Source organism: Patagioenas fasciata, chromosome 1 (assembly GCF_037038585.1).
Source record: "Patagioenas fasciata isolate bPatFas1 chromosome 1, bPatFas1.hap1, whole genome shotgun sequence".
NCBI lineage: Eukaryota > Metazoa > Chordata > Aves > Columbiformes > Columbidae > Patagioenas > Patagioenas fasciata.
In genome coordinates, this window is record NC_092520.1 from 40,081,922 (window position 1) to 40,154,010 (window position 72,089).

The 72,089-nt window shown below is 35.6% G+C and overlaps 2 long non-coding RNA genes across 2 annotated transcripts; one reads left to right on the forward strand and one right to left on the reverse strand.

Moving 5' to 3' along the window:
• The first annotated feature begins 12,200 nt into the window (after positions 1–12,200).
• LOC139826980 (uncharacterized) lies at positions 12,201–27,645 on the forward strand. Its single transcript, XR_011737148.1, has 4 exons — positions 12,201–12,315; positions 17,467–17,548; positions 18,466–18,530; positions 25,403–27,645. It is a non-coding gene; the product is annotated as an uncharacterized lncRNA (long non-coding RNA).
• LOC139826981 (uncharacterized) lies at positions 24,451–31,120 on the reverse strand. The gene is made up of 3 exons (XR_011737149.1): positions 31,058–31,120; positions 25,385–25,470; positions 24,451–24,492 (listed from the first exon to the last, which is right to left on the reverse strand). It is a non-coding gene; the product is annotated as an uncharacterized lncRNA (long non-coding RNA).
• Positions 31,121–72,089: the final 40,969 nt, after the last annotated feature.

A 72,089-nucleotide genomic window follows, 5' to 3' on the forward strand; every position in this document is an offset into this window, starting at 1 on the left:
TATGTAATGGAATTGCCAAGCAGCCTTGAGGCGCTTATTGGCCGTGACGTCTTGGGGCAACTTGGTGCTGTGTTAACTACTTCACCTTTTCCTTAGTGGTCACTGGAAAGCAGTTGCCCAACCCTCCATTGACCTGGTTAACAGATAGCCCAGTTTGGGTTGACCAGTGGCCATTAACAGAAGAGCGACTGCAAAAGGCACGTGAATTAGTAGAAGAGCAATTAATTGCAGGCCATATCAAGCCTTCTACTAGTCCATGGAATACCCCAATTTTTGTAATACCAAAAAAGAGTGGAAAGTGGCGATTATTACATGACTTGCGAAAGGTAAATGATCAAATGCAAGCCATGGGTGCTTTACAGCCTGGATTACCATCACCTGTAATGTTACCAGAAAATTGGCATATTCTAATTATAGATTTAAAGGATTGTTTCTTTACCATTCCTTTACATGAACAAGATACGCAGCATTTTGCATTTACACTGCCTTCAGTAAACAAAGCGGAACCAGCTAAAAGGTATGAGTGGGTAGTGCTACCGCAAGGTATGAAAAATTCTCCTACACTGTGCCAAATGTATGTTGCATGGGCACTTCAACCTATTCGTGCATCATGGAAACAAACAATTATTTATCATTATATGGATGATATTCTGTTCTGTCAACACGCTGAGTTCACAGAAAGTTCCATAGTCCAAATTACAATCAAACTCAAAGAAAAGGGGTTGGTTATAGCTCCAGAGAAAGTTCAAAAGTCTGCACCTTGGAAATACCTTGGTTGGTCCATTTGTGATGCACAGATTCGTCCACAAAAAATTGAATTACATACTGATTTACAGACATTAAATGATGTCCAAAAATTGTTAGGGGACATACAATGGATTAGAAATTGCGTAGGCATTACTAACAATGATATAGCACCTCTTACTTCACTTCTAAAAGGAGGTGATCCAGCTAAGAAAATAAGCTTAGAGTCCGTGCATCTCAAATGTCTTTCTGATATTATACAAAAAGTACAGACAAATCGGTCTAGCCGAAGACTTTCTGATCGACCAATTTCCCTCCTTATTAGCAATCTAGAACATCCGTGTGCAATCATCTGCCAGTGGCAAAACAAAAACGGGGAATTCCCCATAGATGTTGCTACAGATTCTTCCTTTTGTGCCACTGTCAGATTGAAAACAGAAAATGATTTACGATTATTAGAGTGGATTTTTCTCAGTGTCCAACCAAAATTCAGTATTCAAACGAGACCAGAAGCAATTGGAGAATTGATTCGAAAAGGAAGATCTCGAATATTAGAAATTAGCGGTCAGGAACCAGATGATATCAGTATTCCGATAAATGGAGCCGATTTAGAATGGTGGCTGAGACATTCGATGCCTATACAGAATGCATTATTAGGATTTATAGGCAAGGTACATACACGACAACCAAAAGGTAAACTATGGCAATTCCTTAGAACAAATCAGTGGTTAGAGAGAAGCAAAGTAAAAGCAAAACCTGTTGAAGGCCTTACAGTATATACAGATGCAGGAAAACGAAGACACCAGGCAGCATGTGTCTGGCAAGAGAATAGTCAATGGAAACAGCATTTAATTGAAGGTTCAAAAGAGGATTCATTGCAGACTTTAGAGCTCACGGCAGTAATATGGGCCTTAAATAATTGGCTGAAATCTGCTTTAAATGTTGTCACAGATTCTTTGTATGTAGCAGGTGTAATACCCAGAATGGAAAATGCCCTGTTAAGACAATCGAATAATCCTCGATTAGGAAAATTGTTTGTACAATTGAGAGCTATTTTAAATCAAAGAAAAGAACCCTGTTGTGTGATTCACATCCGCAGTCATCAATGGAATCTTGGTCTAGGTGAAGGAAATCAAATTGCAGATAGTTTAGTAAGTTCAGTACAGCACATGCCTCCAACAGATAAATTCCAACAAGCGAGACAAAGTCATGAGAGCTTTCATCAAAATGCCAGAGGTCTCCAAAGACAATTTGATTTAACTTTAAATGAAGCAAGAAGTATTGTACAGGCATGTCCTCAGTGTGGAAGCCAGATGTTAGGTATAGGAATCGGTGTCAATCCTCGAGGTTTAAAAGCCTTAGAAGTATGGCAAATGGATGTGACACGTGTGCCAGAATTCGGAAGACTTAAATATGTGCATGTCACAATTGATACTTTTTCAAAAATGATATGGGCTACTGCTTTACCAGGGGAAAAAGCACTACATGTATGTAAACATCTTACAGCTTGTTTTGCTGTAATGGGTGTCCCAGAAAAGATTAAGACAGACAATGGCCCTGCCTATGTTAGCCAGAAAGTTAGAACTTTTCTAATGAAATGGGGAGTGAAACACGTTACAGGTATACCTCATTCCCCAACAGGCCAAGGAATCATCGAGAGAGCACATCAAATGATTAAAGGGTATTTGAGCAAACAGAAGCAGGAAGAGTCAGATTGTCAACAGCGTTTAGCAAAGGTGTTGTTTACCTTGAATTATTTATGTCTAACTGGAGATCATGAGGAGCCTCCTGTGATCATTCATCATTATCAGATCAGACTAGGAAGGAAAAACACTTTACCGGAATTCATGGTGAGATATCGTGATCCCACCACTGGACTGTGGAAGGGACCAGTACCTGTTATTTTTAATGGTAGAGGGTATATGTGTCTCTCCACAGATCAAGGTCCATTGTGGGTTCCAAGCCGAGCAGTAAAGCCGGAGTTGAAACAAACTCAACCAAATCAACTCCCTGCAGCAGAACCTTCGGAGGTCACAGAGTGAGGTGTAACCTTTGCATTGATTTAGCTGTGACATGTATGCGTACTATAGTTATATAAGTAGATCTTTAAACACCACTACCTCTTGAGTAAGTTTATCAACACCCAGCACATCGTTTGTTATAAGTTGAGTATCTTTAAACCAAAGTTCTTGGAATTTGTTTAATCAATCCATTGCGATATTTAAACGGCAATGGAATACCTCAGGTTTATTGCAAAGTGCACTGTTTATGTTGATTGTTGTTGTTATTTATATGTTATGTATAAGTTGTTTTTTATCACATATCAAAGAAGGATTAGTACACACAGCTAATCAATCCTGGCTTGTCCAAAAAAAAAAAAAAAAAAAAGGAGGAATTGTGGAGAGTTACTGGCTGTGTGCTGTGAACAAGCCAGGGCTTGATGCGGCTGTGCTACACGGAAGGATTTCCCTGAGACACCAGAGACAAAAGGAAAGTAAACAGAAGCCGTTCTGCTCTCGACCCGGGCTGCAGGAGGGGCGTTGCCGCTGCGCATGAACAGTCTGTGAACAGTGCCCTGCAGCCAATCACCATAGTGGGGGGGATGAGTGACTGTGAGTGTAACCAATTGTAGCCTGCACTTGCCGCATGGCCTTTTGGTATAGAGTATATAAGGCTTGGAAAAACGTGGTCTCGGGGACATTGATATTCAGTGTTGTTTAAGAGTTCATTAAAGAGTACGGATGGTAAATTCACATTGAATTAGACTCCTTACTCTCGCCCGGCCCGCCCGTTCGATCAAAGAGCTTATGCCGGCGTCTGGATTCGTCGAATTTGCTACCGCCACATGGATCTTGAGCACTTTGTCAGTTGTCTGTTTGTTTAGCTGCAGTGGAAGAAATAGGAGATATCCCATCACTAAGGTCAGACCCCATTAGTGGTGATATGTCTCAAATATTCACAGCAATCACTAACAACTTTGTAAAAAAAAGTTTAAAAATAACTGTTTGGTTATCAGCTTTGGTTGAGTTAAATTTGTACCGTGAAATGTAAGCAAGTGAAATAATGAAATACAGTAAGAATAAAATGCTCTAGGGCAGACAGTTAAAGGAAAGATCCCAACAGGAAAGAAACAACTTGACAGAAAAGCTCTGTTTTCCTCAGCTTTCACTCCCTCTTTTTTCTCTTTACCCAGTGACAAAGGTAACAGTCCTGCCAAATCTAACCACTGCCTCTTTGGATTATGATTTCTGTCAGCAGGCAACTCATTTCGAAATCATCTACATACCTAATAATTTCTGTATCAGGGAAAGGTAGTACCTGAAAATATTACAGGACTTTAGGACACTGTTTTGAGATCCTAAATCTCTGAATATATAAGTAGAAATATTAATGTAACAGACAATATGAAGCTTTATTCTCTACACACTTTAATTAAAAGCTTTATTCTGAATTCAATTTATATTGAGGTCTTTTGAGATCTCCAGGGTAATAATGGACTTGACAGAAATACATAATGAAAGCATAATAAATCCAGTGAGTCCTTAGTGTTTTACCCCAGAATAAACTGTGTTGCTGGTCTGGTTATGTGTCACTGAAGCTGGAGAATTAGCCACCACCTTCATTTAAGATGGCTTAAAGGAGCTCCTAAATGCATATGTGATACAAGACTGCAGAAGATCAAGAGCCTTCAACCTAAGTATATAAATAAACAGCTACTCAAAATGAAAATATTTATTATCACCCTTTGTGTTTCTGAGCTAGAGAATACAGACACCATGGAAAGAGAGACATAGCTTCCAAGCCACACATACAGGTGGACACAGGCTGTTAAAATGACCATGAAAAAAAGCATTTGCTGAGTCTGGTTTATTTCCTTTGGGTTCAGGGGAACAGTGGTTGATGTTTTTATACTGTTAGCAAAGAGGCAACTTCTCTTATTTTTAATTTTACTGTTAACTGTGATCTGAACAGGTAAAAGAAAAGGTGTGTGTGGAGAAATAAAGCCTAAAGGAGCATGAACTATTTGAGGATTTTGAAGCCAGATTCTGTTTTATTTAAAATCATTATTACCTTATTTGCTAAGTTATCTCTTGGATTTTTATGACTAAATCATAAACCATGGTGTTACTCAGCTGAAATGAAGACGATAAAACCTAGCTCATAATAATTTTTATAAAAGCTTACTGTATAAGTAAATCCTGCCCATTTTGCCCAGGTTAAGTTTGAATGTAATATATTTCCTTCTCTGCTAAACACAAATTTTCTTCCTCATCTACAGAAGAATGCTTTCATGAATTTTGTGGGTTAACACAGGTTCACTGGACAGCATCTGGGCCACGAGAAGCTCACTAGCATGTTACTAGGTGCTGCGATACAGTGTTAAAAGATTTATGACCGAAGCAATATTCAAAGAGGACACAAAATGTGTTTTCTGTCTCAGGACTATTTCTGCACCAAATTAATTTTGTTTATAAGATAGCAAAATATTATTTTAAAATCTTATCTTACACTGAAATAAGGTAGGAAATGCATCTTGTTTATTTGCCAGTGCATTTTCTGAAGGGGAGCTAAAATATCTCTTTCTCTTTTGCCTCTCTAATTATCATGTTCAAGATCCAGTGAAATTCTTTGTATTGTTGACTACCTGTTTGTTTCTATTCCCAAGGGAAAATATATATTTCAGAAATGATTAAGAGACACTATTGTTTTCAGAAGCCCACATTATTTCTGATTTTGAAGCATATGTGTCACATTTTGATGCATCTTGTCAGGTTCAATCAATCAATTTGATCCATTCAAGACATGATCCAATTTCACATGATCAGAATTACTTCATTTGACGTACCATCATGTGACATTTAAGGTCAAATTAAAACCAAACAAGCAGAAACTTTGCACTATATTAAAAGATTTTTAGAAGAAAAGAACTACCTTTTTAGAGCCGAGTGAGGTATTTCAGATGTGAAATACTTGCATTTTAACTATTTGTGGTATTTCAATGGCTAGTATTGTGAATTTAATCAAGAGTGTAACTCAACACAGAGCTGGAACCTCAAGAGTCTAAGAAAATTTGTTTTGGGTTGATAATTTATCTATAAAGACTAGTAGAGAAATATGATATGGAGAATAAGAAAATGTTTACTCTTCTGTTTGTGAAGGCTGGGGAGATCAAGTACTAAAGTGTAGAGTACGTGCTGTTATTATTCCAAAAGTATTCTCTATTTTTTAGTATACGTTTTCATGGAAAATGGGTAACAGATAAGACAGAAAACTGATTCTTATTTTCTTATAAAATAAAAGTCCCAACTACCTATGAAATAGAGATAAAGGTGGGGTTTTATGTATTAATCTACCCAGTTGGTATCTGATGTATGGCAAATAAGCAAACAAAAAATTAAAAAAACCACCTTGTGTACACAAGCACAGTCACATTGCGAGAAGAGCCAGAGGCCACAAATGCAATTGCAAAGAGCAAGTTTTATTTTAGTTACCTCTCTACTGGGGGATCTCCGTAGCCGCACCTAAGCTCCCAGGCAGAGGCAGCATAAGTGGGGACACAGGCGCTGGTAAGTTCAGCCCTGCTGGAAGATCATTAGGCCGGCTACGCTCGCCTATATTTAAAGGCTTAGAGCAGATGCAGCTTCTTGCTGCGTTCTGCTCTTTCTCAAAACAAAGCGGGAATCTCAGACATGATAAGGTGCTATAGGGTTTCTCTCAGGCCTATGTTATCTCACACAGAGGTTCTACTTGTCAAGCACACGAGGTCAGTCAAACAATTAGTGTGATGTAAGTGCTTCCTTTATACCCCAGCTGCAGGTCACTTGAGCATGTTTACCTTTCTCCTCCTCGCCCAATCTTCCACAATTCCCATACACACCTTATACATTTAAATATTTAATATTAAAGGTAATCTTTCTTGCTAGGGTTATAGCAGACATTGTTTGTTTCATATCTATGTGTCGTGGTTGAGATGGACAAACGACATCTATGTGATTCACTTAAATTCATGTGAACATTTTTCTGTGAATGAACTTATAATCAGTATTCTTCATCTGTACCAAAATCTAGAAATTCACTATCAGGTATGACATGTGCTAGACTAATTTTTTTTTTATATTAAAATGTTTATGGAATACACAATGTCTCAAATTTTAGTTGAATAAACTTTACTGACGTGGTTTTATGAAGTTCTTTATCAGATGAAACTAAAGATAGTGTTGGAATTTACTCTGTGTTGCTGAGAAACAGGGACACTTTTTTACTTGAAATATCTCTCACTGACCTATCTTGTCTTTTGCATATTTAGATTGTGACAGAAATGTAGCAATTATGAAATAAGGAATTTTCCAATCAGAAATGAATCTAGACCTAACATAAACATCCAGTAGTCTAGGATGTTGGAGCACGTATTCACAGTAGCCTGTGAAGGATTCACACCAGAGAATATGGATATTCCTGAAGGAATTGCACCCACTGAAGAGTCTATGCTAGGGCACAGGAAAAGTGTGAGAAGGAAGAAGAAGCAGAGAAAACCCATAACCCCACATACCTCATCCATCCTGCACTTCTTGCAGGGGATGAAGGGTAGAGGAGTCTGGAGTGAAGGAGTGAAGCTAGCCTGGGAAAGGTGGGTTGGAAAGTTGCTGTTTTCATGTTTATTTCTGTTTCTCACTACCCAAATCAGTAATTAATTTTTATTTTAATTGCAAATAAAGTTAATTTTCTACAAGTTCAGTCTGTATTGTCCATGAGGGTAACTGGTAAATGATCTCCCTGACTTTATCTTGACCCACGAGCTTTCTCATCCCATTTTCTTCCCTGTCCCAGAGGAAAAAAAAACTAGGTTAATGTTTAGCTGTTTGCTAAGGCGAACCAGCCACAGATATCCACAGGTTTTTTTGTTAACGTATGATATAGGAAACATAAGGAAGTATAAATGGTAACTCTTTTCTTTTCCGGTGGTAGTGGTCTTGTGCATGAATGCACAATGAAAAAGAAAGGAGGTGAAAGAACCATCTCATGGTATTCACACATTTACAAAGATAAACATTAACTTGAGGAATAAAAAGATCAAATTTAAACACTTGTATAAAACCATCTTAAACTGTAATGGAGATGTATATCTGGAAAGATTTAAAAAAAACCCCAACTCTCCAAAGAGTGACACTCACTGCCTTTGGAATAACAACATTAGTTTTACAACTCAACTTATCTGTCCTTGTCTGTATAGGCTCAGGTTTCAAGGTATGAGTATTTCTATTCTAGTCTAGTCTAGTCTAGTCTATCCTATTCTATTTCTATATTATATTTGTTATATTTATTATATTATAATGCAGATGTGGTACTGCCATAAATGTATGTAAACTTTAAGATATCTAACATATATTAAATATTTTAGATGTGAAACAAATTGCACATCATGTAAAACCAGTTTAATCAACGGAGAATACATTTGGCTGCTAGAACACTATATCCATTGAAAATTAATAGATAAAAATCAAATCTTGCAACAGTCACATTGTCATAATTTTGTGATCCGGTCCATCCTGCTTGGGACTATATCAAAATAGTAATGACATCACAATAAAATAATACTCATAATTAAAACAGAAAAATATTTAGTTTCAAAATCTCTTGCTAAATGTAAACATCATATTTTTCCTCCAAAACGCCATTTTCAAAATGTGATTAATATTTATTTATTGCTTTAGTTACATAATTCAGCCCCAGAAAAATTATTAAAAAGTAGGTTGTGCCACTTCCAGGCTACTCAAGCCCAGTTTGAGCAGACTGTTGTGTGTCCTAAAGATGTATATATCACAAGGAGGCATAGTTACAGTGAGACATAGTTACAAGGAGGTGTACATATTTATACACTGAAAGAGAAACAGAGAGATATTCTCACATTTAAAGAATACAGGAAATAATAACCTAATAATAATTAAATTTGCTTCTGTTAAGGCTTGTCAAGAATATGAGGTTTGGTTTTTTATCTCCTAGATGAGGTCCCTCCTGCAACATGATTACAGCGTTTTTACCACTGTAGTCTGAAACAAATTGAGGTCAGTATACATTTTCTCATGGCTTTGCTTTCAGATTTCTTCCATGAACTGCAGAAGGTTTCAATTTACTGAAGCACTGTAGTAGGTAAGATCCAATCAAAGTAAAAGCAGAATCAATAAATGCTAACCTCAGAGGGCTAAATAGTAGTGACATCAGTCAGGGGAAAAAGTTGTTTGCAGGTCCAAAATGCTATTGTTCTGTACCCAGAAGAAAATGAAAATACAGCTATATGGTTTTATGTTACTTGTTTTCTGAGATGTATTTAACATGTTTGACAAAAAATAAGATATATTTTCTATCTATGATAGGAATGCACCCATGTGTTTGGGCAAATTTTCAGAAATTATAGGCAATCCATGGAAGCCAGTTGGATAACAATTCAGATTCTGTTCATACATATCCCTTTGCCTCATCTCCTAACATTTAATGGTTGATGTAAATGAATAATAAATTTTTAAACACTATGGTCAATAAAACATGCATAAAATATTCACAAAACCGGTTATGTATTGACTTGGCTCCATGAGTTTGTTAAAAAATAACTTTACATTGAAAAAACTCACTTGTCTCTGTTATCATCTCTTCTTTTAGTAAACAAACTAACTATGTAATCATATATAAATATCTGAAAAAAAATCCTAAATAGTTTTTGTGTTGGTCTTATTATACAGAATATATGTTTCCTCTGTAGTTATAAATAGTTGTGTGTGTGTGTTCATTTATACTTTTAAGCTTGCTTCTAAAGGAAATTGGATTTTATTTTTTAGCTGAGTATCGGTGCAACTGCAGTATTCTCAGCGCAGTTCTGTTGTGTCAGCATTCATCCAAATTATTTTCTCGCTCTTCAGGAATTTTTATGAATCAGCATTAACTGTGATTTGCCTTTTCAGTCCCCATCAATTACAAAAACATTTTCTTCATCAAAGGTAAAAAACTAGTTTCATATGCTCATTGTCCTTCATTTTCGGAGAACAGAGAAAATGTAATTTGACTGATTGATTTTCACTATAAAATAAAAATCAGTCTTTTGTTTGGTTGTCTGTCTGTTTGTTTGTTTTTTAGGGTATAACTGTCCTATAAGATGATTTTTCAGCGTTTATGATTTTGTACAGATTTTTTTTAAAAAATAATATCTCGATACTGTACAAGGAAGCTTTGTGGCATGCTATGTTCATTCATTTGTATTTTATTTAAAATCAGAATCTAATTACAAGACAATAATAAAATAACCCAACACATTATCAGAGGTCATAAATGACCAGTGTATCACTTCAATCACAGTAACTCATAAGATGCATTTTTTTTTCTCCAAGATTATCCTGATCCTTTTAAAGAGTCAATCTGTCAAAAATGCTGCCTGAAAAGACTGAGAAGATCCTGTCTAGAATGTCTTTCACTGTGCCTGCCTGCTCAGAAAAATCATTGAACAAAGTGGTTTCTGTCAGGTACTATGTGAATATGCAGTGATATCCTGACTTTCTTTGGAGTCTGCTTTTGGGTGCAGATTAAAAGAATGAAAAGCCCTTCAAAAATCTAGCATCTGGCCATACTGGATCAGACCAATGATTCATCAGGCTCAATACACTTTTTTTTTTATGTTGGTGAGTAGCATTTGTCTTCAGAAGAACATAAATTCAGGGCAGGAATATAGTGAGATTTCCCTGTATTCTCTCATATCTGAAATGTATTGTTCCAATTAGTCTGGTTAAGAAATGTAATATCTGACTCATGGAAATCTGTGCTTTGATATAACATAATAAAAATATTAACTCTTCTGAGAAAGTGGCAATAGGCATGTATTTGAGTAAACACAAGTTAAAACTTTTGGTGAAATAAATATCTACCTCCCATTCACAAATACTAAAAAAATGTTAATTTGGGGAATACCCATTAGAATATAATCGCATTGATATTATCAGAGTATTGGTCAATGGAGATTTGCAATAGAAGTAAAATAGCAGCTGTACATTTGCTTCTTGATATCTAGCTAAACCATGAAAAAATGTTCATAAATGACTTATATACCTATATATTATCATAAGATAATCATAACTTATTTCCTAAAAAAAATAGCATATTTTATAGCTCAGGACATTTGAAACATTTTTTGTCTTATTTATTAATATTGATTATAAAATCATTTAAATAGGAGACTGGATGTTATTGTAAAAGGTCACTCAGTCCCCTTTACCGAAGAAGGATGAAACATAGCTGGACTATAGATATAACCAGAGATTAATATCTTTCTAGTTGTTTAAAAATGTACTCTATAATCTTTTTGTTAATGTGTTCACACAGTTTATTGCCTCTATTATAAAGAATATTTTTCTTAATATTTAACATAAACCTTTTCTTTTAGGAAACATAATGAGGAGACATAGTTATTATCCTTTTCATGGTAGTCTTTTCAATCTGCTAAATAAACCAAAACCAGTGTCTTTGATCTTTCCTTCTTAGCTATGTTTTCAAATTTGCTTGCCATTCTTGCCTGCTGTCTCCTATTTTGGCTCTAATTTTCTTTCAAAGTGGGTCAAGATGAGATTGTAACTTAGGACAGAAAAATTACAACCTGCGTTTAAAGCATATGGCTTCTTAAATGACATTTTCTTTTTTCATAAAGAGAATCACTTCTCCCCTATCACTGATGGTTAATTTGTGGACCAGTCTGGCCTCCGTCTTTCAAGCAGTGATCTTGTTTAACTTTTTATTCTGCATTTTGTATTAGTGATTTTTATAGAACCAAGCTGTAACACTGTACTAGTGTTAAGCACTGTTTTTCTTGTGATTTAAAAAACATCTTTGTTTTGTCAATTTTAAAATATCATCACCTAATGTGTTTGCAACCCCTCTAATTCAATTTAAGCAAACTTGTTGATGTCATCAACAATTTTTAGAATATGCTCTGTATTCTGCTAGATAACTCAATAAAAGTATTGAACAAAACTGAGTCCAGACCAGAAACCTTACATACTAACCAATCCAATAATTGACACCTACTCATTCAGTATGATTTTCAATCAGTTGTGTATCTGTCTCTGAGGATTTAATCTAGTTATATTTTTCTGCTTTGAATTTAAGAATGTCATCTTAGACAATACAGAATTATTTAAAGAGCAATACATAATAATTTCCATTGTTTCAATGTTATCTGCTAGGCAAGTTATCCTGTCAAAAAATATTTGATAATTATGTCCTAATTTGTTAATGAGATGAAAATTCTTTATAATTGCATACTGAAAATCAATTACTAACATAAAAGACACTGCAAGTAAAGACTTATGTATTCACAGTAATAATTCTTGGTTCATACAATCCGCCTTTTTCTTGTCAGTGTCAGTTAAATATTGATAACTTCCAGCAGCAGAATGCAGACTTAATTTTGCAAGCACAGACCAGCCAGCTGGTTCAGTCAACCACTTTTGTATGTTAAAATTCTACCTTTTTATTTTTTTCTTTTCTTCAAGCTGCTCAGGCTTCCTATTGTCCTATAGTAGGAATCCACAGAGTGTAAGTAACATTTGTTCTGTGCATGTAAATTGTGTTGGCTAGGTCAAACATGTTTATCCAGTTCTATATATGAAAATGTACTCTGGACTGAGAAAAAGTGCATCAAGTTGCCGTAAGGGAAGAACCAAATAGAAATTTATACTACAGTATTATTTTACCCTATTCAACCATTTTACTACATGTACAGAGAGAAAAACATTTAAAAGTCAAAACATCAGTTGTGTTCGATGATGCACAAGCAAACAGGTACTGTATGCATGCCTCTTCTCTCTGTCTTTCTGAAATAACCTTCTTAAATAAAAATGTTAAATTAATTGTTGCTATGAAACATATGGCAAAGATCAGAATGATTTGTGCTGAGATTTGTGATTTGTGCTGTATTGGAGAGCTAAAGCAACCTTGATCCTAAAATAAGAACTAGTAAGATTCTCTCATTATTATAATAATAATTTTCTTCCCACTTAATGCATTTGTTTCCTAATTTAACCTGTACAGTTTCAGTCTTCAAGGTTAGGAAGGACAGTCACATTAATTGCTTATGTAATATGATATTATATAATAGAAATACTACATCCCATTCCACAAGCATAAGGACTTCCAGAAACTGAGGATACTATTATTTAAATGTAAGTCATATTTGTTACAAAAGACCATTTAAAAGAGTTGTTAGAATAAAAATCAGAGGATACAATTCATCTCTACCTTTGTATATAGAAAAGATACAATGTAATCCAAAATCAAAACGGTTCTTGTTGTTGTACACAAACATTACTTCCTGTTTAAAAAGATAAAACCTATGGTCTCCCCAGTGTGCAAAAAGTCTAGATAAAATGTTATCCTGAAAGAAAAGATAGTGCACATATCAAGTATAAAACCGTGTAGAGCAGGGTTGTCAAACTCATTTTCACCAGGGGCCACATCAGCCTCACAGTTGTTACCTTCAAAGGGCTGAAAGCAATTTTAGGATGGTACAAATGTAACCAATCCTACATTTATATAGTCCTAAAATTACATTGGACCTTCTGAAGGCAACCACGAGGCTGATGTGGCCCCCAATGAAAATGGATTTGACACCCCTGCTATAGAGTATTGAGTTTGTTTTGTTTTGTTTTTAATAGGTTTTCTTAACAGTAGTTTGTTTAAATATAAAATTTCTAAGAATAAAATATGTTCAGTTGTTGGAAACATCATCTGAAAATAAAGCAAATGTTGTTCAGTCAAACTGCACTCTTTTTCAAGGAAATGGGCAGGGAGGAAAGATTTTACAAGCATTCATACATTTCTGCAGCCATAAAGCCATTAGTGTCTTCCATTCTCTTTGCTGCAATTATACTTCAGATTGTGCAGCAAGCATGTCGTGACAACAGTACCTGAGAGTATAATCACTGTTATATACAAGGTTTCTGTTAGCGAGGAGGTTTGCATCTGAGATGTAAAACTGGCAAATCAGAGAAGGCTTTGTGGAATGTAACCAATCAAACATAAACCTAGTCAAAGCACATTGTTGAAAACATTGAGTATGCCTGCTCAAGGCTCTACTTAGCACAGATTACTTTTTATCACGGTGCAATTCATCAGGCATGATTTTTTTTTTTTTTTTTTTTTTGTACAATAGAACCATAAATGCACAGTCATAAAAAGGAGATGTTGCATTGTAGCTGAAATATCAGCTGAAATATCTGTTTGCAGTTCTATTAAAAGTTTTTTTTCAAAAGTTTATAATAAAAATTCACTAGTGGGTTAAACCTTGAACCAGTGGCACCTGGTTTCAGTATAATTAAAATAAATCAGTTAATTTCTTTTCAATTAATGCCAGATATTTGTTCTGCAATCTCTCAAATAGTGGCAAATTAAATGTCTGTTACATCTGAATAAAGCAAATTGTAAGGTATACAAACAGTACTTCCAAGGGCTGTGGATGCATAGTACTTATGGTATCTTGCTACAGATCTACAATTGTGAGTTTCACCCTTGCTCTGGATTTGGGTCAAAACTGCACCTACTATATCTATCTATAGGAGGTAAAAGACTTAGTTAAAAAAAGAAAAATCTAAACATAGTGCTGATACTATCACATTATCTTACGTTGCTGACTTTAGGTTCCTCTGTGCACTGACTGTGACAGGCCAGGGATTGTGTCCTGAACTCCTGCTCCAAGACATGAACTTCTTATTAACTAGGAAGTCCAGAGAGCACCGAAATTCCCATCTGACAGTGTGCCTCTTCTACAAGTAATTCTGTTAGTGATTCAACCTTACTCTTGGCTGACAAGCAAGTTACTTCAGTTTATCTATCAAGGACCTCTTCTGCCTAATTAGATGAGTAGCCCTTATTTGTCCAAGAGGAAAAGCACTTGGAAGTTTATTCTTCCTCCTATCATGCAAGATACATTCGAAAACTGTCCCAGACAGTCATCATGTTGCATTCCTTGAAATTAGCTGTTGAAAAATTATTCTACAGGTAGTTGTATTTTCTCCAGTTCATGTAGGGAATTTACTCATTCACCATTGCCATGCCCCATTTTCAGAACATAAAGGTGGCCACACTGTACCAGGTCAGAATTTTGTCTCCTAAAATGGTCATAAAAAGATACCTAGACAATGGTAGGAATAGAGCAAACATATATGACATTTCTCCCTAATACTTTCCTAGTGTCTTGCTAATGCAGCTCAGCAGGCACTTCGGTTCCCCTGTTGGAGAAGCACACTGCTGACTTGAGTCCAACTTGTTGTCTCAAACAAAAGATTTGTTTCTTTTCTGTAAAACTACTTTCTAACCAGTCAGCTTCAAGCCTGTACTGTTGCATGGTGTTATTTCATCCAATATACAGTCTATTGAAACTGAAAGTATTTTTGTTCAACCATTCCTCTAGTCCGTTGAAAGCCTTGTCAATGGCAGCCACTCCTTCAGCATATCAGCTCTTCTCCTGTCCAGAGACATGCTGGAAGTGAATTCTCCCTCATCATGCAGACCATTAATGAGGATTTTGAAGAGTATTGACCTCAGCAGCAACCATGAGGAATAACTCAGGCTGACATATAATATCAGGCTAACAACTGCATTTTGAACTGCTGACAACTGCTCTTTCAGCATAGCAATTTAGTCAATTTTTCACCCAGCTTGTCATTGTATGTATACAGATAATTTCTTTCCAATACATCTATGAGAAGACATACTATGGGAGCACCACACAAAAATGTTGGTAACATTAGGGCAGCCACTTCTATTCCCTTGCCCACCAAGCTGGTCTTCTCATTACAGAGAACAACTTGATCAGGCATGATACTGCCTAAGTAAATGGCTATTCTCAGTCTTCTTCGCATCCTCCATGTGTCTTGATGTGGCTTACAGGAGGTATGACTTTATAACCTTCAACTGAACTAGATTAAGAACACCAATCTGCAGCTGTCTGAATCTTTCTTTCTTGCCTGTCTTGAAGATGAGTGTAGTATTTGGTTTTGGTTTGTGTTTTTTGTTTGTTTGTTTGTTTTGTGGGAGGGGAGGGAGGGTCACCAGAAACCCTCCCTGACTCTCTCAGGTTTCCAAATATGGTGGAGGGTGGTTTTGGAACATTATCAACCATATTGCTAAGTACTTTTGGATAATGGAATTTGTGTATTACTAATGGAAGATAAAAGACAGAAGAGAATTTGCTAATATGTAATAGTTATACTGAAGTTTATTTCTAAGTAAAAAATAAAACAAAACAACAAAAAACAAGTGTAACAGTGTTTTTTTTCTTTTTGTTAAGGATTTTCTCTACTTGATGATCACTTTACAACTTGATAAAGTAAATGTAAGAATATATTTTAATTTGAAAGTGTCTTCATTTGGATTTTTTTTTTTCATTATTATCTTCAATAAGTAGGAACTATTTAATATTATGAACAGCTTGTGCTAAAAAATGTATAATCTCTGATGTGTCAATAAGAAAAGTAAGGCTCAAGGAATTAAAAAAAAATGAGACCTATGTCACTCAGTCAATTAATTGCTAATGTAACTAGGAGCTGACTCTTAGCTTGCAAAGCTCAGTGGTTACAAAATTATTTACTACCACCATCCCAAGAAACAATTACACTGTAATGTAATTCTTTGCAATACTTCCCAGTCTTTAACAAGTTTGCTATTTAAATAATATTTTCCTCTTCAATCATCTTTATTTTATTTTTTTCCATGTATTTCAGCATTCTGTCTATATTAAAAAACACATAAATAGTAATTAATGGTTTTCTGTTTAGTCGTTTTTACAATATATATAGTAAAAACTAACGTGTTTCCATGTAAATTGTGTGCATGGACTAATACAGGCTCTCTCACACTATGGAATTTTTCCATGTTTTCGTATATTTAGTGCCACTTGGTAATTTGCATGTATACAATCTCAGCAAGGCAATACTCTATATCTGTTAGTAACTGCATACTTGGAAAGAAATTATTACTTAATGTATTTGTCACTTGTCCTCTTTCTTTAGATTAATTTCCTAATTAGATATCTTAACTTATAGTTACACAAACTTAGAGTAATATCATACGTACCAGGTTTACATCCAATGTTGAGGTAGAATTCTGGTGAACAGAACCATGGATTTGTTCAGACATAGCCAAAGCAAAATACAGCTGGTTTGCATTTACAAGTACAGTCACATTGTAGACCTAGTGCTGTTTGTTCATCTGGGAACCATCTAGCTGAAATCTGCCAACTATAGTTAGGTGCCCTGAATTATATTAAGAGCCTCTAGGGAATGTTAAAACATTACTATTGTTTGCTTGGGAAAAAAGAAGAAACAACAATTTTTCTCAACTAGTTTTTAAACTACCCTGGTTACACTGAAGTTAAGAGTTTGTTATTAAGTATTTAGCTAAAAGACATTACTTTAAGTTTACTTGCAAATATTTTGGTTCTTCATTCACTAAATTGGCATTATTAGGGTTCAGATGGGTTGGCAATTGTTTTCACTATGCCTAAAAGAATAACTTGTATGCATTCAGACTGGAAAGTTATTTTTGCAGAAATTTATTTATGAATAAACATGATGAATGTTTAGAGCAGTAAATGGATATTTCTGGTCTGACTTCTTGACATTGCTGCATGCTATTAATGGTGGTTATACGCTTATACCATAATACATTGCTAATTTTTCCTCTTCACAGGGAACGAAACTAGAAACTATCTACCATGCCATCCACAATTTGGGTCCATAAACAGAATAGGACATCACAAAAAAAAAAAGCTGTAAGTAATGTTTTCCCTTCCCCCATATGAATGTCACCTTTGTGGTCAGCTACCTGGGTATATTAATATTCTGCGGCTGATTTCTGTCACTGAGCAAAATGTCTGTCAAGTGAGCAGAGGGTCTGTCAAGTGAGTTATAGCATCTTAACCAGCCGGATGTTGATTTCATTTGAATGGCCTTAGAAAATGATAAAAATGGTCATTGTTTTTTTGTACTATGTCCCTTCAGTTTAGATTGATTTCCATTTCCTCAGGATTTCCATAGTTTTGGCTTTTCTATGGTAGAAATGTCATCTTTTTTGAGATAGGTTTGTTTTTTTCTTTTATTCTTTTTTTTTTCTTTTTTCTTTTTTCTTTTTTCTTTTTTCTTTTTTCTTTTTTCTTTTTTCTTTTTTCTTTTTTCTTTTTTCTTTTTTCTTTTTTCTTTTTTTCTTTTTAAATAACAATAGCTGCAGTTGCCCCAAAGGCACCTGCATAAATGCGTATTACATTTAATTAACCATTAAGCAGTAAACAAGTGCTTAATTAGATGACTCCATAAACACTTTATTGCCTGAAACTCACACAGAAAACATGCCATGAACATATGTAAAACACAACTTACGCAAAAAGATTATATAGACAACAAGAGATGGTGGGACGTTTTGTTTTAACGCTCTAAAAGGACATATAGTCAATTCACATGTAATACAGGGATGGGATTCATGTAAATTAAGACACCTAAGTTGTGTCAATTAAAATACAGCATAAATGTCTATGTCTGGACTCTTGCTGTTATGAATGGTGATTGAGAAAAAACAAACAAACAAACCCACCAACATGTAGAATGTTATTCAGATTGTTCTAGATATCTATGTCTCATTTGCTTATTATATGTTCCTTTACTTATACTGATGAAATATTTGTAACACCTACAGACATCTGGCTGTTACTACATAGGAAACTGCCTACTTGCACAGAAGCCGGGGCCAGGCAAGACACGGTAAGCCATCTATAATAATACTGGATGTTTATGTTCATGAACTGAAATAAGCTTCAGATCTCTAGTAAATAAAACACAGAGTCATATATAAATATCTCTATCTAATGCAAGAAGTTCCTCAAACTTTGAGGTAACTGAGCATTACAGTTCATCTCTATATAATCTATATGTTTGGTGCAGACAGGACAACAACATTCCAATACACCTGATCATCTGGCACAAATAATAATAGATGTCACAAAATACGATAGGGTCAGTACTATTTTAGTTACTGCTACTATGAGGTTCCTAAAAAATAAAAAAAAAAAAAAGGTAGACTGGAATGTTTTAAAGAAAATGTTAATGCTTCTGAAGCAATTTCTAAAGTATACTATATGTGCAATGATTTTTATTTTCTGTCCTTAGCGGTTTAGTGGAAGAAAACTTTATTGATTAAAACCAGTATGATACCTAGGAAAGTGAGTGAAACTGCTCTTAAACATCTCTAACAGCATATTATAGTGCTACTGAGATGCAGGACTTCTCTGAATTACTGTTTATCTTAGATTAGGCATGAACTTTTGAAGAAAACTTCCAGTTGTTCATATTTTGTTTACATCATGATTTGTTTTGCATTATGCTTCAGTTTGCATTGTGAAATGGACTCAGGGTACACAACCTGTGGCAATCCTTTCACGTGAAATTAAACTAGGAGATACTGTCTAGGAGCTCATTGGTACTCTTCAGTCTCGAAGACTCATTCTGTCAGTGGGAACATTAACATTAAAAACCAAACCAAATTAATTTCTCAGGTATATTTGCATCACAAAAAAAAAAAAAAAAAAAAAAAAGAAATAATAATAATAAAAAAAAGTCTTATTGCCTTCTTATATGGCAAAATTACATGTAGCTTTTTTACTACATCTTCACAAGAAATGAGTTTCTATAAACTGTTGGTTTTGGTGGGCTTCTGGATGAGTAAAACAATGATGCTGAGAATAAGTTTCCTAGACCCAAAGGTATGAGAAAAGCAGAATTTGCTGTTGGTTGTATATAAGCATACGTATTTAGAAACACTTTTTTCCAACATGACAAAATATTCAAGAGTTAGTTCTGCTGAGGTATCAGTAAAATATTGACAGGAATGTACGACTATCAGAGTTATATTTAGGAGCAAGTATTAAAATTTTCAGAATGTTTATTTCATGTCTTTGTACTTTGATTGACATAAAGAAATATTTCTCCATCTTTTCAGATTTACTGATTTTCTTTCACACCAGAATACATCTTACCTTATTGACACCAATAATAATATGTTTCACAGTATATAACTATTTTATTTTCATATTTGTCTTATTCCCAGGAAAATATTAAGCATCACATGTTGCTTTATTAACCATGCCTATAATGAAATACAATAACTGCTCTATTCCAGTGGGATTATAATTGTGTTTTCATTAAATAAGCTGGATAGGTAAGAAAATATGCATTTTAACATTTCTGTTTTGATGACCAATGTGTCTAGCAGAATATTCACCACTAGTTAATGTACTTATTCTATTAACTTTGTCACATTTTTATAAAACACATGTGTCCAGATCAAATTATACCTCAGACTTAGTGTTAACAGGCATTCAAATACAGGATAAGGAATCAGTTTCTATTCTAAAGATGGCTATGCCAGATGAGTAAATAAATCACAGTGTCAATGTTTAAGGTACCCAGCAGGCCTGAATTTATCTTCCAAAAAGACAGTTACCAGTGAGTAGATGTAAATCTTCATTTATGTTCACTACGTAGACATTCTGATTGACAGATTTAACTTTCATTTCTTGGTAGAAAATTTGGAATAGAAAAAGGAGGTGCAACAATACAAACACCACTTGAAATGCATGGAACGAGAATGAAAAAGGCACTGTAAATTACATTAAAAACAACAACAACAACCAAACAACCAAAACCAAATAAATAAAAATAAAAACTACACAAATAAACAGGTTGTCCTTCAAATTGCTAAGTACAATTGCCTTTTGAATAAAGTATTTGCTAACATGCTGGGTAACAGATACATTGCCAATAGTATGATCTGCTGCTAAAAATCCTCTATTGTCATTTCTTGAATTCATCGAAGGAGTGTGAACATGGTATATACTACTTGATTAACAGCCTAGGTATCAAAGGAAAAGATTTCTTGAATTGCTGGAGGATAGGGTCTTTTTCTCCCTAGTATATCATATTTATCAGTCTTTGAGGAGTAACGGGTAACTTCTGAGGTTCTGTAGCTCTGTGGGATTGGTACGTGCAAGTTAGGCCTACAACTTTCATCCTCTTGTTTCTCCAGTGTAACAACGCCACTAAAAGAGTAATAATACTGTTCAGGATTTAAAAGTATTGCCACTGAGATAAAGGAAGGATTTTGTTCTCTTGTTAAATACTCTCAGTTACTTGACTGGACTTCCATTTATTTTTGAAGAGTCTCACAGAGGCAACATACTAGTCTCAAAGGACATTTGCATCTGTTACAATGCACTATAAAGCCTTAAGACCTGGGACACAGCCATAATGCTTCTGGTGTGGAATAATTAAAGGGTGAACACCTTCAGAGCCTACTAAAGCTACTCTTTGATCAGTGTGAGGAATTGCTGCTTGAATAATGTGAAACTGTGTTTCTTCTGCCCTGCTGTTCAGAGGCTAAGCAGGTTACCTCTACAACATTCACCACCTTTATAAAACGTGCCTAGAAACCCAAATAAATCATGCAAGGCACATTACAGGTCAGGAAACGTCTAATTTCCACCTTTTAGGTATCATGCTGGAACACGTGGGAACTAGGGAAGCAATCACTAGAATTTAATAATAGAGACCAGAGCAGTCATTGTTCTGGCTTTCGGGAGATAAGACACAGAGAGGACAGAACAGAATTATATTATCCTTCAAAGCCCCTTGCAGTCAGAGTGTATAATTAAGACCTATATAAAAATAAACAAATATAAACACATATACAATGGCTACATATGCATAACAACATGAACAAAAGTAACGGTTTGTAGGAAAGAGCTGGAGTTTAAGCTGCCATGGACTGACTTAGAGTAAAAAGGTTGTATTTCCTATCATCCCAAGTTTCCTTTAAGAAAGCAGAGGGATGGATTATCATGAAATCAGTTGTGGGTTCCTGATTCTCAGGGCTGAATTGACCCCCAGTGCATGTAAGGGCAGCTAAAAGTTGTTGTATCTCATACAAGCTCCCTATCACTCTGAAAGGGTCAGATACTAGACAGGGTTACCTAGAGTACAGCACACTTCAGCTATGTTTATTTCTATTCATTTTGCACACTATGTCACTACAGGTGTGGTTGCAGTTGGTTATCCTAACTTAAGAAATGATAATTTTTTTCTAATAGCTTTCCCATATGATTCTAAAACATAAAGGTATCTGTGATATACTAAGTGCGTGTGCTAAAAGAATCCAAAATGTCTTTTTTTTCTATATGATATCAATCAATAATAAAAATCTGCTGTAGAACAGAAAGGTATTTTCAATCATACCCTCTTGTAGTACTTCATCCAGACATCCAGAAGATAGCTGTATTCAAAATTGGTTGTAAAACTTCTGAAGTTTTTGAAGTTCTGAACTTCAGTGCATAACAATAGGATATGTAAAATACCAAAATATTGAAGATACCATTATAAAATTCAATAGCTAGATCAACAAAGGTAGAATATGATAGCTTCAGCTTTGTTCAATATCTTATATAAATGGCTATCAAATTAAAGCAGGGAAGTCTGAGAATACATGCATACTGGGGTATGATGAGAGGAAAGCAAGTAGCTAAAAAAAATGCTCAATTATTTGAGATTAATAATTACACTTAACTGGTTGCAGTTAAGGTGGGAGAAAGTGGAACTTGAAGTGATACAATGAATTACGTACCCAGTTTTGCACTTCACTGTTACTCTTTCAAATCTTCTAAGGTCACACATAAACTAGACAGTGTTTCCCAGTAGATATTTGGAACAATCCCCAAAGCAAGATAACTCAGGTATTCTGCTCAGGTTTGGGATGTATAAAGACCGATGATTCTGAGTGCCAGGTTAGCATGGAAATGTATGCAATGCTCTTACCCATTCAACAGCAGTGCTAGTAACTTCACTTTTAAATAATTACTGTATTCTTTTTCAAATATTGAAAAGAAAGGAATAAACATTAAATGCTATGCATTAGTTTTATTTTGAGTTATGTGAGACATCTTTGGGAGGTGATATTATTTTTTTTGTTATTAACTTTTTTTAGCCTTAGCAGCAGTTTTGAAGAAGAGTAATGTTTTTATTGCATGAAACTGAAGGTATAGTCCAATATCCTGGGGCATGGCATGAGAAGACTTAGATTTTTGAAGGTTAGGAGTCCTCAGAGATAGAGCTCGAAGACAGTGTAAAGTAGGAGGAAACTGAATCTGATGCAGTTTCATCTATGTAGCTTTTTTGGGAGTAGCCTCAGGAGTAAATTATACCAGAACAATACCCAGAAGTTGTCCTACCAAGAGCTAAATGGAGTGGTCCAAAACAGAATCAAGGAGTAAGCTAATGAACTGATAGTACACAACTCTGTTTTAAAAGTATGCTTCTTGGGATCATTTTCTGGCTATTTCTAGTTTAGAAATAATCTGAGATCACAAAGGAAAAGTAGAAAATATTATCTGAAGTGTAGAAGGCAGAGACAAAAGGAAATAAGGCAGTCTGAATGAGCACCAAAGATTTATCAGTCTGAGAGAGACCAGACTGTGTGGGTGTAGAAGAAAGGGAAGCAAATTGCAAACTAGACCAGAGTTGAAAGACGTAATTGTAGCTAAAAGCATGACCGCGAATAAAGGATAGCAGATCTGATTTAAACAGGGAAACAGTTTCACATGAAAGAATTAGTCAAAAGAAGAGAATGATGGAAGTTTCAGCGGGTTAGGGACTAAGGGATTTGAGATGTGCTGCTACCTGGAGCAGGAGTAAGGAATTGACCTAAGGCAAAAGACATTGGCTTTGGCTGGAAAAAAAGCTTATTGAAAACAAATTATCATTAAAATCAGAATATCCATTTGGTGGTATAAGAAGTAGTACATTTCCTGTGCTCCAGACTTTATAACTGTGACCTTCAGTCAAACTTGAGGTGAATGCCTTACTTCTGTACCCTGAATGACTTAAAGTTGATTTTATTTCTGTCCCTTTGCCTCCACTTTCTTCCCTTTCCCTCTTTCATGAGGTCTCTCAGAAAAGTAGTATGTAGTAGTGTAAAACACTGACAATTTCATTGCTGAAATATAAATGAGACAGCAAATTACACTTAAGTTATTACTATTTTCTAATTAAAGTTTAAATTGTGATGATCTGGCTGTCCTTTATTAACATTAAAGATGTGATAATGAATTATCAGAGTCTTCAGAATTAGGCAATTAAAGGGATTTCACTTTGCAGTTAATAAAGATATTAATGCTTGAAACTATGATCCTACATAAAAAGGTTGAAGTAATCTCTGTATAGGTAAATTACTTGACTCAATACATAGACACATACACCACTATATCAAGCAGGTTTGGGAAAATCAGCTGTATTCTAATTGAAAATAGTTTTGCAGGCAGTTTTTTTTTAATGTTTTGTACATTAGCATAAGATCAAAATGTATACAAGGAAAGTGCTTCTGATTTCTGAATTGTAGCTTGATTTTCAGATTAAAGAAAAAATATAATCTTTAAAAATAAGAAAAATAGAATGCCTTTATACTTTTCAAAAACTCAAGAGATAATTTTGATTGTCTGTTCAGAAAGTGAAAAAAATACATTATAAAATAGAAAAGAAAAAAGCTAAAGTATTAATGTTTTGTTGTCTTTTTGTCAAAACATACAATTACTGATGCCTTGCTTTTGAATATTGTAGAGAAAGTGTGATGCATTCTTACCGTATTACTTCAAGTAAATACTTAAACCAGGCTACAATCTTCCTATAAAAATTAAAAAAAGAAAAAGCAAAGATAAGAAATTTTCTACTCTTTTGTAGATTTAATGAATCAAATAGTGACATACAATTGAGGGAAAGCTAGAAGACTTATTATGAAACATTTGGCAAAAATTCTAAACTTTTGAAGGAGAAATAATAGATACATGTGTAAAAATGTGCTATATAGCATGAAATATAATTAGTCCTGTTAAAAAAAATAGATATAACAGACAACTAATCACAATGTGGATTCGGTTAAGGATAATGAATAGAAACCAGTGCAATGGTGCTGACAGATCAACTTCTGGTAACAAATACACATAATTTATTTATATTCCAGATCAACCTCTAATAATTCCACAATATTGGCCATAAGATTTTCTGTATTCAATTGAGAGAGGAAGTGAAGGTCCAGGACAGTGTGAAAAAATTATGTTAATAGTTGGGCCTAGTAAAGTAGCTTATGTTTTCTCCTTGCTATTTTTCATCCTACACTTGTGAATGATAAGAAAGTTCAAGTGTTTCTGATGCTGTTTTCAATATCTTGAGAATGTTCTTAGGTGAAATGGTCCAGTATCAGCTCAATCACCAGTACATCTCAGAGAGTAATACTTAAATCTCAATATCACTAATGTTTTGAGGAAATCTTCTCGCAGCTGGTTCCTGAAGCAGATCTTGAGTGTTAACCATGTAGCCCTGGACCGGCTGCCAAACAGTACACAGCCACTCTCTCTTGCCATTCCTTACGCAGAGGGCAGGAAGGGAAAAGGAAGAAAGCCGCATAGGTTGAAATGAAAACAGATTTAATGAAACAATAATAGAAGAAAAGTGAATAATAATGTGAATATGATAAAATATACAAAGCTATACAGATATACAGACCACTACTCACTTACCGTTATGTGCATTCCTAGCAATGAACTCCAGAGAGCAGACACTGGGAGCACAGTGAGACCAGCAAAAGTCTGAGTTGGAGCTTTGCCTGGAGGAGGAAAAGAAGCAGGAACAGGTCTGAAGAAGTCCTTATATTCCTAGCACAGGATTCAAGTGAAACTCAAAAAATGAACTCGACCTTTGTAGTTTGTTCACTACTGCCTAACACTGAAATTAAGTTATTTAACTACAAAGGCACTTGGATTTCCAAGCTATGTGTATGCACCAATAATTTATGACATAGAATATATGGAGCACCTGCATCTTTCTCAACAGACAGTTTTAAACCACTGCAGATACATTGAAGCATCTCAAGTGTCATTAGGCGTCTATAACTGGGAATTTGAATGAAGCCTTCCTTTTTATTGTGCATTCTGGGACATTAATCACATACATGATTAATACAAATCCACTGAAAAAAAAAAGCTCATATGTTTTTGTCCTAGCCTAATAATTTCTAGGAACTATAACTTTCTAGATGTCGCTTGAGGTCTTGATTTGGTCCTGTATTTAAGCTGAAGTTCAGGTGTAGGTTTTAGGTGATTGCTACAGCATGGCTAGAGAAAAAACACAAATTGCCAAATTTTTTAATTTGGGCCCAAGCATATCAATGTGGGAGATAGCAAGCAAATGTGCATACATAAATGTCCAGTCTCTGTCTGACACTGTAGTTCTTACAGTGACTAATGGCAGCAAATCTTTAGAAGTTTTTGGTTTGGTTTGGTTTTTTTTCCTGGATGGTCAGTGTTGTACACTATAAAATTTTATGAAATATATAAGCAACTGAGTTACAAGTCATGATACTTACAGTTTTCCAGTGGATGTGGTAAATAACAGACAAGTTGAAATAAGGCATATTAAATCTCGTAATTATTCTATAGGCGATATTAATAACATAACTGTGAAGGTTCACAAATGTAGATCAAGTGATTTGTGAGGAAAATAAATGGACACAGCTGAACTATAGGATTTCATTTGCTGCAAGTAAAAATAGCACCAAATATCTTACATAGTCGCTGATTAGAAGGCATTTGTAAACAAAGCTCTCATTTGAACTTAAATCACCATAAAGGAATTCTAGGCATTTTTGTTGATTTTTTTAATTCTGTTTTTCTACATAATAATTATATTCTTCTAATTAAATTCATTTAGGAAATACATCATGACAAAAAGAGATTGTCTATAGGGTTCTCAGAAGTTTTTAGTGGAAACTCAGAGTATGAAGTTTGCCATAATTTCTAAATATATACAATAACTTTTGAGATAATTTTAGTTGTGTTCTGTAAGAAACTTAAAAGGAAACTTTCCCTGGAATACATACACCCACAGACTGAGTGAGATTTATAGAAAAACTCAGGTTGAGATGTTAAGCGTATTTTAGGACCTGTCCCATGAAGTGCTAATGGCTTCTCCTCATTGATTGTAACAGGAGGAGACACAATCCACTCGGGCATTGGAGACAGAATTCTATTTAAAATATGTGTATGCACATACACTAAAAGGCAGCAGTGATAAAGCAAGCTTTTTCTGCAATTTTCACTGTCACTCACTATACCACTTTCATTTTTGCAAGCTGCAGAAGTTTGTTCTCCTTCACAATATCTTTGCAGTCATCTGTCTCCAAATTCTTGAAGTGTATTTTGCTTCAGTGTTTGTTATATTCCAAAATATGTTTTCAAATAGTACATATAACAGGGTCATTTGGTGATTGAATTTGTGAGCCCCAGTTTGTAACCTAAGGAACACTGCCTACAGACAGTGGATTTATCTGGTATCTTCCAGGAAGACTTAGTGCCCTAAAATGATTAGTAGCAAGGATTGCATAATTTTAAAGTGCATTCCTCCTTTGAAAAATGTCCATGGCAAATTTCTGTGCTGGATTTACAAATGAAAAGTTTTATTTTCAAATTGTAGCTCTGAAAAGTTGGACAGCTTTCTTTTTTTTTTTTTTCATCATTATTATTATTATTATTGTTATGCCTCCCTCCTTTCATCCCTTGCATTAAAGCCCAAAATAGATCATGGATACACCTGTGAAATCCCTCAGACTCTATGATCCTAATGATAGTGAGTAGGTACATTACCTTGCACTACTTTGCTCAGATGTAACTAATAGGAATTTATTAAGATGTTTTGTGATGATGATGGATAAACTGATCCTATAACTCATACGGTCTTAAGTGTGAGATTTCATCATTACATTGACTATCAATTGAAATTGATTGTTGAGTAGAATTAATAACCTTCTATGAAGTTATTTTACAGCATATGAATAAAGATTATTTTTGTTGTAAATAATTTTTGTCTAAAGCTCCATGAAAGTTTTTCTTCATTCCTTTCCATGTGATAAAATTTAGGTACATTAGAGTTTTTTAGCACTATCTCAACTTCCCCATTCAAAGGAAATAAACTGCTATACATTTGTCAAATTAGTTGTGAAATAAAGGATTTTGAGTTCTGGTAATAAATGCCTATAGGTGTATTCAGATGACACAGTTCAACTTGATGGATCCCAAATTAGTGTGTGTCTTATCGCTATCTCACTCTTACTAGTGTAGCAAATAAAGAGTCACTTCATTGAAAATCTAATGTAAGAACAGATGTTTTATTAATAGTGATATATTAAAGCTTTTAAACTTATTTTCTTTTTGCTGATACGTGATAAAAGCACTTTTCAGCAAATCACAAACTGAAGTAAGTGGCAAACACTAAATTCAAAATGTTAACAGTTGTTTGAAAAAGTTATTTTCTCAAGTTACATGAAAATGGGGTCTTGAAAAGATTTGATGAATCATATGAGTCTTGTTTCAAAGTGTGTGTGCATATTTCAAAATATCTGTCATATCTAATCATTTTTGTATGACTTCAATTTGTTACTAGCGTTTGAGCATTTTTTTCTTACATAAAATGAGCAGCTAATATAATATCCAAGAACATTATATTAATTTCTATAAACTGAATCCAAAACACCCATAACAAATAAATTTCACAACTATTTGGACCTTCACCTACCTGAAAAGCTATTAAAAATAATAGAAATAAAATATTGGTACATATCTAATCTGAGGACAACAGATTACGTATTGCTTGCCAAGTAGTTTTGCTAAAATTATTGACATTCATAAATAGCTACATTTTGCTTCTTATATCCTAACTTGCTGCTGAGATTTACAAGAAGTAAAACAAAATTACCATCTTATTTTATTGCCAAAACCAAGTAACTGGTATATCAATGGTCACCAAAAAAACCTAGAAAATCCATCAGCTATGAAGTTAAGGGAGTCCATTCTCTGCTAGCCAGGTTCTTTACTAAGGTTTTTCTTCAATAGCACATATGTAATTACTGTGTTGTTTATAAATATTTTCAAATTGTATTGACAAAACTGGGGAACATTTTTCTTGGTGTCTTTTACACTTACAGCTGGGGTTCCTTAAAACTTAGGCAATGTGAATCATGTTACAGTATGTCACATCACATATTTAAAAATAAGTGTGTTCAGACTGATGTAACACAACATGACGATATATAAGGTCATAAATGTGGAGATTTTAAAGGTTTCTACTTCCTTGTTTTAAAGAAATACACCTGTCATTATTTTGTTTTCAATAAGACGAACATCTAAAAATGTTGAATAAGTAAGGTTTATAACATACTTCAGACTTTAAATTTCTTTAATTTGGCAAAGAAAATACCAATGGTTGTAACATTTGGTAGTTAATATTTGTCTAAGTTAATTATCAATGTAGCAACAAGACAATCTTCCCCATGATTTGGAATTCAGTATGTTAGAAATTAATCCCAAAACCTGGTGTTTGATTTTGCATGAAAAATGAAGATTTTTATTGGAAGAAGAATGACTGGTTCACGTCTCCTTTCTTTAAACACCAGCTCCAAACTGAAAGCACCTGCAGAATCATATATATAAAGTAACAAAAGAAGATATACCAACATGAAGATAAGTTTCTCCATTACTCCATCCTCAGCCAGTACTACCACTATCAATGGAAACAGCCATAGTCATAACAGATACAGGAACTTGGGTAGACACTGCTACTGCTGCTGCTGCTCCTGTCCTTGTTGCTGTCTTACATATCATGTCAGACTTACTAATTAGCTTTTAGGAAATTTGTCACAGAAATATCTCATCTGCGGAATCTATTTGCTCCTCGTTCCCCGCCTTCCCCCCCACCCCAGAAAGCTGCAAATTATTTTGTTTTCCTACTGAGTTAAAACTTCATTTCCTAGCAGCAGCTGCATGAGAACTTACTCAGAACTACCTACACAACAGGTGACTGTTACAGAGGAAAAAATGGAAAGCAGCATCACTTAGTTAATTCATACACTTGGCTAGAGTCTGTACTGTCTCAGTTGGTGAATTGCCTTTCCTTGTAAAATGTGCAACCAATTTTGCTGCTTCTAAGGCTGTTTACCCCTTGTGATTTTGGACATAATTGGGCTTTTTGTACTTGCCTTAGGGGGTGGGATTTAGCCACTTGAGCAGTCCCATTAACAAAATTTGGATTATTCACGTGAGAAGGCAATAATGTGAAAAGAGGGTCACATTTTTGCCTTTTTTCTAGGAATATTGTTGTGTCTCAAAACAGCACAACAGATTTTCACATGAAGTTTATAATGTAGAATGGCAATATATGTTTACAGTTAATGGAGACTTAATTAGTCTCAGATATGAGAAGAATAAACGGAAGAATTTTCTCCCGAGTAGTTCTGAAACAGTGCTCTTCCACGGAGACAGCAAATGGCAACATTTCCTGCTGACCTTCTCAAGCAGACAAGAAAGGTATCTGAAAGGATTTGGTAGCTGAGCAGAAAAAGAGCAGCTATGCTTCTATCATGCTATTGAGAACCAAATTTCAGGTCCAGTCTATCTTACTAAAGGCAGAAATTCAAGGACAAGCTTCTGAAGAAGGCACTGAACAGAAATACTAATATTCGGTGACTTGTGATTTAGATGTGCTTATTTGAAAGACAGATGGACAAAATGAAGTGTTTAATGAGGTAATAGACATATTTGTCATCTTGCTAAGTAATAAATTAATAAAATAAAAAAATATTTTTAAAACATTAATTAATAAATATAAGTCTGCACTGATCTTCTAACATATATCTGACCTTGTATACAGGAAAACACATTTTATGTCTGTTAATTAGTAAAAGTAGGTCATAAATGTTATTTTCAAAGGCAAAAGCTATCCAAACCAACTTAAACATTGTACATGTAGCATAAAGTAATGTTTGTTATTCAATTATAGTTGAATTGAAAAATCTGGAAAAGAATCTGTAGGTCTCCCAGTTTACATGCAGTTCAAGTAAATATTAAGTCACAAATAGAAACTGGAAGTACCCTAAAAACACTTTCATATTTTCTTTTAATGTTCTTTGTAGATAACGGTGCACTGATATTTACTAGAGACTTAATGTATGTTAAAAATATGAGATACTGAGACATAGAGGTATCAAGATGGAAACTGCTAGATCAAACAAGAAAAAACAGGGAAGAAAATAATAGCTTTCTTAAACACTTCGAAAACAAAAGTATCTATTTAAAAAAATTATTAAATTCACATTAAACTGTGTTATTATAGAAGTGTACAAGGCTGAACGTATTATAACTCACTTTAGAAAGGGCCAGATTAACGAATTTGTAGATTTGTGACACTTTATTCAGCAGTAGTAAAATACTGAAAGAAAAACCAAATAGAAAAGTTATAAATCTTCTAAAACAAAACAACGTGGATTCACAAAATTTCCCCAATATACACATATGAGTCTATATGTATGTTTGTATTTGTGGAGGTATGTACAAAGAATGATGAATGTTCTCTATTATGTTTTTGAATATTTACTGACTTTTTATTGACAGAAAGAGGGAGTGGGTTAGGAAGAAAGCTCCATGGACAGATTATTATATAACAGGATTTTTCAAGTGTAAGTGAGCCTTTTAACAGAAATATGAGGCTTACCAAACACAAAGATCTTTCTTCTAAGATAAGTGCTGGTCCATAGTGGTCTGGCAGTTATTTGGAATTAAAATTTATCTTCCCCTTTCGAAGTTTTCAATGTGGCTGGATCCCAAACAATAACTGTTTGTGTAGCCTGAGCACAAACCTTCTATTAGAATTAGAGATTTATGTGTGTTCGCAGGGCCATGATCTCATTGCAATTACAGAGACATGGTAGGACAGCTCACATGACTGGAATATTGTCATGGAAGGCTATGTACTTTTTAGGAAAGACAGGCCAGCAAGACGAGGTGGAGGTGTTGCACTTTATGTGAGAGAGCAACTTGAAAGTCTTGAACTCTGCCTGGGGGGGAGGGATGAAAAACAAGTTGAGTTCTTATGAGTAAAAATTAAGGGACAGGCTAACAAGAGGGACACCGTTGTGGGTGTTTGCTAGAGGCAACCTGATCAGGAAGAGGAAGTTGAGGAGGCCTTCTACAGACAGCTGAAAGTAGCCTCACAATTGCAAGTCCTGGCTCTCATAGGGCACTATTAATATAATCACCCTGACATCTGCTGGGAAGAAAACAGAGCTAAGCATGCACAGTTCCAGAGTTTCCTGCAGATCATTGATGACAACTTGACAGAGGTGGTGGAGGAATGAACAAGGAGAGGTGTGCTGCTGAACCTTGTCCTAACAAACCAAGAAGAACTGGTTGGAGGTGTCATGGTTGGGGGCAGCCTAAACTGCAGTGACCATGAGATGGTGGAGTTCAGGATCCTGCATGAAGACAATAGGACAAAAAGTAGGACTAAAACCATGGACTTCAGCAGGGCGAATTTTGGCCACTTTAAAGTCCTGCTTGAAGGAATCTAATGGGTTAGGGCTCCATAAAGTAGGGAGGTCGAAGATAGCAAGCTAATGTTCAAACATCACTTCCTCCAAACTCAAGACCAATGCATCCCTATGAGGAAGAAACCAAGTAAAGGGAGTAGGAAGCCAGCATGAATGAGTAAGGAGTTCCTCTCAAAAGAATATTTATGTAATGTGGAAAAAGGGACAGCCCATGTGGGAGCAATATAAGGTAGCTATTAGAGTATTCAGGGATGTGGTGAAGAAGGCTAAGCTCCACTTGGAAGTAAATCTCGCTGAAGAGTCAAAGACAACAGAAGGGCTTTTTCAAGTACATCAGCGGCAAAAGAAGGTTAAGGAAAATTAAGGTCCACTGGCAAAAAGAAGGTTTTCCCTTGGTTGAGGAGGATTACTTTAGAGAGCACTTTCAAATATACACACACACCAGGAACAAATACATTTTTTAGAACTTATAAAAAATATTAACTTACATGGTACGTTAACAACAGAAAATACTGAAACTCAATGCCAAAATACCTATGTTGCAACAACATGAAACTACTTTGCCTGCATATTTCCACCTCTCAATCTTTTGTTTACTCATTTTTCTGTGATATTTTGTGCCCTCCTTTCAGAGACATTTTCTGCTTGCTTCTCTACTGTTTCAGGCAAGGAACAAGAGTGTTTGTATGAGATTTAACCTTAAAAAAAAAAAAAGAAAAATAACATCCAGATTAATCAGTTAGAGTGACAATTCCATTGGAAATCAATACAGAGAAAACAAGAAAAAATTCAAAGGTTGTCAAGCAAATGTTTTGTGCGGACAGAAACTTCAGAAAAATAGCCCAATTTATGACTGCTAGCCTATCTGGGTGAACTACAGTATGATCAATTACAAGTATATCTTACACACCTTTGTTGACCAGTCATACATTTCTTCTCATTCTGTGTTCTGCATGTTCTTACATTTTCCATCAAATAATGGTTAGCGATGATCACAGGTTGAACTATGAATAGGGTCTGTATGCAGCCCTTTCAGCTCCTTGAAAGTAAAGCATGTCTATCAGTAATGCATACCTCTCATAGCTGTTCAATCTAATATTTTAAGGTGGCCTAGACCTTGATAGGCTGGAGAACAGAGTAGAAAGGAATCTTATAAATTTCACCAATGAGAAATTATTATAATGCTCTGAAGAAAATACAAGAAAGTAAACAGATGTGATCACCAGACCCCATGAGCTATTCTATAGATAATAGCAATCTTGAAATACATTAATAACATTCAGGTAGCATAAAACATGCGAAATTAAATCTATTAGTATCATGGTCTCACTCAACAATGAGATCACGTTTAGTTATGTTCAAAAAATTCTTTATCATAAACCTTTTTTTTTTTGTCTTTTCTATGTTTAATATAAATGTCTCCCTTTATCCAGAAAGGACTTGTGAATTTTCAACAAAATCAAGCATGTTTTATGTGTGATTTTCACTCAGTTTCAGAACTAGGAATGGACAAATGTGATTTGTGGAAGGCCATGAATGCAACTATGTAGGTTTGCGAGAGATTGTAATCATCTCCTACACTAAAACTGAAATAACCTAGAAAAAAAATGCAGCATTCTAAAGAGTCTTCTAGGACTTAAAATCACATATAGTATGGAAAATGTAAACCAGTCTTTCAGGACAGAAAGACAATGGTTATTTTCCTAGCCTTCCATACCTCCATGGTTTCATGTTCTCATGCTGTATTTCTAAAACTAAAATACTGGTTTTGGCAGGCTACTTTCAGTCCTTTCCATCTTAATAACAGTGTATTGACAATCCTATGCAAGATATAAATTCTGTTGCCAAAACACCAACTGAAGTAATTTCTGATTCTTTTGATCAGTCTTTGAATATGTTTGTTTTATAATTAGCATGCATTCAGCAATAGAAAACAAGATGATCTTAGCAAGTTCCGTATCAAAGATACCTTCCACCAAACACCTCAAGCTGTGTTATTCTGCACATGACTTTTTCATTTTGACAAGCCAGAGAATGTAAATCACAGAATCATAGTATCACAGAATCTTAGGGATTAGAAGGGACCTCAAAAGGTCATCTAGTCCAATCCCCCTGTCAGAGCACTTAGATGAGGCTACACAGGAATGTGTCCAGGCAGGTTTTGAATGTCTTCAGAGCAGGAGGCTCCACAACCTCTCTGGGCAGACTGTTCCAGTATTCTGTCACCCTCTCTGTGAAGAAGTTTCTTCTCAAATTTAAGTGGAACCTCTGGTGTTCCAGTTTGAATCATTACCCCTAGTCCTATCATTGGTTGTCACTGAGAAGAGCCAGGCTCCATCCTCATGACACTCACCCTTCATATATTTGTAAACGTTGATGTGGTCACCTCTCACTCTCCTCCAAGCTAGAGACCCAGCTCCCTCAGCCTTTCCTCATAAGGGAGATGCTCCACTCCCTTAATCATCTTTGTGGCTCTGCGCTGGACTCTCTCCAGCAGTTCCGTGTCCATCTTGAACTGAGGGGTCCAGAACTGGACACAATATTCCAGATGTGGTTTCACCAGGACAGAGTAGAGGGGAAGGAGAACCTCTCTCACCTACTAACCACCCTCCTTCTACTACACCCCAGGATGCCATTGGCCTTCTTGGCCACAAGGGCACAGTGCTGGCTCATGGTCATCCTGCTGTCCACCAGGACCCCCAGGTCCCTTTCCCCTACACTGCTCTCTAATAAGTCATTCCCAAATTTATACTGTAGCCTGGGGTTGTTCCTACCCAGATGCAATACTCTACACTTTTCCCTGTTATATTTCATTCACAAGCTCTAGCTTGTGTGGAAATTTCATCCATGCCCAACAATTATTCTCTCTCTGTTTCATTTGATCACCACAATTGTTGTCCATACCCTTACCAATGCTATTGTGATAAAATAGTAAACCTAACTAGACTAATTATTAAACTCACAGTGAAGAAGGGGAAGGCTGAACACATTTTTCTCCAGTTCAGTCTGCTGTTAATCCTGAATATTAAAGTGCCTTTTTCTTAGATGGTTTTAATGTGGCCTTCGAAGGTCTTGGGAGTCTGGAAAGTTCTCTACCAACTGGGAGCTAGTCAGTGTTATTTCAGTCTACAAGAAGGGCATCAGGGAAGACCCAGGAAATGACAGATCTTTTAGTTTAACCTCAGTACCCAGAGAAGTTATGGAGAAGATCATCCTATGTGCTATTGAAAGGCCAAGGAAAAGTCTGAGGTTCCCAATGCCTTCTTCACCTCTGTCTTTGTTTGTAAGACTAACCTTCAGGGAACAGGCCCCTGAGATGAGAAGGGAAGTCTGGAACAAGGAAGACTTACCCTTGCTGGTGGAAGACAAGGTTAAAGAGTACTCAAAATAAGCAGATACACACATAAGTACATGGGTTGCACTCATGAATCCTGAGGCTGATGTCATTTTGAGGCTACTTTCTGTCATGTTTGAAAGAATTTGGCAATCATATGATGTTCGTGAGGACTGGAGGAAAGCTAATGTCAATACTGTCTTCCAGAAGGGTAAGTAGGAAGATCTGGCAAACTACAGGATGGTCAGCCTCACCTCAGTCCCTAGGAAGCTGAAGTAATCCTGGAAACAGTACCCAGACACATGGAAAACAAAAACGTGATCGAAAGTGGTCAGCATAGATTTATGAAGAGGAAATAATTCCTAACCTTAATTTTACAGATGAGAAAAAAAATGGAAGGAGGGGCTGGATGAAGCAGATACGTGCGCTGCCATTGCACAGTACCATCTTTGTCATTGTATGTGATACACTGATTCTATTAGATTTTTTTGAGGTTTCAGATTTCAATGAACATTTTTGCAACAGTTTATTACATCAGATTATCTAGTAAGTAGAATTTATAGGACTTACCTCATCAACAAAAAGAAAATATGGTGTATTTAGTTCAGAGCTCACATGTTTAAAGTAAAAATAAAATTTAGGGGAAAAAAAAGTAAGATATCAGGCTTTATATAATACTTATGATTTCTGTTTACCTAGTTATAATATGGGATACAAGTACGTATATTTTTACTGAGACAAGTAATCCTTACAATTATGAGCAGAAAAAATTAAGTCAGTCTGCCTGTGTGAAGAACGGTGACATATCGAAGGGCTGAAGCCTTACTGTCATGATCTGTTACCACATATTTCAGGCCTTCTGTATTATTAACTTCTCGTATATTTCTCATTTTAAAAACATGGTTTATGTCCACCATTCTATTGTGCAATTCTTTAAATTGTCAAGTATAAATGCTGAGAAATCACTTGTTCTTTAATATTCCAATTGGTTCGTTATTTAATGTTCCACTTTAATGCATGCGAAACAAAACTTTCCTTAACCATCTGAATTAGTAGATGAATATGCAACTGTTTCTTTGGTCAGCTTTACTGTCCTGACTTTTTGCAAATAAACAGATAGCTATGCTGTTGCATATGATCTGACAGGAACTGAAGGAAAACACATTAAGGGATAGAAGAGATTTGATTAGAAAAGATAGATGTCACATTCAATATTTAGAGGTTTATTTCAAAAACACATTCTGAATTTTCATCACAGAGCTACAGTAGTTTGTCAAGTTTACTTGATGATACTTGAATTTGTAGTTGAATAAACCAATAAAAATTATGTTATGTAGTGTCTGATGTGTACAGGGACTAATGTCATTGTTACTTCTATGAATACCTAATTTTAAGGATGTAATTGAGGTGTGAAAGTAAATTGAGATAGTGCGCAAAAGACTAAAGGTCAGAATCCCAAATAATATTCTAAGAAAACTCTAATAAAGACCATAACAACAACTAATTTGCTATTAAATTTTAGCTTTATCAGAAACAGTTTCAGTACAGTTTCATGAGTTCATTAATAATGAGACATAAAATTTCACTTATCAAAATTCTTATTAACTGTTACGTATTCACTGTTAAAACATGAAATAAGTACTGGCAACCAGGATTACACAAATCAAAACCCAACAACTGGCACGAGGCTTTATATAGAATGTGTCCTGTAATATTCTTGTTATTATTTCTGTCATACTACAATATAGTAAAGAACATTTAAAGGGATCTTGTATTAAGTTGCCAATATTAATTTTGTCAAGGTTTAAGGCAAGGCAACAATAAACCGTGGCAGACGCTCTCTGTTGCCCCCTTTACCCTCCCTCCACCCCCTCCTTTAGATCAGAAAGATGATAAGGAAGATAAAGAGGAAGGAAAAGAGTCTTAGACTATAAGTTGGAAGATTTTAAAGGTTTTTACTGATTTTACTAATAAATAGAGAATACATACAAAATATACAAAACCAATCTTGAATGCTCGATATGGAGTTGGCATCACTCCAGCAGTGGCGGAGCTGGGTGTGTGGAGCTGACATGGCTCCAGCAGCTGTAAGGCAGATATCCGAAAGTCATGGGCGGGACTTCAAAGCAAAACAGAAACTGGATTTCAGAAATGCAGGGCCTGAGACCTTCCAGATCTCAGGCAGACAGACAAGGTCCTCTCCAGAGGCTGGCCACGGTCGAAGAGACCTAGACCCTCATGATCTTCATCTTATGTAGGGGATATGACAATTATCGCATTTAATACTCAGTTGGTCAGTTTTAGTCACCTGTTCTGTCCACCCCTCCTTAAACACACCCTTCTCAATTATGGTATGTGTGGAATTCTTGTCTGTCATAGCAATAAATCTAAACATGAAACTTCTTCAGCATTCCGTTGGTCCTGACCGCGGTGATATCAGCCCCAAGCACAGTGTCTGAGAAAAACATGCAGGCAAAAAATTCAGAAAAGTACAGCTACTTAGAAGGCGCTTAGCTGAAAGGAAAGTTCACTGAAGGAGAAACTGGTCTAGTTTTTAACAAAACCAGGACAAATTTACAGGAATAATCATAAAAGTGCATCTTTCAGATTTGTTTGCTGAGCAAACATTGATTGCAGCAGACTGATGTTAACTACATGCTAAAAATGATTAATATATTTAAGCATTGAATTCAAAAGGCTAATAATGGATCAAACATTTATTGAAAAGAAAATATACCAGAAAACTGTGATATCTGACAGATCACCAAAAAAACAAAACAAAACAAAACAAAAAAACAGCGAAATACCAAACCCACCATATTTTCTGTTGTTGATTCACAGCATTTATACCATTCAACTGCAAGCAATTTTGATCTACCAAGGAAATGAGGAAAAAAAAAATGTTTATAATCCTGTTGTATGCTCTACATTTTTTTCAGGTAATTATCCCAAAGCACACACGTTATTGGAACACAGCAGATGCCGTGTGAGATCCTATTAATTGTCCATCTGGTTTCACACTGAGTCTATCAGTGCCCGATATCAAACTATTCATATGACAACACAAAAAAAAAAAAAAAAAGCACTGAAGAAAAGCAGGAACATTTTAAAACATTTAACTAGATGCTTGTTATCTTAAAACCTGAAAGAGTTAAGTTTTGTTTGCTGTCAGTCCTTTCCAAGGTTTTCAGTAAAAAATTGTAGCTGAAGGTAATCTTCTCTAGTGATTGAACAAATTCGGTCTTTGGACAGGCTCCAAGATTCATGGCTCTTAAATACTTTCATGCTGCCCTTCAGTCATTCTAGTAGATATTAACTCTACAAAAAATGTTTGTCACTAGCTTTGAAGTATGACACCTTTTCACTTATTTGAAAGTGTTTTACCCATAGATATGGATAGATATTATAAGGAATCTTGATTATTTTCTCCCTGCAATAGAACAATATCATGTGCAATTTCATGACCTTCCCTCTTAATTGTCTTCACGTTAGTCAAATAAAGGAAGTTTTATGAATCAACATAGTATCATATAATATATATCTTACATTGTTTGTCTGTCCCTATTCCCTATTGCTAGTAGTCATATTTTCAACATACTTACTACAAATATCTTCATGTTTTTAAAACTGTAAAACTCATTTATTTCTCCACAATAATGTAAATTATTTCTCCTTTTCTGGAGATTATCCTATGCATAAAAAACCTGAAATTGCTCCCACAAATTCCTTAGCATCTGGCAACACAGAAATTCCTTTTACAATGAGTTGACTTCTGCTTTATCTAGGTATGTCCACTCACACTTCTCCTCTCTTCTCCTTGAAATTAATACACAAATTCCACATTCAGTTTTTGCTTCATCTGTGGAGACTACAGATAACTATGTTAAATGTGGATCCTTATGGTGGAATACGTTTTTTTTACTTTTACCATTGATAAAATCTAGTGATTCTATTCCCTGTTTCTTCCCTGTTTTCTTAAAAAATAAAATATTTACCTCTTACATGACTCCTTATTTATTGTAGTTACTTAGATGAAAAGACAGTTCATTTCAAAATCATAACATTTATCTGTGATACCACATTTCTTCTGCTTTACTGATTAAAACATTCTAAAACATTAATGGACTCTATGTGAAGGTTAGCTCCAATCAGTTGGGGTTTTTTGTTTGGTTGGTTTGGGTTGTTTTTTTTTTTTTTTTTAATATCATTAAAAGAAAACAAACATGCAGTAGCAGTTACCACCATTTTGTATGTTATCCCATCATTATCACCTTTTAGATACTAAAAAAAAACCAAAACAAAACAAAAAATGCAACCGTCAAAAATATACAAATTTGAAACTTTCCATTATTTGAATGTAGCAGCTTTTTTCTTATTATTCTGTTTCTTATTGGAAATTTAACAGAGATTGGGCTGTGTGAAAAATGAGCAGTTCATCTGTTGTTGCTTTTTACTCAGTTTCAATAAGATGACGATTTTTGTCCAAGCAACAGAAAGCTTTTCTGTCTACCTGGAACTCTAGCTACATATCAATCCAATTTGCTAATTCTTCTCTTTCAGAAATCATCAAAAAATGAAAACTCCATATTGTCATCTCAATATTTGAGGAATAACCTTATATTCAGAATAGATACTTCAGTGTTGTATGCTGGTTTGCAGACGCTTGTTCCCTGACATACATAAATAACTTCTTTAGAAATGAAGTTACAGGTCTTTCATCTGCTCAGCACAGCAGGAGTCAGCAACGAATGCTTTATTGTTACAAATCTTTAATACAGAACATAGGTATTTCTGAAATAAAAAAATAATTTCCAGTTTTTAATACATATATTATAAGTCATAATTATGTGTTGTAGATAATCCACTCTGGGGAAAAAATAACAAGCAAAAAACCAAACAAAAAGAGCCACAGAAAAATACTTGCATATTTCTAATTCTGAATTAAGCATATAGCATTAAATGGTGTGTGTAAACAATAGTATCTGAATTTGCAAAAGTGACAGCTAAAGATGCACCAAAAGACAATAAAAGATTGTGAAAATGAGGGAATCAATGTGCAGTTTCTTAAAACTGAGAGCAAGTTTAAATTAGAAGCAGTGGAAAAACAGATTTTGTGCAGATGAGTTTAATAGACTCGAACATTCATTTCACCAATATGACCTGTTTACTTCACAGCACAGTGGGTATTAAAAGGATTGAAGAGTGAAAGAAGTATACAGACAGGTGGCAGTAATTTGGCTTAATGGACTATTGGAAAGATTTTGAAAGTTATGAGAAGGAAAGTAGCATCAAAAGAGGGAGAGGGAGAGGAGAGGAGAGGAGAGGAGAGGAGAGGAGAGGAGAGGAGAGGAGAGGAGAGGAGAGGAGAGGAGAGGAGAGGAGAGGACTAATGATGGAAGAAGGGGATGAAGAGGGCTGGTAAAATGAACTTACCTTCTCTTTGAAAATGTTCCCTTGTCTTGGAAAGGGACAACACTACAGAAATAGATCTATCAGTTCTGTCTAGACCTTATAATAACTTGTTTTAGTTAGGTGTGTTCAGATAATGTCTTATGTTGATGTAAATATCTTCATATAATGATATAAATCTAGTCAATTAACTGGAGCATGACATTTTGGAAAGATATTGAAGTTAATGAAGGAGAGGACAAATGGGACATGGTTTATTTTGATTACACCTCAAAATTAAATTTATTTTCTTGATAAATACAGAAAAGAAACAGTCAAACTCAGTGGTTCATATTTTCAGGACACTATGTCTTTCAGTGTATAGCAAGGACTAGCTCTACTCTCATGAATGTCAAACGGATTTTGCAATTAACATTACAACATGATAAGATCTTGGGTCTTTAAAAACAGAGTTGTGGTATAAGTCACAAAGTTCTCAGAAGTTTTGATTTTTTAAATTATTTTTTCTTTCACATTTTTTTTTTAATAAAAGGACACAGGCTAATGCTTCAGCTATATATTTTTTAAAGCTAGGTATTTTAAAATATTTCATCCAATACTTTTTTTTTCCTCACCAATTATTCTACAATGTGTAGTGTGCTATTTTTCTTACTTTCATTTTTTTGACAGTTTCTGTTATAGTTCCAAAGAAACACAGCAAGACTGAGATTGAAAAATTTCAGTTATTATATTGGATAACTGTTTTATTCAAGCAGAAAAATACAAAAAGCAAAAGTGTGCTTTAAATGTCAACTGGAAATAAAGCGTGTTTGTTCTGCATGTGTATCTGCCTCAAGAGAAGCAGAATAAAAAGAGGAAACTTCAGCAAAACTATCACTTTTGATTGAATAGATTGTGCTATATTGACTTCATGCAAATTAATAATAAAAATATACATTCTTTTAATATAATATGGTTCAGCATAGCCAGATATGATCTGCTCTGTTGATACTATCAATGTTTTCATTGATACATTAATTAATTCTTTTGTATTATGCAGCACATGATTACATTTATCCTTATTTATACAGTTTGAAAAATACTTTAACAATGATTGATTCCAAGTTGGCTAAGAATGTTTCTCAAAAAACAGTCCTCATTGTCTACAGAAAAATACAAATTCCAGTTCAGTATTCCTTTAAAATATGTAACAAAGACTTCAGTTGTAAAATGCTTCCAGGTTGATGAAATGAATAATTGTGCTACTGAAACACAAAAAAAAACCCAGAAAGAGCATTTATAATACACCTTTTTCAGCACTGATGCCATTTCTGAAACTATAGTGAACTATATTGCCTCTACACATCACTGCCTCATACATAGTGAGGTCAGAACAAGCAAATTTCAGTCAATGTACGTTGTAAGCATATGTGTCATTATTTTTAAGGACTAGTTAATCTAATTAGGAAAGTATCTATTCCACTGCAATTGACCACACTAAAGAGAATAAACTGATTTATCTGAAAAACAACTGAAGAATTGATAAAGTTAAATGGTAGAATGCTGAAACAGGGAAATAAAAACAAAGAAAAAAACCCAAACAGGACCACTGAAATCCCACATAAAACAGATGAAAAAACCAAAACCAAAACAAAACAAAACACAGACACACAAAAAACTAAAAGAATAAAACCAAAAATCAACAAACGCAACCTCGAACCCCACACAAACCTAACCAAACTCCTTGAGAAACTAGTATACGGTAGCTACCATTTGATAATTATCAAAGCTATCTGCTTATGAAAGGGTGGATGAAGAGGGACAAAAAATCAAATTATCTTTTCAAATCAATATCTTCTGTTTCCAGCAGACAAGTTCAAAATCAAAGCCACAGAAATGAGAGTGAGGCGGAGAAGACTGAAATGTAGGATAAGAAGTCTGAGTCCTTTTTCCTCTAAAGAGCAAAGTAAACCCAGTTGTGTGGGTTTTTTTTCAGGGTTAGAACCACAAAAACACTGTTCAGAAGGTAAGCAGTACTGCCGCTCTTCGTTTCGGTTTTATGTTTGTGTATGCGCGTGTGTGTATGGTTTGTGGTGTGTGTGACTATAGATGCTTATCTTCAAGCAATGTTCAGTGTCCTCAGAAAGTACCCAGCCTAGCAGGCTCTTCAGTTAACTTACTATGTTACATATTAAGTGCTCGGTGAGTTTTAGATTAAGTAATCATTTGCATGAGCATGTTGTCGGAAAATTCTCTTGAAAGTTAACGTTTACATTTCTGCATGTATCCTACTCCAATTCTAAGAGCAGTTCCATGAGAAATAAGGTACCATGTAACATGAATGAATCTGCTGACATCTAACTTTGTGTTAACATCTAGAATCCACATAAAAATTATCTTTTCTATCTGCATTAAACTATTTAACACAGTCCACCATGTACTTAGATGTCTTGTCTAACACATGATACTATTACCAGGTCAAAAGAAAGCATTTCCCAAAGTTCTGATCTAAACTTTATTGAAGTCAATGGAGAGAAACCTCCTGACTTGAGTGAGTGAGGGTCAAGTTTAATATACTTTACCATACTGGTAGTCTGGCTCAGATTCTCCAACAATTTCTGAAGTCAGTAGTGATTTCTGACCTTCTGTTCAGTCTAACCACATATTGATTTGAATCAGAAGTTCACTGTCATGTTAAAAAATAAGCAAATGAGACATTCCATCTGCCCAATAAAATAATTTAGAATCTATGTTACAACAAGCATATTATGCAGAAAAATCCAAGAAACTCAGGCATAAATGCTGGAAAAATGAGACTAGCTAAAATCTAGTCTTTGCTATCAGTAGTTGGAAATAATTCTCTAAGAAATACTACAATTAGTAAAATGTAAATTTCAGTCCTCTTATTTGTAACAAAAGTAAAAACCGTGCTCATGAACACTTTTAAATGAGCACAGTAGTCTCAAAATTTAATAAAAAAATATTAAAGTTAATATTAAAGACTGAAATAGGAATGTTAGCTGACTGTATCAAGCTACATCAAAACTTCATCCTTTATGCGTGTTTTTTATTTCTCGAGTCCTTAATGCTGCCAGTTGCCCTGTGAAGTGCACTGTTCCTAACACATTCCACGACAGACAAATCTCGAGAAACAGCAGTGCTCAGCTATTTCATATTACGGATACTGCATTATGCTAGCTCAGTGTTTCTCTTTCTGAAAAGAATTTTATTGTAGACAAAGTTCTTTCAAGGGAATTTAGGAAGAACTGGAAAAAAAATAGTTTATTTGTGTATAAAGTTGAAGAAATACTGAATACCTTGCAAGATTTCTAAGTACGATGCAAATCTGTCTTAATAAGAAAAAGGTATTTCAACCAATCTGGAGACTTAATGTGCATCTTTTGAAATAAAACTTTATGTTACAAGGTTTAAGTTGCTTAGAAGTTAGACACTACCTGAGTTTGTCAAATAGGCTTCTTCAGTTAATAGACAGCCATCTTCTGAAATTATGCCTTCAGATGGTATATAAATAACTTAGGTAGCAAGCTGAGTTAGCTTTAATATGGCTAAATCCACAGAAGCTATTAAATTAACCAAAACTGACTCCTTTTAAAAGCTTTAAACAACAACAACCACTTTCTGTTCTCTATGAAACACTTGCCACACTCTTTCACTTTTCCCTTACCTTGACAGCTTTAAATCTTACTTCTTAAAGACATTTATTTTGGCCTTGCCAGGATGGGTTTTTCTTGCCTTTCTTCTGAGCATTTCTGAGCCAAGGTTGTACACGAGAAGCAGCTGTTACTTCCTCATTCAAACTTTGACTTAGCAAGAAAAGACTCCAGAAAGTTTCAGTACGAAGAGTTACAGGATATTCTACCCAATACAGTGTAGAAATAGTGGCTATGTCTATACTGCTCAACAACAGCACCATTAACTCCCACAGCCTTACAGGTAAATTGCAGACCATTGCCATTGTGTAGACCAGTCTTCTATCTGCTGCAAGCAGGTTTGAAAATCAGTGACCCACAGTGCTTTCCAATGTGGCCTATATGTAGTACAGGGGCTGTGTAAGTATGACCTTAAGTACTCTGCAACTTAGTATTGCAAAGCTAAGCCTCAGGCTTGTGACACTATACCGTGCCTCAACATCCATTTATAAGTTCTTCTAACATTAAGTGATGAAGGCATAGCGAACTCGTAAAAGCCATCTCCACTTAGTGGTCTGGCTGTGTCACTAGAACTATCTGGTGCCTCAAGCAAGATACCACATAGGCAAGAGGAATGATACCTTTAATTGTCACTCTGAAAGAATCATGATTTATATTGTAGTTCTTGCCTGTTCCATCAGCTTCTTACACACTGATAATTGCTGTGAGAGAGGTGCAAGATCCAGTTGAAAGGGTGGTGAGACACTGTTACCCAGAGTGGATGCCCCGTCATTGGAAATGTTCAAAATAAGGCTGAATGAGGGCTTTGAGCAACCTCATCTACTGAAAGATGTCCTTGCCCATGGCAGGTGGTTTTGACTAGATAATTTTTGAAGGTCCCTTCTGACCCAAGCCATTCTATGATTCCATGATTCTGTTCCTGTTATGTCTAGAGACTGAGGAAGGAAAAGAGGTAAAGGTAAGTGCTTCAGAGAGATTTTGAGATACTATGTTGGAAGACTGAAAGATGGTTACTCTTCCTACATAGTTCCATCTGTGAGCTTCCATCAAGAGTGACAAGACATGAAAGCCACCTCTTCAGAGGAAAGGAAGATAGTCTTCCTCTCCCAATGGGAGTAAGAAGCAAGCAAGCTGTACCACGTGTAAGTACACCTCAAAAAAAATGAGAAAAATACATGAACTGATTTGGTGGACCATCCAATTAATAAAAATAACCTGCTGTGTATGCTAAAGACAAAGTAAAATGCAGTCCAGAAAGAGTATGTGGAAGAATCTCAGAAGGTGAGTGTGACAGAGTCCCAAGAGGTGCTTTCCCAGTAATGGTCGTCACAGTTCCCTCAGTCTCAAATCTGCTGAATGACTGCTGTGCCTGACTGATTTCAAAAGGAAAATGTCTAAATGATAGACAATTGGATATTTGATAAGGACTGTCCCTTTAAAACCTTAAAAGAGAACTGTATAAATAACTAAGAAGTCTGGCTATATATACATTGGCAATTAGGTTTTGCCTACTCAGAAGTTTAGCTGATCATTTTTATTAAATGCACACTTAGGTATTTTCTTGGGAAAAGTAACTTCACCACTAGGAAACTATATTTTAACTACCTTCTCAAAGGAAATCTAGAGAAAATCTAGAGAAGCTGACTGCTTATTATCTTTAACCTTGACAGTCATTTTAATAACTTTCCAAATAAAATGCAAAAGGTACTTAGATTTCTTGCACTACCTCCATTCATAAAATGCATGACATCATTTTTTTTCACCACATGCTAGCATGTGCCTATTGTCACATCGAATTTATCATTCTGTGACTGAAACCTTATCAAAAGTACTCACATTCTATTTTCCCAGAAAAACAATTTTGATTCAGTATCAAGCTGACATGAATATGGCCCATGTTAATTGCTTAAGACACAGGAGATCAAATTTAATTTTTGATAATGTAACAAATATCCACAGAAATAACAAAGGTCACTCACAGTATACATTGTGTTTCTCTAAGTTAATAATAAAAAAAAAAAATACATATACCAATTCTGTATCTTACAAAGATTTGATATGGTGCCTTGATGCTGTATAACTTGGAGGAAACTGGTATGTATCCTATAAAGTTATTATTTAAGTTTAAGGTTTTACTCCAAATATATGAATATAAGAATGGGGAGAGAGAGTCTGGAGGATTTTGTTGAGTTAAAAAGACACAATTGGGCCAAACTCTTGTTTTGAAGAATAATAATTCAGTTTTCTCTCACCCCCTCCTTTCTAATTCTTACTCAAAACTCTATGCATATTTTTATCCAAATATAACCAGGCACAACTGTCACTTCTAATTAAATTTCAATAACACAAATTGAGTATTTGTGAATTTGATTCAATTGTGTCAGCACTGTTTTCAATAAATACAGAGGAATATCTTCTTCTTTAACATAACAGCAAATAGGAAAAATAATGTACACCAAAAATAGCTTGTGGAAAAAAAAAAAAAGATTTTTTTTCTAGGACTATATTATCAAAGTGAAACCCAGGGTTAGTATCTTCTGTTTAGGTAGTATGCCTGCATTGTCAAACACCTTTGTTTCTTAGAATTCATCCCTGCATTCACTAACACACTTCATAATACTCAATAAAATAAATCAAAGATATGTGCCAGTTTGCCAAACCAGAAACATACAGGATATTCCCTTCTCCAAAGTTGTGTTTATTTTTTGCGTGGTCCTAAAATAAGAAGGTCTCATTTACAGTGTATTACTTTGCTTATTGAAGATCATATATGACTTTGTGTAATCTATAACATATGCTTTGAATCTGATTTATAAGAAAGAAAGGTATAATGTAATGCAAATAAGACAATAGTTTTCCGTTTTGTTTCAAATCTTATCTGATAACACGTTTCAGATTTTACGTTGTAGATATCATATACCTGGCAAGGTAAGTGAACAGTCTTAATTATGTAAACAAGGAGTATTCAGCTGTTCAAATACATGCAATTCCTCAGCTGAAAAATTTTAAAGGAAAACTTAAATAAATGTTCTAAACAATAGTCTGGTACTGTTGAAATAAATGACGCAGAAACATTATCTTAATGAATTCCAGTATATCGAAATAATTAACTGCAGACTGTAGCTGTGACCCCAGATTCTGGGAGAAGGACTTATTCAGCAACCTAATACTAAAATTCCCACTAATTAAGTAATAGCGTGCTAGCAATAGTGTAGCCTCATAATCTCAACCTCAAAAGATTTAAAGGTTTGTTTTTTCTTTTTGTGTTTTTTTTTTTTTTTTGTTTAATGGGCTTGGATGATTGCCTGGGTTTGGGAGAAGAATTTTGTTTGGTCTTACTTATGCTTTTTCCTAACTGGAAAGAGGACGCCACCTGGGACCCTAGGACCACCAGAAAAGTGGTAGATGTTTTAAACTTAGGTAAGATTAATTCTTCCTTAAAAAAGACTGAATTCAATTATCAAGACAAAATTGTCAAGTACCTTTACAAAAGTCATAGTATCTCCTACCTGACTTTCAGCTGGTGTTCCAGAATAATGTAGATCTTCCATAAATCCTGTGTTATAGCTGATAAGCCTGTGTGGATATCTTAAATACCCTAAGGTATCTTAAGTGGCTCTACATGCCCTGTGTTTAAACAGCTGAACCGAGCCTTAAGTGTAAATAAGGATTCCTTTTTTTTTCTTTTTTAATCCATTTCACAAGTTTCAGTGAGCATTAGCATCTGGATTTGTTTTTATTTGGAAGGTAAAGACAGCTCAGATAGATACAGCCAACCACAAAAAATCTCAGAACAGCCTGGCTAGACAGCTTCCAATCATAAAACAGAGTCATGCTCAACTGTTTGTAGTAGATATAATAAAAACTCTGACTAAATCAGAGAAATACATCATGCATGGCTCCTCAAAGCCGTGTGAGGTTGATAAGAGTCCAAGAAACAACATATAAGCTTTTATCAAATCTCTCATATATATATGTATATATGATATGTATACACAAATATATAGGGGCTGTCTGTGTGTGTATATAAATATATACACACACCTTCGTTTATTTGTATAGAGAATCATAGCATAATTTAGGTGGGAAAACATTCAGGTTGCTCAGGGACTTAACCAGCTGGACTCTAAAAGGCTTCAGGAATGAAAATTTCACAAACCCTCTGAGCAACATCTTCCACTGCATCACTGCCCTCACAGTAATACTATAAAAAATAAACAACAACAACAAAAAAATCTACCACTCAGACATTTCTGTGTTCACAGCCTTTTATTCTGTTCCTTTAGTCCTCTCTCAAGAAGTAGTTACACAGCTACAAGATGTCCCCTTAAACTTCTGTTTGTAGGGAGGAACAAAGCCAATTCTCTCAGTTCCTGTAAATACTGAGTTCCTGTGGTTGTTGATAGAAAGGTCAAGCACTCCATGACAGTTATAATGGAGTGTTGCTCTATAGGCAGTTTGAGGTGTTCTGATGAGCCTGGGATAGTATAGAGATTTCTTTGTTCACAGCCTTTAGCTGGCAAGCAAAGCAACTGGTTAGCAAAGTGAAAATACGTATTCAGTCTATTAGCATTCTTGGTTTTCCTCAGACCATGTAGAGCATAAATTCCAAGTATGGAAAAAATTATAGTACTCTTCATCTGTATAACAATAGCAAAACTAAAGATTTAGTTTATTTCTCTTGGCTTTAGATATATATAATTAAACCTTCTAAATCTGAACTAGACACTCCAATGTACTGATAACAGTAGATGGTATAAACCACCTATGTGCAGAGGGAAATTTATCTGAATGTGAAAGAATTATTGAGGAATAGAAGAGTTTACTCCAGAGATTTTTATTTTTCTTTGTTCATTTAAAAAGCTTACAAGTGAGTAACTTAAAACAGTGACTCTCATAGACTTGGCTATCTAGTATAAACCAGGTAGTTCTGAATGCATTAAACTTAAACTGGAAATAAAGTGCATTATGCAAGGAAGAAAACGTAAGTTTTGCTTCATTTTCTTTCTTTGTGATCTTGAGTGAAGACTGTGATTTACAACTGGAACAATACATCAAAGGGTGTAGTGAGATTCTGCAGGACTGAATGATTTCTTTTAATTGAGATACTTGAAAAAATACTATAACTCCTGATATTAGTATGTATCAGAAACAAAGAAAAATTGAAATAAGCTCCTCTTGTGTTATCCTCCACATTTATTAAACTACCTAAACATGTACATGTACTGTTTCCTATTTGTGAACAAATAAATAAGAAGATATTTCTCCAGCCACCTACATGCAGCAGCTATAATTATATTTTTCTATTATTTAGACCTCAAATTAATGTCAAAGCTATTGTCATGGAGGCACTCTGAGGCTAGTTTAAGGGACAACAGGGTCCAAAACAACTTTTATTAAACCGGTGAGAAACAGGGTTTTAGCACTCCTAAAGTGACTTAAATACAGGTTTGGATATCAGTTGAGGAAAATTATTAAGGGGCAGCAACTAATACAACAGGCGGTCCACAGAGTGCATGCACGTGGCTTCACCAAAACAATGCCGGAGCCATCTCTGAGTCCGGGAGGAGTACACACTTGCCTGAACTCGGTGTGGCATTATTTTAAAGAGATACACGTACTCGTAGTGAGTATGGGAAGTGTACACTCGCGATTCTGCGAGGGTAAATTTATAATACGCTCACAATCCTGCGAGGGTTAATACAAATGTGCACGGAATATTACATGTGCTCATGTGGAAGCACGGGAGGAAAATACACTCGCAATTGTGCGAGGAAATAATTTATACACGTGCTCGTATTGAGCATGGAAAGTTACGCATGCAAATGTGCACGAAAAGTACACATGCTTATGTGGAAGCACGGGAGGAAAATACACTGATTAATTTTACACGTGCTCCATCCTGGGTAGGGGGGGCTCTCGGCGGCAGCATTATGCTCATGCTCCGAGAGACCCGTGACAATGGACTCGACGAGAGTCCCGTTTTTTTTAATAGGTTGATCAGATCTGTAGGTATTCTAGAAGCTTCTCTGCACCCCCACACCGACTGTGGGTTGCCCCTGAAGCCTCCAAATATCCCCCACACTGGCCACAGGCACTCAGTGGCTCACTGGCGCCTCGGGACTCCCTTCTCCTAATAGCCCTGGCCAGGGTGCTCTGGGGCCAAACTAGAGAAGCTGTTAGCCTCAAACAGCAGAGAGAGAGAGGGAGATGTGCCTACTCCTTCCATACTGAAGGAGGGAGGGGAAGAGAAGGGGGTTTGCATCCTGCCACAGCTATGATACATACCTGAGTTACATCCGCACTCCTTAAAAACTTCTACTTTTATGAAATTCACAGCTGTACTGGGTGTGTGGTCCAAGTAAGGATCTTGTAAGCTATTTCTAATCTCTCGATTTAAAAAAAAAAAATAGATTCTTGTACTTGGTTTTAAAGTGTCATTTCTGACAGGTTTCTTTTATTAGTGTCTGAAAGACAGACACAAAACCAACTAATATATTTTTTCAATCTGAAAAATAAATTTTACCTGTGGTTAAATGATACCTAACTTTAGTTTCCTAAATCCAAAAGAGTGCTTGAACTCAAGCATGTTGAAATGGCTGGAAACCTTTTGAAATTACTGGAAATCTTACCGTTGACAACAATAACTTTTGGATCAAGAACTGAGAAGACTTAGCAGCTTCATTTTCAAAAGCTCTGTGTGTCTGTGTATTCGTATTGATGTCAGGGGATTAAAAGGAAAATAAATGACTAAACTTTTCTGAACACAGCAAATAAAACAAATAATAAGGCAAAGTGTATCTGAGATGAAGATCAATATTGACCTCTTTTTGAACAACCTACGATTTTTTTTTCTGTCATTGCTCTTTGAAGTTACTTGTATACATTTGTCCTCCTTTTCCCTTACCATGGTATAGGTAAATGAAAAGCAGTGATATGAAAGCAAAAGCAAAATAACTGACCTGTCAGCAGTTATCTAGGACTTTAATGTTTTTTGCTTAAAAAAAACCCCAACCTTCATAAAAAGAAAAAAAAAAAAAATCATACATGTGAAAACTTCATGGTAACAGCTGTAGATACTCTTGAGTGTAGGAAACCTTTTGCCTCTGTTATACTGAATTTTACATTTCTACTTACTTATACAAGTAGTAGGCTCTGCAGCTAATCCGTATTTCTGTGCATTGATATTAATTCTTTTGAAATAAATATTTACAGAGAGATTTAGTATCTTTTTTTTATGTTCAGGTTTTATGAGGTCACCTTTGAGATCAGCTATCCAAGAACTTTAGAAAGATTCATATCCCTGGGCCTATATAACCAAACTCTCACTGAAGTCTGACTGAACAAAGCAAGAACTGCAAAGTTTTCAGAAGTTCTGCTTTAAAGCTATCCATATCCCCTTGCTCCTATCTGTCCTTTGACAAGAAATCTTTCCCTGAACATTTTCTGAGAGACTTTCAGATGATTGTATATGTCAGTTACAGCAGAAGATACACCAGAGGAAGAGGAGGAAGGACAGGAAATCTTACTATTCTACTATTGCTGTTTTTTAAACCCACTCCTGTTTCAGGATGAATCTTAACAAAACAGGTAAGCCAGTCCAGCTATGAGTCTATTACGTATCTAAAGCAAGAAGTTATCCCATCTCTCCCTCCAGCTTTTCCTCCTCTATGTTCAACTTATTCATAATGTCTCTCTTGCACCACCCAACAGCTCATCTAATTCCTTAGTGAACTGGTTCAGCTCATTCAACCACAAAAAAAAAAAAAAAGAAGTAATCTGGGGGAAAAAAATAGCCCCCAAATCACAAGTAGATATTTTACTGTGCAGAAAGATGTAGTGCTTCATCAAAGTCTAAGGAGTGACGGAGTATACAAAAGAGAGGACATTGTATGCTTGACTATGCAGCTAGGAACAAGGAGGAAAAGTGAAATCAGTAGATCTTGGAAACTAAGTTGTGAATTCAGCATGGGTACTTTGGGAAACTTCACTGAGACAGACTAATTTTAGCTACTTTTTCCTTTCTATTATGCCTTCTCTGCCTCTAAAGAAAAATGTAAGTAATCACTTTTGTGCATTAGTAAATTAAATGAAATCTTCACCCAGTATAGGAGGCAAAAGAAGTGGAAATGGAAAGAAATTACCTGTGGACCAAAAAGTACACCTACAGAGAAAAAACAAAATCAAAAACAGAGTAGCTTACCCTTTTGCTAAGTATTCTGGACTTGGTCAAAGCCATGCAAATTCCGATGTCTTGACCCAGAGTGTCACAGTCACTCATCAAATGCATTTGACAAAGAAGACAAAACTTAACAGATTTCTAAGATGGTAAGGAAATTAATTACTAAGAGCATTTAGAAAAGTGGTCAGTCAGACTAGTTTCAAATTTCAAAGCTGAATTTACTATATTGACATTCATTAATATGTATTTCACATGGTAATTCCTTAAGCATTGTCAGTCACTATCATTATAAAACAACTAATGCTTAACAAACTTTTATTGAATAAGCTCTGGTTGTACAATACCATTAACATTATGGTACTGGATTGTTCTTGCCCACAGATGCAGAGAATAAGGATCAAGGGTTCTTTGAGAAAGGAGACTGGAACTGATATGGTCTTCTGTCTTCATCATTCATCTCTCCTCTTTGGTATTTATAACATCTGTGCTCAGGGATAATCTCATCAGTCCCTGACACAGTTTGTCTTATTTTTACAATTGAATCTTATCTGGGTTTCATCAAACATCTTTCCTGCTTATTCAGCAGGATTGTTGGGGTTTCATCAAACAGTTTTCCTGTTTATTGTCAGAGTCTTGTAATATCCTGCATATTTTATTATTTACACTTCTTTTCTTGTATGCCATTCATTCATCTATACCACAAGTTTCCCTTTACTCCATTTCAGTTACATGGTATTTATACATTAACTGTGTCACAAAATACTTGTTGCTGGTTATGCAATTAGTATTATTACAATGCTGGAAAATACTTTGATATTGCTATGTTTCTGAGTTGAAGACCAGCAAATATTGTGAAGGAAGATGTAAACGAAAATGCTTCCCCTGAATCACTCCTTAATTTGTAGACCGAATACAAAATTTAAAACATCTGTATTTAGATTCAAGATTATAACAGGTAAACTCAATTAGTTTGTAGACAACACCAGTTTGGACAGGAACATTTATCTGCTTGAGGGTAGGAAGGCTTTACAGAGGGATCTGGACAGGCTGGGTCAATAGGCTGAAGCCAACTGTATGAGGTTCAACAAAGCCAAATGCTGGGTCCTGCACTTGCGTCACAACAACCCTATGCTTGGGCAAGAGGGGCTGGAAAGCTGCCTGGCAGAAAAGGACTTGGGGATATTGATCAACAGCTGGCTGAACATGAGCCAGCAGTGTGGCCAGGTGGCCAAAAGAGCCGACAGCATCCTGGCTTGTATCAAAAATAGTGTGGCGAACAGGACCAGAGAAGTCATCATCCCTCTGCACTCGGCACTGCTGAGGCTGCACCTTCAATACCATGTTCAGTTTTGGGTGCTCCCACTACATGAAAGACATTGAAGTGCTAGACCATGTCCAAAGAAGGGTAACGAGGCTGGTGAAGGGTCCAGAGCACAAGTGATATACTGAATGGCTGAGGGAACTGGGGTGTTTAGTTCAGAGTTCATTCCCTGATGGAACTGTGTTCATAATATGTTGCTCTAATCTTTAAATGAGAATTCCAACCATATTTTAACTTTTTTTTTTTTTTTTTTTAACATGGGGCCCTGACTTGCACAGGCTTCTTTTTTTTTTTAACTTTTCCATGCCAAGATGATTTATTTGTTTGCTTGTTTGTTTGTTTGTGTAATTAAACTGGAATTAATCACTGTTAGAAAACTAAAGAGCAAATGTAGCAAAAAGGAGACAAAAGTAGATGGTAGTTAAAGGGGTAATTGATGTCTTCAAAATGTATGGCAATTTCCCTTTCAGGCTGTGAATTTCTCACAGCCTCACAGCTCTGCTAGAGCTAGCAGTAAGTTAAATGCTGGGTAGAAACTAAGAAAAGATATTACACCTGGATGAGGTTTTTGGGATATATTAATATTCTTTAGATCTCTTCTACTTGTAGTGATATAAAAATAAAAAAAAAAAAAAACTTGAGGAGCCAATCTGCCTTTCTTGTGCATCTACATTGTACCACAGCTTAGTTGACTGCATAGATATCTAGCTTGCTGTCTTTTTCTAACTCCCTTTATTGTCTGGACAGACACAGGCACCTCAGGGGGCACCTAATTCTACCTAAATAAGACACCTACATTAAAATAAGGGGAAATTTTTCACCAGTGGTGTATTGACTGGAGAAAGAATTGTGGTTGATTAGTTGTGTGCAGACAACTGAAACAAAGATTTAACTTATTTCCTTTTTAAAAATCGAATACTTCTTGCAGAATTATAGAGGGAATGTTGATGACGAGACTTCAGGACTCTACTTTTCAACAGCTGAAAACAGGTGTGTTAAATCTCATAACTTCCTTGAACCAGCTAAGTAAAGCTTGACTTCAGGCTTAACCTAGGTGCTGAAGTAAAGTATATCGAATCTCACTCTGATAGGACTTTTTTCCTTCATTATTTTAAATATCTCTGATTCTATTTGGCTTTACAGTACAACAAATAGCTTCCCTCTTTTGCTAGATCTTTCGCTTAGAAAATTCAGAAATTAAGATGAGAAGATAGTTAAGTGATGTTAAGAGCAGTCACCTTCTCCAGTTGCTCCATTCCAAGACCCCTCCTGCCCAGCTACTGAAGCCCAACCTGGTGTGTACATACACACACAGACACACAAGACATGGACTATCACACAAACAGCCACAGAGAAGGTGCTGCCTCCAGCAGCCCCCACATTCAGGACTCACACCAGACACAGGCACAGATAGTTATGTCCCCTTCTGCTCTTGGGCTGGCAGAGACAGAAGGTCACTGGTGCAGCACACACACCACACGCTCCAGGTTCATAAGCACACATGCATTTGTGGATCCTCCAAGCACTTTTGTGGTCCTTCTGCCTTCCCAGCAGCCCTGCCTGGATCCCAGCCCCTCCTTACCTGTCCCACAGGTCCAACTGGGTGCTCACTGCACACACACAGCACTCACACATGTCCTACAGCCACCCCACACTTGTGGGCCCCCCAAATACCAGTACAGACCCTCTGCTCACCTGACACCCACGTGCGGACCTGGGGCCTCCATCTCACTGGCTGGTCCAGCTGGGGAATTTCTCTGCACACCCCTTACAAACCTGGTTTGGGGCAGGTGCAGACACTCACCCCTAGCAGCTAACACCCAGCACATGGGCTACGACCTATGGTCTAAGTCCAGCTGCTGGTGCTGAGCCTCTCACTCAGGAATGTCCCCCCAATAGCTGTTTTTTTTAGACACACACACAGTTCCCACCCCAGTGGCCAGAGATTAAAGACCCCATTGGCTCCAACCGACACTGAGACTTTGATGGTTCCAGTAGATGACACCACAGGCCAGAGGTGAGGCACCAGCCCCAGTCTGAGCCCAGGAGCTGGCACCCTGTCCCCTTACACCAGTTCCCCTGGTAGCTGGTACTAAGCCCTTGCACACAGACAGTGTAGCGAGCAAGATTACATTGAGAGATCACTACAAGAAGATTTCATAAGATAGAATTTGTGATGATCAAACATAGGGCTCAACCAGACAAACATAATGACCAGCCTAATTTTGCATGTGGCTGACCTTTTTTATACCATTTTCTATTCACCCTGCTTTGTTCCTCTCTGCTTCTCCTTCCCCTGTACATTCTCTCATGGGTCTGTACAGCTCTTATGATACTACTCTCAGCCCAGGCGTCCCCTGGTTTACAGTTTTACCAGTTTCGAAGTCCAGGCTGACCTTCCTGGATTTGGCATTTGTAGTTTCTTGATTGCCCATCAATGAGTGTGAATGGCAAAGTTGGTATCCTGTCTCCATGCAGGTCTATGCCCTTTATTATGTCCCTTATAGTTTGTCCCTCAGGTTAGTGTCCCAGTGTGTTCTTGTTTATTACCCCTTTTCTTATTATCCCTTTTTTACACTGAAAAAGATGCTTGATCAGATAACCTTAAAGGATATATATATATGTATATATATATATATATTCCTTAAAGGATATTTATTTTTATATTTATATTTATATTGCTCTCTCCTTCCACTTGCCCTTACAGAGATCTCTTACACATTGGCTACAGGGATTTTACTATTGAATCTACAGTAACATCAAACAAACTAACAGCCAAACAACTAAAAACGTCAAACACTCTCCTCCAAAACCACAGATAGACAAAAAAAAACAAAAAAAAAACCAACCCCCAAGAAACAACTGTGACCTGAGTGTCAGGCGTTTTAGGATGGTAGTATATTGGAGAAATCTCAAAAGTGCCAGAGGAATAGTCAAACAGTCAAAATAACTATCTCACCTGTTCTATGTCAGATTGTTTAACATGTCTTAATTTTGGTAATGCTCCTTGCATCCACAGGCCTTGAGAATAGTCTCAAGATTCAGGCGTATATAAAAGATAGAAAAGTAGTGACTGGGTCACTGAAACATATGTAAATCCTTTTTAAGCATGCAAGACACAAAAAAGATTTTATCTTTTCTTACACTAACTTTTATGAACTGTTTGTTCATAATAATTCTGCTCAGACAAATAGTCCTACTTAATTGTAGGGCAAGTTCTTTAACATCAAGTCTGTCAAGCACAAGCTTCTGAAACAAAATGTTTCTCATTTTCAAAACACATGTCCGAACAGGAGTACAAAAAAAAAAAAGATGCCTTCCCCCAAAAAACAAAAAACCCTAACCTCAAGATCCCTTACCCAAAGAATGGAAAACAAATAATGCACAAGGCTGCAGGCAGAGAGCTTTCCTATTACTGAAATATTTTAAATTAGGTAGTGTTTCAAATTAAGTGCTGTCTTGAAGTGTGGGTTTTTGCAGACTAAGGCAAACTGTCAAGATTCCTATATAGTGATATATACCTTGTAGAAAACACATTCAGGATAATAAGGAATAGTCAGCTGTTTTAAGATTAAAGTTAAAATGAAAGGTAAGAGTGTATTTGAAAATTGTTATTCAACCATACCGATATATGGCATGGTGCTTAAAGATTTGAAGATTCAATAAAACTTACTGAAATTATGTATACTGAAAGTGGCTCTGAGTATAGAAGTCTTTAAATGTCATTTTAAAGGAAGGCTTAGGAGGGAAAAGCTGAGGGAATAGAGATGCAACATTGCATTTTCTTTTTTCATGTTAGCATGAATTTTCAGGTAAAAATAACCCAGAAGTCAGCGATAAAAAGCTTCTGATGTATTTTGTGATCTTTCAAGATCCAAGATGCACATAATAAATAAAAAAAAATCACATAAAAGGAAGAAAAACAGAGTAAAAGTTTAAATTACACCAATATATACTGATAAGTAGATGGATAGCTGTTTTGTTTGTCTCTTTGTTACATATATTGAAAAAATGACAATTGTATAGTCCATGTTGACTTACCAGGGCTTTAGTGCATCGTATATCATGTCTGTCTGCTATATGGTGTAAGATATCTTCCTGCACTTTATTAAATGATATGATAATGTCTGAACTGTTGGCACACTTATTTCCTAGACTTCTTTTGTTCTTTTTGATCATTTTCTGGATTGATAACAGAAATAGCCATTCTACTTCAAATATGAGGTTACTGTTACCTTTTGTTCAAAACTTTCAACAGTCAAGTCAGTCAAGGAGCAATAAACTTGAAAATTATCATTTCTCTAGAATAATTTCAGAAGCATGTCCCATGGAGCTTTTTCTTTCCACAAACTCATGCATTTTTATTATTACTGTTTTTCCAATGCCCAGAAGCGTTGATGGATGTTACATGGAAACAATAGCACTAAAATAACCCATATATATTTATTGTCTCTAGCAGCTTCCCATTGGAACACAGAAGCAGAATATACAAGCAAAAGATAAAGTGATACAAACAGTCATCTTGACATCCTCATTTGTGAAAATGTTTCTGTCTATTTTGTGTTTCTTTTATTTTGTCTCTCCTTCTAAAGTTTCTCTTCCCAAGGCCCTCATAATTTACTTGATACAATTGTTTTGCATATCTCAAATGCAAGATAAACTGTAATATGTTGAAGGCAATTTCACCCTGGTCTCCCCATTTGTACTCACCAGTGATGGACAAGTGTGTATATACTGGTTTAATAAGCTTAACCAAGATTTAAATTATTGCATTAAATGTTACTATTGAGGAGGATTTAACATACATACATGATCAATTATGGTAGTTCAGTTCATTTGTTCAGTATTCATCAGTGCACTACCAGAAATGCACTATTTACTAATAGCTACACATCTAAAATCCCTCCAGTTTATTCTGTTTCCTACTGCATATTTATGGTATAGTCCATTCTCTTTCCACAAAGAAAAGATCAGTCAGAAATGTACCATCTTATGATTTGGAAATCTCTATATGTATTCACCTCCTCAAAGTTACTATAAGTTTCCTAAGATGATGAAAGTTTATCCTGATGAATGAGCATGATGGATGATGGAATTAATCATGTTTGGTTTTTAGAATCATAGAACTGTTTAAGTTGGAAAAGACCCTCGAGATCATTGAGTCCCACTGTAAACCTGAAACTACCAAGTCTATCACTAAACCATATCCCTAAGTGCCATGTCTGCAAACCAGTAAACCTCTAAAATACTTTAGGAGAATTCCTGAAAACATCAACCACACCTTTTGTTGTTTATCTTTAAAAATATACTTTTTTTGCTGTTGTCCTACCAACATATAAACCAATATATGCCTGTCTTACCCAGGACAACATCCTGATCAGTAATCTGAATGATAATGTGTCAGAATTAATGATTGATTACTCTCATTATGTCTACATTTACATAAAACTGTACACTATATTCTTAACTCATTTTGAATGCCATTTATTTCTCCTGGCTTCAAATGCTAGTTAGATGTCTGGTTTAATTCAGTTTTCTAGTCTTTTTCTATACTCAGAGCACAATTTGTTTCTTTCAAGGAAGAAGAGATTAAATCCTAAGAGAAGTTTAAGATATGTGGAAAGAATTTTGCAACAACTATCATGACAATGTATGATAATAAAATTTGCTTCAGTTACAGAAAACATTTCTTATATTGCTGTAATTGTGCTATGAAATATCTTACAATTCCATAAAACCTCTAAGGTTTAATACCTAATCGTGAACAGTACTTCTTTCACAAGACTCAGAGGAAATAATTTACATGACTTTGCTTGCAATGATGCTGCTGGATTCCCTGTCCCACACACGCGTTTTGAAGGTAATTAAAAAGTAGCACTTTCTGTAATTGCATTTCTTTAAAAACCAGAAAAAAACACAGTGGGACTTGAGATCAGCTGTATTCTTGGTAAATTCTAGGGATAATAGAAGACTGTCTTCCTATGCCTTAATATAAAGTAGGAAAAAATAGACAGAAAAGGGATGCTGACAGAAGACAGACAAGTCAAGCTGATAGAAAGAAATGTTGAATATACCAAAAGCAGTTAGAAATACATTTTTTTTCTCTTACTACTTAATAAGACAATGAAGGGAGACTCCACATGGCACAAAACTCTGAGATCTTTATTTTAATATGGTTTAGAAGACTTTTAAAGCCATAGACTTGGCTTATTTTATGTAGTCCTTAGCCCTCCAAAACAGAGAGGAGGCAACTGCCACTCCATGTGAAACAAAACAAAACCAAACCAAAATACGTCTACAGCTTTATTTGTTGGTTTGTTTTCCTGACACTTTTAAGCAGTCTTAAGTTTCTTCAAAGTTATTGCAGTGATGATTAACCCTGTAATGATGGTATCTGTTAGTTTAACAAAACTAGAATGAATTTCATATGATAGAGACTTTTTGCCTTTACATGTCGTTTAATAAAACACAGGTGGCAGTAACCAGATGATATTAAAACAAACATCTGTAGTTCCCTTAGGTTACAGCAGAACTTTGTCTACTTTTAGACAATGACAAGGCTTTGTTCTTTTATTTGCCATGAGTTTATGCAAATTTCTCCAAGGAATTTTTATGTAAGTTGCCTTTGAATTAAATTTTACTGAAAACAAACAAACAAACAAATATATTTAGCTATCAAATAAAAATGTTGAGATAGCACTCTGAACTCTTTATTCATAAATTTCAATTTAAATGCTGCCCTCATTTTAGTTTTCTACAAAATGTTTTATAAAATAGAGTAATTTATTTGAGTGAGAACTGTATTGAAAATATCTTATAATATATTGAGAAAAAGATAATTTTTTTTCTCAGTATCATCATGCACAAAACAGGTGCCTGAACAAAATTGAACTTTAAAAAAACCCTAATAATAAACAAGTAAATAAATAAATAAATAAATACATAAATAAATACATTTAAAAGTCAACCCCTTACCCTCTTTAAAATATTCTAGCATATTATTAAGAAATTTATTTCCTATAATTTATTTAATTTTGTCAGTCTTATTAGGGAGCAGGACATGTTTTCTTGCTGTTGTTTAGTGACTTAAAAGTAGTTCTGCTGAAGAAACTTTATTTGGAATGAAGTAAATAGCAGAAATAATTTCTCTGTTTGAGTATAGTAATTTACACCAAAAAATAGTGCTTTGCTGGAAAGGTTTTATTAAGAGTTAACTTTGTGGGGATCATTACTTGAGTACAGCAGATCACATATAGATATTATTATGTTATCACCTGTATCTACAGGATGAGCTGGAAAATTTATGTACAGGTGGTATACCTGTCAGTAGCTGAGAAGTTTCACTCAGAAAATTAATATTAATAATTCTTGGTAAATCACATCATCCTTTGTGTTTCTCAATATATACATGAATCTCCAGAGGCTACTTAAGAAAAAAAAGTTTTATGGAAGCTAAATTGAAAGTTCTGTCATTTCTGTCATTGTTTCGACAACACAAATCAAACATTTCTTGAATGTTAATGGTGAAGATTTCCAATTCTTAAAATGATCCCATAGGGAATAGAATTAAATTGGATTTTTAAAGAAGCTCTTTGGATGTTGATTAAATAAAGTAAAAAAGATGATATTCAAATTCCTTTTTTATGAACAAGTATTCTTAGCCCTTGAATTAATGTGTGATACAACTTATTTATTTATTTATTTAAATAAATTGAGAGGAACATTTAAAAGAGACTGTGAAAGAAAAATTCTAAGTGCTCGAAATTTCTGAGTAATAACCAATGAATAGAAATACTTAAAATAGCTTGATTTTCTCTGACATTTTTGCAGACAAAAACTCAATTTGTCTTTGTCCTGGTTTTGTTAAAAACAAGACCGGTTTCTCTTCAGTGAATTTTCCTTTCAGCTAAGTTCTTCTAAGTAACTGCACTTTTCTGAAGTTGGATACATGTTTTGATAGACATAGCAATGGTATGCAACGTTGCTGATAAGAATGCACGTCCCATAAGCAAGGACGAGTGAACTGAACAGGTGACTAAAACTGACCAATGAAGTATTCCACCTCATCCACATCATAACACCATATAAAAGTGGGTGATCATGAGGGTCTCCTTCTTCTTCGACTATGGCTGACATCTGGGAAGGACCCTGCCTGCCATCCCTGCAAATCTGAGGCCTAGTGACGGACCCTGCATCCTTGAATCCAGTTTCGGTTTGCTGCAGCATCCAACCCAGGACTTCTGGCTGCCTGCCTTGCAGTTACTAGAGCAGTTCTGAGCTTTGCTGTGTAATCGAAGATTGGTTTTGTATATCTTGTATTATTTTCTCTATTTTATTAGCAGCATTAGTAAAACATTTTTAACTTTTTTCTTCCAACTTGCAAGTCTGTCTCTCTTTTCCTCCTGTGGCCTCTCCTTAGTGGGAAGGTGGGGGGACTGGAAGGGAGAGAGGGTTAACAGAAAACATCTGCCACAGTTTATTGTCACTCTGCAATCAAACCTTAACAGTCTTTTACAAAGGAGAAAATTACTGAGGAACTGGAAATAGGATCAAACTGGACAGAAAACCACATTACCTTCATTGAGATATATGGGAAATTATCACCTAATGCAGTTCCTTCTGCTCAAGTCATCTAGCAATGCCTCGCTTATATAAAATAGGCATGTAGGGATCCCTGAATATACCAGAATTTATCAGGAAACTAGAGGTCTATAGAAGAAACATTTACATCTCAGTTGATTACTTTAGGTGACCGTAATATTAAAATAAGAGAAATAATTTTTTTCAGTCATTATTCTTGCAACGTGTTTTAGATGTCTATGGGTGACATTCGTCAGGTGTTGTTATTTCGATTGGTGCTGTTTCACATCTTTGTTGGTGACATTGAAAGTGGTATGTAAGTGTACCCTCAGTAGGTTTTCTGATGACACCAAGTTGTGTGGTGTGATTGACACACTGAGGGGAGGGATGCCATCCAAAGGAACTTTGTCAGGCTTGATAGTTTGGCCTCTGCAAACCTCATGAAGTTCAACAAGGCCAACTGCAAGGTCCTACACATGTGTTGGGGCAATCCCAAGTACAAATACAGGCTGGGTGGAGAATGGATCGAGGGCAGCCCTGAGCAGAAGGACTTGGGTGTGTTGGTTGATGAAAAGCTCAACATGAGCAACCAACATGCTCTTGCATCCCAGAAAGCAAACCATATCCTGGGCTGCATCAAAAGAAGTGTGACAACAGGTTGAGGGAGGCAATTCTGGCCCTCTGCTCCGCTCTCATGAGACCCCATTTATGGTACTGCATTCTGTTCTGGAGCCCACCAACAGAAGAAAGAGACAGACCTGTTGGAGTGAGTCCAGAGGAGGGCAACAAAGATGGTCAAAGGGCTGGAGCACCTCTCCAATGAAGACAGGTTGAGACAGTGGGATTTTTCAGCCTGGAGAAGAGAAGGCTCTGGAGGGACCTTATAGCAGCCTTGCAGTCCCTAAAGGAGACCTAAAAGAAAGCTGGAGAGGGACTTTTTATAAGAGCATGTAGTGGCAGGACAAGGGGTAGCAGCTCTAAACTGAATGAGGGTAGATCTAAATTAGAAGGAAGAAATTGTTCACTAGGAGGGTGGTGAGGCACTGTAACAGGTTTCCTAGGTAAGTTGTGAGTGTCCCATTCCTGGAAATGTTCAAGGCTGGCTTGGATGGGGCCTTGAGCAACCTGGTCTAGTGGAAGGTGTCACTGATCATGGCAGAGGGGTTAGAACTGGATGATCTTCAAGGTATCTTCCAGTCCAAACCATTCTATGTTTCTATGATTCCATAGTAGATGTAAGCTAGTATAAAACATATAAGCTGATATCTATTGTATCTTAAGTTGGCATAAAAAGTATAATTCTCTCTATTGACTGTATGGTGGCTAGCTCAATTGTCAGAGATGTGTATACTTCAGATCCAATGTGGATTGTTTAAAGGAATCCACTTGCTCACTGAGATCCACAACCTGTCTTCCCTCTGTCTTAGATTCTGTCTCAGAAAACTTATTCCAAGGTCAGTTTTTTAAGGAACTCGGTCCCTTCACAGCATCACAAACGCACCGTGAATTATCAGCTCTGAGCTTACGAGAAGATAAAAAAATTGTAACCAGGCCAGTCAGTGAGAGATATGCCAGACTCATAAATACACATACTGTGATCTTCACAGCAAGACCTAAAAAGCCAAGCCTTCTTTAATTACAAAATGAGAAAGTTTGGAGCTGTTCTGCTGTGATTTTTAGGCACCAGATGTCCTGGAAAGGGAAAAAGAGTTTAGAAGCAAGAATGTTTAAAATAAAGTATGAACAGAAAGAAAGCATTTATTCACACATGGCTTATGAAGTCATATAAGGTTCATCATTCTGAGGTTTCAAAATACAATCTTAATTATGTAATTACAATTAATCACACAATTAAACAATATATCAAAATGTCAATCTTATTTTCTGATAGTGTAGATCTTTATTCAAAACATATGAAAGTAAATGAAAAATTAGCTATTGATTTCACTGGGTTTGAGATCAGAATTTTTAGTTGTATTTTTACGTAATTTATTTTTACTCTTTATACATTATAGACACTGACAAAAGAACAAACTGAAATAATCAAAGAAATAATATTTTTGTACATATTCTTTTTCCCCTTGGAGCCCATAGGATATTTTCTTTTATCTTCTGCTCTGTGATTTGAACTGATGACCTCAAAGTAAAAGACTGCTTATTTGGGGGCTAGAAAACATGATGTTGTTATTCTCAGTGCAGTCATTTTATTGGCCTGACAAAGAAGGCTCTCAGGACTTATCTGGCCTGTCTGAGTCTGAGCTGATAGTTTTAACTCCAACAGTAATTATCTGGGAAGTATCAGCCAAGTTGACTTGTCTTAGCTCTTTGATTACCTCTATGGTAAAGGTCTGACAATCCTATGCAGTCACTAATAAAAAAAAACCACCACCACCACCAAAACCAATCAAACAACAACAACAACAAACCCCAAACATTAGCCCTTCATAGTGTTTTTTGGAAACCATTTTGCTGCTATAATTTATTGCTAAGTCATACAAACAGCCAAATATTTGATGGAAATCATGGGAAAAAAAGGAGCAGGGAATCAGACTGTGTTAAGAAAATCCATAAAAGCAGCTCCAGGTGGACCCAAGACTGAGACAAACTTGCACTGTGTGCATCCTATTCTTCCTGGCAAAGACCTAACAAAGCTGATGACTCGTCCTTGTCTCCCTCACCCCATCCTTTGGGAGGAGTGAACCTGTAGGTGTTGCAACTCAAGAGGTGCACGGAGAGCGAGCCTAGTCTGCGGGAAAAGGAGTTGAAACTAGAAAGCTCATGTCTTCACTGTGTCAATGATTTGTGATTGCTACTGTCATTGTAATTAGACAAATGATAATTGTTTGCTGTGTTTTAAATAGACTGTTAAGACTTCAATTAGATTAATAACAAATTATGGACCATATAACAGTGTCCTGCTTTTGTTAAAAAACAAGTTTCTCTTTTAGTGAATTTTGCCTGTCAGCTAAAGCCTTCATATTAGCTGCATTTTCCTGAAGAACCAGACACATGTTTTGGTAAACCTAGCAACAGAATGCAAACTTATTGATAAGCACGGATGGACATCTCGCGAGAGGGGCAACGAGAAACCGGTGACTGAGAAACTGACCAACTGTGTATAACATTCCATTCACATGAATACTTCATATAGAAGTGGGAGATCACGAGGATCTCGTCCCTTTTCCCTTTTTTTTTCCCTTTTTCCTTATGGTTGACATTAGGAGAGGACCTTGCTAGTTGTCCCTGTGAACTGAGGCCCAGTGAGTGACTGAACCCAGCTCCAGTTGGCTGCAGAGTCCAATCCAGGACTTTGGGTGCCAGCTCTGCAGTTGCTGAGACTTCCAAGATTGGTTTTGTGTATTTTGTATTATTTTCTCTATTGTTATTAGTAACATTAGTAAAACATCTTTAATTTTTTCAAACTCTCTTCTCTCTGTCCTTCTTTCCCTCCCAATCGCCTGTCCTTAGTGGGAAGGGGGGAGAGGGAGGGGCAAAAGGGGGAAGCGGGGGGGAGAGGAGGTTAACAATACATCTGCCAGGCTTTTATTGTCACCCCGCAATCTAAACCCTCGACAAACAGTTATTATTCCCTATGTCCATAGAAAAAAATTAAGCATAGATGTTTCAATAAATATGACATTGCCTAAATCCCAAAAAAAACCCAGTCTCTGCTTAGGTTATCTGGACTTGGTATTAATTTTCATGGTTGTTGGATCAACTTGCTTGAGAAAGGGTATATTGTAATTCCTTTTATCTATCATATGTATAATTGTTATTAACATTTTATTTTTCCTATTAAAGATGATGCTTTTTCTCCTTTGCTAAGGAACCTACCCTTTGTTTCGGAATCTGCTACTGTGGGAGTACTGTGAAAATGTGCAAAAGCTACATTTAGGCTAGTAAATTAAACATGTCAAGGACTGTTGTTTGGTGGTGAGCCCAGCTGGCATAGAACAGCTTGTATTCAAATTATTAAATTCTCTTACTCTCCAAACAGTATGGACGTATCCTAATTAAGAATCCTCCTTCTTGTATGGTATCTCCCAGAATATTCTTGGGAATAATTGGGAAAAGTCTTACTTGACTCAGGCAAAACTATGCCAGGGACTGTTCTTATAGTTGAATGCTATAGAGAAATTAACTTCTAGTGAATGGGAAGTGGTAATATAGATTTAGCTTGAACATTTGATTTGCTTAAATACTTACATGTTTCCTTCATTACATACTTAAATATTGACCCATCGTAACTAATGAACACCTCTCAATCATCTATGCAATTAGTTTCATTGCATGGTAGAGAAGTGTATTTATACTTAACTATTTTTCAATGACAGAAAACTAAGGCACAGAGAGTAAGGAAAAGATCCAGTTATGTTCTTAGACTACATTTACTTCCCTGTTTGAACTTGATCCAGAAAACAACTCTTATTTATGTATGATTTTCATTATAAAATATATGTTAATTAAGTAATTTTTCATATGTTTTAATCTGAAGAGTCTTAAATAGAAGTATTAAACCTCTTTTTTTTTTTTAGAATAATTGTAAGTAAACCAACACAGAATAACTCAAATACATGGCAATTGACACTCCCTCCCATCAACTTGACTCCACCACTTCTGAAATTGTGAAGAATTTTACAAATTTTAACACAGTTACAGCCCAACTAATATGTCAAGATACAGGGTAAATTGCTTCTAGATTAAAGTGTGTTCACATAAGAACAGAGGTGAGAAAAAAGATATCTATTTCTTATGTTTCAAAAATAAAGAATTTGACATAGATTATTTCTCAAAATCATCTGTGAAATTAAAATACTGGGGAAATTTAATTTCAGAAATATTTTCTTCAGATGTTACATTTCCACATTGCAAGTGATTTTACTACATGAATTACACTCAAAAAAATGTTTGAATACAAGGCATGGCAGAAATGCAATAAGTAAAAATTTAGAATCAGCAATAGATGTAAATGTCTATTTCTCATAGAATCAGTATGACTTTCAAACTGTAATTAAGTATGCAGTTCTTAGGTTCCAGGTTATAAGGGACTGTATGCCTACACTTATGTAAAGCACAGTATTTATGGTTGCACCTTTTTTCAACTGAGGAGTTGTTACTTACAGCAGCATAGTAGCAATATATAGATTCATTGGTTCATACCCATACGCCTATTCATATGGAGCTTAACTATGTGAAGCACTCAAGCATGTAATTGACTTGAATAAGGAATGTTGACAAGCATTAAGATATTTTCTAAGTAGGAATAAGTTTGTACACATTTTTAAAACTAAGAACATACTCAAGTGCATTGAATCAAGTCTGAAAAGAGGTCAGTACAATTTGCTGACTCATCAGCAGCACTCATTGAAGTATTCAGCACTTTTTTATCTTCATTTTTAAAAGCTTTATTCAAATGCTAATTAGGTTTGTCCCTGCTCTTCTTGCTGGAGCTTATAGCTTGAGGTTTCATTACATTGTATTCAGCCTAGTTCAGGTAAGAAAATTAATAGCTTTGAAATATTTAAATCTGAATAGTCTTTAAAGTGATTTATCGTAGTCCTTTTTGTATGAGGATTCACACTGGAAAACAGTTGTCTTGCCTTCATTTCTCTACTTAAACAGAGTAAATTTCCTTCTCTGGGAGTTGAAATTTTAAAAAGGTTTTCCATCCACATTGTCTTGTAGCTGGCCATATTACAGAATTGATCTCAGAATCTCCTTATCAAATCTGATCCCTGTCTCATAAAACAATTTAAAATTCATCGGAGAGGTACTCCAAATGAATGTATTGCTCACAGAGTTAAGGAGTCATTTTGACTCTCCCACTTTTGCTTTCTGACATTAGTAAAACAAAGCAGAATAGTTTTCTAAACAGAGTGCAGAATTAATCCAGGTAGTTTTATTTTATCTTATACACAGGGACAAATTACTCAGAAATGCAAGATCTAAATTCAAGGCTGGTGCAATAAGAATTCAGGTTCTTATCCATTAGTGTTTCACTAGCTTATTTATCTAGGCCTCTGATTTTCATGTTGGTTAGATTTTCTTCTGGACAAGTTGGAGTCAAGTGAAAACTCTGTCTTTTGCCTGTGTTTGTACCACTGACAGATGCTTTTCGTGTTTGTATTCTCACCCTTGGGTGCGGGTGAATTCACATCTGAACTGTGTCTGGATCCAACTTCTTCTTGATGCTCCTCTGATGTCCTGATTCTCTGAGGAGAAAATGAAGAAATCCTGACATATAAGAATTCATCACTCTAGTAAATTTATTTCTGAATGTCTGAAGAACAACACTGCAGGCAAAAACGTGGCACACACCTGTCCCACACTTGGGACACAGCTGTGTTCTCCGACAGCAGGATGAGTGAGCAAACATACTGCAGTGTAAGCACAGGTAGTCAGTGCCTAAATATCAGAATTGGCATGTAACACGGTAATTATAAAATGTAACACAATGATAAAAAGGTAACAGTTGCCTAAAAAATCAAGAGACTTTTGTTGTTGATGTTGTTTCTGAGTGAAATCCAGGAAAATTGCTTTTGAGTCCCACCTGTGTAAAAAGTGAATAAGGAAGTTTAGGATTTTTTGACTATATGAAGAGCACACAGTGCTTCTATGAATAGCAGAATCCTCAAAGGTACATTCATCACGGGCACCTACTTAGACAAAAACAAGAAAAATGTGGAAAAAAGATAACCTCAAAGAAGAGAGTCCTTTTCTGGGTTTGTTGATTTACTTGAGGTTTCAGAATAGAGATGCAGTGACTTGCTTCAGGTTACCATATCCTTCTCAGACCAGCTATGTAAAATTGTTTTTGAAAAGAACTGACTAATTATTTATCTTCAAAAAGCACAGCCAGAAAAAAAATCATTAATTGTACTGTTTCTCACTCCTTATCCAATAGCATACCAGTTAGAACAACTGTTTGGGAAATTGGTTACATTGATTCAATTCTCACATTATTTTAAGTTGAGATGATCAAATTTGCCTTTTTCTAGGAGACTGTTTTAATAACTGAATTATTTCTTGTTATTTTTTTCCCTCTCTTTGGCACTGCGTTATAGTACAAAAAGTAGTTCAAGAGTCATTGGGCCATGAGAAAGGGGAGAGAAGGAAGGAAGAAAAGAAAGATTCTGATATTTTAGGCTGATGAGAAGGGCATTCACCTGAAAAAATGTTCCTACGGGTTTAGGTGAGGAATAATAACTAATCCCTTGCTGTGTTTTCAAAGGACGAGGAGTGTAGTCACTTAATTTATCAGAAAAATCAGAGGTTTTATTTGAGGGATTGAAAAGAAACTGCATTCTGTTCTTGAATTTGCTCTTTGAAATCATTATAACTGCCTAAAGATTTGTTGTGTTATATTCTGTAACACATCTTCTTGGTGCCCGTTATACTCTCAGGCAGTTTGATTAAAAGCAGGCTAGATGACAAAACAGTGCAGCAATTTATGACAACATGGTTAACCAGAGCAGAATGGAACAGTTACCCTGAAGCCCGCAGGGATTATCTCTAAAAGATAAGAAAGAGCAGCTGGATACAGCGTTAAAAGGGTCAGAGTGCACCAAGTTATTTGTTACAGAAAGAGAAGAAATTCTACCCACTGCACTAACAGCACAGCTAAGAAAGGAAAAAGTGAGGGGGGGGGGGAAGTTTTAGCTGAAAATGGTGGTTCAGGTAAAAAGAGTTTAAATTAGAAAGTCTCATTATATTTTGCAAAGCAGAAGTAGCTGGAAGAAAGGAAAAAAAAAAAAAAGAAGTATTGTCATCCACTCAGAAGTAAGTAAAATTCTAGAACAAAACCTGTATTTTTAAGTATCTGGATACAAATGTATATGTTTTCACTAAAACTAACTTGTATTACCTGAGTTGTCCATGATAATATAAATTAACACACAATTATATCTGCTGCTATCTGCCTGTAGTATTGTATGATAATGTTAAATAATAATTTTGAGGAATCCGGACTATAGCTACTTTTAAAATGATAAAGTAGAAATTGGAAGTAGTCTAATGTATCTTTCAAAAGAAATATTGATAATTTCATATTATAGAAGAGGAATGATGTTCACTGACTTAAGTGTTGTAGGGAAGAAAAACTAAGGCAAGAATCAAATCAAACAGATCTTGGGACTGTAGCTCAAATATTATCCTCTTTGGGAACAGCAAGACAAGTAGTGAGAAATCAAACAACTGGCAAGCTTCTTGAGGAAACTGGACCATTTATCCAAGTGTGGAATCTTTGAAGGGCATAAAATAAGTAGTGGAAGTTATTCAGCTACTCTCTTCTTTGAAGGTCAAAGTATTCTCATACCATTGGTCAGGCAACCAAACTTAAAGGTGGCTAATCCATGATGCCCATCCTACTGTGGGTTCTCTTCCCTATAGGACTAATCCTTCCCCTGTGTGAGAGAACACAGTTTGCCACTGACTACTACTAGACCCAGTTTTCTCAGTAAAAAGTGTAAGACCATCATAACAAACTTACATGAAATTTTTTAAAACTTCACCAGAAAATATTAGAAGACTTCTATTAAAGGAGACATCAACCCTTTGAGATAATAGCAAACAGTTGCTTAGAAGGAATCATATCACTGATCATCTAAATGCAGCTCAGCTTTTGCTCTGCTTCTCCTTTCATCAGCAAACTTAACAAGCTGGGGCCTCATATAGGACACACAATTAGCAGATAAAGGACTCAGGTGCCAAGGTTCAGAATAAATTTTTTAGCAGCAACATCTGTGTCTGTTGCAAAGTACTTGGTTGATTTCTTGGCTGGCTGTTTGGCTGATTTCTTGGTGGGCTGTTCGGCTGCTTCTGCTCTGTCTGTGACTCCAGTGCCGGCTATGTTAATGGCCATGTAATGGCCCCTGGTGCGCTCTTGGGGAATTAACTTCTGATGAACTTGCTGGCTTCCCTTGTCCCTGGAATCTTTTTTTAGATCAGACCTGCGGCTGGAGGAGTTTGTTCTTTATTTGAGAGGAAGGCCCCTGAACAAATACAAGTTCAGTGTTTGCAAGGCCAATTGATGCTGCCAAAAGAATATTTTACAGTCTGCTGTGAAGTCGCATTCTTTTTAGCCACTAGAAATACTAAAAATGTCAGAAAGCAAAAAAATCTGGAGAGCACAGACTGTGGAATCATCATTCACTTTAGTATAGTATGAATTTCGGAAACAGAGCATTCATTATGTTACAGAACATATAAAAAAATGTGGGGTTTTCTTTTTTTTTTAAACACAGTGCTGTTAAATGTCTCAGATTAATATTTTACATATTTTTTTTTTTTTGTTCCCCCCCCTTTTTTTGTACAACATATTTAATGTAGTTGCAATGGGTGCAGTCTCCCATTTTAACTTGCTAATCACCTCAACCT